The sequence below is a fragment of the Lissotriton helveticus genome, chromosome 10 (genome assembly GCF_964261635.1).
Source record: "Lissotriton helveticus chromosome 10, aLisHel1.1, whole genome shotgun sequence".
Taxonomy (NCBI): Eukaryota; Metazoa; Chordata; class Amphibia; order Caudata; family Salamandridae; genus Lissotriton; species Lissotriton helveticus.
Window position 1 is genome coordinate 1,138,683,087 of NC_136071.1, and position 72,089 is coordinate 1,138,755,175.

Genomic DNA, 72,089 nt, shown 5'->3' on the forward strand with positions numbered 1-72,089 from the left:
TTAAATGGGATGGACTGGCTGCTGAATTTAATGCTGCTGAGCGCTTCATTTTCAGTGGTGCCTCCTGAGAGACTGCCACCATGTAAGTCATAGATGTCGATCATGGAACCATAACAAAGCCTCTCTGACACCGCGGTAGGAAACGTCAAGCATGTGAGGGACTCTTTCCATGGTGCTCCTAGAAACTTACAAATATGCAGGTACATTTCTAGGTCCACCTTTGTCTGGAGGGACAGTAGTAGGAAAGGTGGAGATAAGGGGGTGGAGTCAAAGAAAGGCAATGAAGACCAGGCAATGGACCATGAGACACTCAGGCAATGGGAGTTGTTAAGAACTATGAGGCACATTCAAGGGGCAGACACAGGGGCAAATTATGGGATGAGGGGTTGGGAATTGTGATAGCTATGATGGAACACTCACCTGCTGATTTGGCAGCAAACCCAGAATGAGGCAGATGGTCCTTCACAGATGTGGTGCAGGTGTATCCTCTTGGCAGATGGTTGGCCAAAGATAAAATCAGCCTTAAGTCTCCTGTTTCTCATTCTAACAATATTTCTCTTTCAAATAAATATTATTGGATCAAATCTCCCTGAAATACATCTGTGTTGCCCCAAACTTTGATGAAATGTTTGCTCAGGAATTTTCCTGAAAATTTACACCACATCAAATGATAATTTTGTAAGCAATATTTTGGACGGAATGTTTATTTCAGAAAACATTTCTGTGTATGATAATCTTGCACACAGCCTAGCAAAACACTGGTGGATAGACAAGTGAGCAGACAGTATCAGAATTTCCGTAGGTATCAACGCGGTGAGACATGGTGAAGGAGAAGAGTGTGTGTAGTTGGGATCCATGAGGTGGAGATGGCCCATGTAGAAGTAACAAATGCTGTGAAGGGGAAATGGCACAAGAAGGGATGAAGGTTAAAATGTGCCTGTTGTTGTGCAACATTTTAAATCTTTTTCCAGTTTCAAGGGAAGGTGGAAGGGGGTTTAAATAACTGAATGGGCCCATCCAGGTCAATAAGAAAATAGAAACGTATCTGCCTTTATCACAAGGCATGCTCATCGTAGACATGGCTTTTTCAAAATGGGTAATGCCAATGCAGTTGGCCCGTAAACATCTACATTATCGAGCAGTATCAAACAAATGAACAAAATAGGAGGGCTATAGACAGCTGGCATGCAAAATGGCCTTGGCCGTCTTTGTGTGTGGCTCTGCTGACTAAAGCAATATCTGCCACTAATCTGGCACCTCTGATGCCCATCGTTGCTTGAAATGTGAAGCGCCACCTTTGAGTCAGTGGTAGAGATGAGTCTCCTTACTGGCTCTTGCCTCAACATGCGCACGCCATTCAAGACTTGGTGGCAGCTGGCCAGTGTGGAGGAGCCCCCGGATCCCCAGGCTGCTGGAAAAGTAGTGAGTGGAGGGCCTTGTGGAGTTGGCTCACTTGTGGCGGGGACACTGAGGTTGCGTTTGGGACCACTTGTCTCTTTTAGCTTACCCCTCATTCCTGGTACCCCACCTCCAAGAATTGGGATGTGGGCATCTTTGTGGAACTGTAGAGCTATAGGGTGGCACGTAGATGTCAGGACCAGGCTGTGACCTCTGCGTCAGAAGTTGCTGATCCTACTCGCAAACTAATTGCAGACCTAAATGCTTAATTACATCTGGTTTGACAGGGACTCCTGCAGCCTGCTAGTGATCACAGAACAGGGCACCATATTACCTCCGGACTGAATGGTCTGCTCATGGCCCCTCATTGGATCAGATGAGGCGGGACTGCTGAGGTTGACTACAGACACTTTGCTGACAACAATACCCATATCTGTTTTAAAAAATGGGCAAACCTGGTATATCCCCTAATTTTCGGACTTGTCAAAACACTCCTGGTACATATTTACATTCCTTTTTTCTTTGTCCCAACATTACCTCTTTCTGGACACAGGTCTATAAATCAATCTCCACCATTTGCTCTATTCATTTTTCTTTTGATCTGTATTCCCTATTTCTGGGTAGCAATTTTGCAAAGTTATTTGGTGCTCACAAATTGGGTACTTTTGTGGATTTGTTACTGACCATTGATATTCAAGTTATTCTAATTGGAAAAATGCCATTAAGGTCACCTTCTCTGGTTGGTGGAACCTTCTCTGTTATCATCACAGACTGGATAGAGCTTCTGCCACTACCACTCATCAACTTCTTCGAAAAGAAGCCTTCTGGTCTCCACTCAACGTCCATGAATTTAGAAATTTTATTTTTATATTGCTTTATCAAGAAATTATTTCATTATTAAATAGCTATTTAATTTTTTTTACAGTACCTGTTACCGCACTTTATTTCAGAATTGATTTGAGATACATGTTGATTTTTCTTTTATTTTTCCTCTCTCCTTTTCATTTCTTCTTTTTCCCCATAAAATGTAAAATTCTAAATTACTATGGTACATATTTTTGTAACATTGTGCCTAGTTTCAGTTTTTGCCTTTTATTACAGTAATTATATCAGTCTTTCATCTACCATGTACTAAATAATACATTGTACTACATTTGCAATGCTCTTACTATTGTTTCTGTAACTTTGTACCTCTTTTTTAACTTATTTCAATAAAGCTCTGTTAAAAACACATATGGGCAAACAGGATCACAGGCAGCTCAAAATAACCTTTGATCCTAAACAGTGGCGGCTGGCATGGTTCGCAGGTGGCGAGGTGGGTGCAAGCAAGCAGGGGGAAACGGTAAATAAAAATAATAACAAAATAAACACCTAGGGGCCCATTAGGATGTCAGGCAGATTGCCCCTGCCAGGCTGGTGGTAGTCACTGCCAGCCTGGTGGGGGCAATCCGCCAGACATCCTCACTAGTTTCCCCCCCGCCATATTAGTATGGCAGGGAGGACATCGGCGGACGGAAAGACCGTCTGCCGCTTTTCCGCCCCGGTCACCTTGCGGCCGGGGCAGAAAAGGAATAATATGGTGGCAGTGTCTAATAGACACCGCCAGCCATATTAGCATGGGCATTTTACAATGCCTGGGCCCCCAGAGTGAAGGAGTGGTCGGGGCTGCACACGGGGGGGACCTGTGGTACACCCCCAGATTTGCATGAACAAAGCGGCAGGCACCGCGCGGTGCCTGCCGCTTTGTATATGCAAATGCTGAAATGCATTTGTAGCATTGTGGCGGGCGGTGATGAGAGCACCGCCCGCCACGATGCTACAAATACAGGATGTGCCCGCCACTGTGTCGGGCACATCCTAATGCCCCCCCCATGGGACCCCCGCCCTTATGGCGGGCGGTCCCAATCCCCGCTAGGATGACAGGCGGACTAAGTCCGCCCGTCATCCTGATGGACCCCTTACCTTGCTGCGCCGGGTCCTGCGTCTCTGCTCCTGCTCTCCTCATCGGAGTGAGGCACGTAAGCACAGAAAAGGCTCCCCTGTCTAATCACAACGCTGCAATACAGCATTGTGATTGGTAAGCACCCAGGCTCCCCTGACCAATCACAACGCTGCAATGCAGCGTTGTGATTGGTTTTGAGCTTCCTGGTTTGATGCTCAACCAGAGAATGGGGACCTGGGCTTGTTATCCATGCAGGCTGTAATGCAGCCTGCATGGAAAACAGGGCCAACCAAACAGTCATTGTGCACTTAGGAGTGTTCAAACCCCTCCTCCCCTGCCCTGCTCCGAGAGCAGAGCAACCCCGCCCACTTCATGCCTGCAAAACAGCAGGAAACATGAAATGATAATAAATGAAAGTTATTATCATTTTGTTTCCTTTACTTTGCAGTGCACTCCTTAAAAGCAGTGGGGCGACGCTCCTCCGCCATAGCAGAGGAGCTGCTCCTGATCCTAAATGCAAAACCCGAACAATACGGGATGAGAGTTCTGCTTCTGCTCCCCTGAGGAAACCCCTACGGAACCCCTGCAGAGCAGAATCTGTGAGGATTGCTAATGGAGATCAAATTTAGTTTTGCTATTTTTGGCTCTAAGATTTACACACTTACTCACAGATTGGACCACATGAAAGGGCGGATTGATAAGCATGAAGATCCACTCGACCAACTGGCGCACCAGGTGTCCAAGAAAGAAGACAAGACCACTTCCAACAATGAACAATTACTGCAGATGAAAAAAATACTCCAGATTATTAAGGATAAAAATTAGGCCTTAGAGGCAAAAAGACAGAAAACAACATTCACCTTCATAGCTTTCCCATATCCACAGCCATAGGGCGTAAGGAGACATTCATTGGATCCATGCTAACAACCATTTTCACTATAGAGAGCTTCACCCTGATGTTCTTCTTGGAGCATGTGCATCACTTACTTGGGCCGCGGCTTCCTCCAGGCCCGCCCACCCCACAAGATTATTGCCCTATGTTAAACTTTAAGGACTGCGACTCCTTCCTCCAGTTTGCAAGTGAGCAGAGGAATCTTCATTTTCAGTGCAACCACATTACCATCTACTCAGACTTCACACTGGTGGTTCCAGGTCGTGCCCAGGGATTTCCTGAGGGACACACGAGCCCTGGTGAAAGCGGGCATACTGTATACTCTCCTGTACCCTGACAAACTGTGCATCACTTATGGCGCAAACAGCACCTGTTCACAACCCCAAGCCGGTGCTCAAGTTCTGCCTCCAACATGCGCCTCATCCCACTCAAGACAGGGAGTAGGATGGAGGCAGTGCCTCTGGCTATTTCAGTGACAATGATTGATAATGATTGACAAGATATACTTTTCTGCAGAATTTCCCTGTGATGTTAGCAAGCTTTGCTCTAACCTGATGGTCGGACTGACCTTGGACCATGGATCTGTCCCCCCACTTCTCTGCCCCCTTCCTGGTATACAGGTTCTGGGGCACAACTATGTGTCCTCTCCTTCAGCCACCCATCTCCCTTTAGAGGTAGGCATTACGCCAGGTTAACGGGCTGCTAATGCTATGTATCCTTTCCCCCTAGGAAACTCAGACTCTTCCTTTCTGGCACCAATCAGTTTTTTGCTGTTTGTCCACACTTGCTATTTGCATTTAGTGGGATATGTGGGTGGAACAACAAACTACGGCAAGTTGGGGTGGCTGTAGTGGGAGCAGGGTGGAAACATTCCATATTTTGATATATAGCTTCCGCGATTGACATTGTCAGACTTGAATTACCCTGCATTCCTAGGGCTTAGCCAGAGAACTACACCCACTCACATAGAAACAGTGACCACAATTCCCCCACTGCCAATCCAACTTTTGTTATTCCCCTGCCCTAAGACGGACGCCCTCTCTTAGACGTCTCCCTGGTATGCGCGGGTCATGACTGACCCACGAAAACCCACCATTGACATTGGCCTCCTCCAGGAGATTCACTTCACTGACCACACCAAGCGTAGAGTGTGAGCGCCCACGTGGCATTTCACTCTGCATATGCTAGGGGGGGTTTCGGTAGTAATTAGGAAGGGCACTCATTGGTGCACCATGCAGGTGGATTGTGACCTAGAAGGGCACTATGTCATTCTACGCAGAAAGGATGTATGACGTTACAACGCATGCTATTACAACGCATGCCTTTATGACGCAAGTTTTACAACGCAAGTCGTAAGAACGACTTGCGTTGGGGGGCGCTGGATAGTGAATAGTTTAATTTACTATTCCAACTCCAGTCCCCGTGGATAGTAGGGAAGGTGTTGGAAACTATTCCCTATCCTAGAGCGCCCCCCAGCGCAAGTCGTTATAAAAGTTGCGTTGTAATGGTTGCATCGTAAAGGTACTTCGTTGTCAAAGTTGCGTTGTAAAGGATGTTCCCCACGCAGAAATCTTTTAGGTAACACTATGACGATAAGTTGGGTATATGGGTCCAACACGCAGACTCCAGATTTGTTCCTCGAACCCTCGCCAGACGATCTTTTTGGGGGGAGATTCTAATATAACTTTGGACACCTCACTTGATCAAACTCGTTCCAACAGCCTCTCTCATCCAATGGTTTCCAACTACATACAATTATGACAGACATTGATTTGCAGGATATTTGATGCACTAGTCATGGGACAATACACAAAGGCACAGGCATTACCTCCTCTAATAATACCTGGATAGACTTCTGGCTGGTCACTGGGGACATGAGTAAATAAATGACCCAGATAGAGCCCCTACCGAGGGCCCTCTCAGATCAATCACTGGTGGTCTTAGCATCGACCCCTCCGGGAGTTTGTGGCCTTCACGTGACACCTTCTGCCTCATGCTCTATGGAGCCAGGTGTTCATATTCTGGTCTTGGATTGGATGCTGGAGATTTTGTAAAGTGGTGGGCCATAATACTTACCCAGAATTGTACTGAGTAAAGCAAGAGAGCCTGGCATCTTCTAGTGAGGGTTCTGTGAGGGGAAGGGTCTCCACTGAAGAAAAGTTTGTAAACATGGGACCAGATCATATTAAATCAGTGGCACAAATATTTGCTAGAAAACCACATGCACAGAAAAAAAACACACATTCAATATTCAGGACTTACAAGGTGTGCCCGGCCAACTTAACCTGACACTCCACAAGAGTTTAGACCATTTATTTCCAAAATGTCCTAGGTGTATCTCCATATGTCAAAAATGATCTCCATTGTGCCAGGTCCAGCACATTGTCATGGTTGCTCCCCATATAGTTAAAAAAATGATCTCTGGTATGTCAGGGTTAGCATTTTGTCATGATTGTCACCTCAGATATACCACAGTTGTCCTCCCTTATGACAAAAATGATCTTCAATGTGCCAGCACCAGCATTTAGCTGTGGGTGCCCCCTGTGGCAAGAATTTCCTGCAGTATACAAGCACCAGCAGTTGTCTATAGGTGCCCCTATGCCATTAATGACATCCAGTATGCCTTTGCCACCCATTTTGTTATTGATATCCCCACATGCAAGCATAACGTCTAGTGTACCCTCGTGTGCAAACATTTTGTCACAGGGGCCCCGCAACGTAAAGAACTGCCGCCAATATGCCAGTGGTGGAATTTTGCAATAGGTGCCTCTTTAAGGCAATAATTATCAACAGTATTGTCGTGTGCCCCACAAGACTTACCTTTGCTTGTGAAGCGCATCCGCAGAGACGACAAGAGCCACCGCCCCTGTACCCACCTAACCCGTGCGGAGAGTGGCACTCAGCAGGGATGAGATGGAACCAGGGAAGGGAGCCAGAAAAGAAACGGAGAGGCTCTGGTGGTAGTGGAGGTTGGGTAGGATCTTTGGTACCAACTGGGGAGACAAGAAAGACCCAATTAGGAAAAGACCACACCTCCCACTTCCAGGGTAGTCCTCTAAACACATACAGAAAGGATCTCCTTATCCACAAACTCACCAGGGCTCATGTAGACCTCTGAACCAAGGAAATCATGGATGCTCCGATGTAGAAAGGAAAACCAAGGCAAGCGCTCCTGCGCGAACTCAGCCAAAGCATAAGTAGCGCTCTGGTGCCGGCTCATGGAAACAACCACCAGCGCTCCTGCGTTGCCACAACCAAGTCATAAATAGCGCCCCAGCGCTGTATCACTGTAATCCAAGTAGCGCTCCTGCGTGGCAATGTACAAAGAAAGAATAGCGCTCCTGCGCTGCAATGCACAAACAAAGAATAGCGCTCCTGCGAGGCAATGTACAAACAAAGAATAGCGTTCCTGCGCGGCAGTGTACAAACAAAGAATAGCGCTCCTGCGCGGAAATGCACAAACAAAGAATAGCCCTCCGACCTAACAACAGCGCTTCAAGCGTTGTCTAAGTTCTGTGGCTGCAAGCGCTTATGCGGGAGTACGGGAAACTGGAGAGCTCCCCCGGCGTTCACCTGCAGGAAACTGGTAGCGGTCCAGCACGGTGAAGGTGTCCGTAGTCTCCCTGGTGTTGGGGCTCCGATGGTACCAGGCGTATCCAGAATCCGGAAAGAATCCGAAGCGCAGAGCCGGCGGGAAACGCAGCGTTTAAGCGTCTCCCCCGGAAGCGCTTCGGTGGAGGAAGGCGGGTCAGAGAAGACTAGACCAGGACTCGACTTCCGCCAGGAAGTGAGGATCCCGATCACCTGTATGTGTCTAGCGGCCACTCGGGAACGGCAAGAGGCCGCAACATGACAAGTATGCCAGTGTCAAGGGGCACTCTCACAAGCATAACACCTCATTCTCACTCATGCTCACTTATATTTATTTATTAACACTCACTTACACACTCACTCACTTGCACTCACCCGTTCAGTCTCACTCACAGTTAATATCGCTACTTACCTCTCACTTTCACGTATCATTGATCACAATCCCTAACACTCTCTAATACTCTCATACACTTATATTCATTTGTTTTCATCCAAATACTCTCACTTTTTTTGCAGGCACTCTTGCTCTCACACACTGAATCATTCATATTCAATGACGCTTAGGAGCATTTGCTAAAAAAGAGTGCAATGCAGCGCACAATACAAATGTGCTAACATTTTTAGTAGATTGGGCTTCCATCAAAAACCCTGAGTTGTAGTGCAGAGATGCCCATGTAACACCAATGGCATATCCCTGCAATACAAATTAGTGCAAAGCAGCCTAAAACATTCTGGGTGCTACTTTATGACAACTTTCCAGTGTAAAAAAATGTTTGGCGCTGGAAAGTCAAAAGTTTATCAAGACTTTGCGCCAGTTTGTGTCACTGTGCGAGACTTTGCACCAGTACATAGTCTTGATAAATCTGCCTCTCCAGCTCAGTCATTCTCACTAGCGGTCACTCACTTTCGTGCACACACGCAAACACATGCTCACACATACGCACAAACGCTTACACATACACATAAACTTTCACACAGACTCTCGCCTGCATGCATTTAAAAGCATTTTGTTGTACTTACTAAAGCTACGTGAGAAGGCTTCATTTATTTATTCTGCTATTGTTAAATACAACACGACTATTCACTATTAGCATAGCAGACAAGCAAGCAGATCTTTCCTACGCAAGAGCTATTGGCTTTGCCAACATGTTTTAGCTATCTTGTACACCTGCGAGGCTGCTGTTCATTATTAAACGTTGTTGGAGCAGAGGAGAGTGGTGTGGAGTGTCATAGAGTCGAATAGCGAAGAGTGGAGTAGAGTGTAATAGAGTGGAGTGTCATAGAACGCTATGTATTGTAGTGGCATAGAGTAGTCACGCAGAGTGGAGTAGCGTAGAGTGGACTGGTGTAGAGTGCATTGGTGTAGAGAATTGCAGAGCATAGTGGTATAGAGGGCTATGGCGTAGAGTGCAATGGCACAGAATTCAGTGGTGTACAATGCAGGGTTGTAGAATTCAGCTGCATACATTAGAATGTTGCATATTAGAGCGGAATACCATAAAGTGCAGTGGCATAGAGTGCAGTGGTACAGAGCAGAGTAGAGTGACATAGAGTGCAGTGGCATAGAGTGTTGCAGAGTACAGTGACGCAGAGGGGTGCAGGTTAGAAAATAGTAATGCAGAGTGCAGTGGCATAGAGTTCAGTGGTGTAGAGTGGAGTGCGGCAGAGTGCAGTGCCGTAGAGTAGAGTGATGCAGAGTAGAGTGGCATAGAGTGTAGTGGTGTAGTGGTGCAGAGTGTCGTAGAGTGCATTGGCATAGAGTGCAGTGGCGTAGAGTGGCATAGAGTGCAGTGGCATCGAGTATGTATGTATGTATGTATGTATACTTGTAAAGCGCACTGTTACCTCGTTACGTGGTGTCCTGGCGCTGAATACCGCTGGGGAACCCGTCCTGGCTTTCCCTGTGAGAGAGCACCCCAAGGTGAAGCCAGGCTTCCCGGGCGTTGCTGGGGCCGTTGTGGAGATTAAGCAAGCTATTGCCCAGAGTTGCAGAGTGGGACCCATGATTAGCGTAGGCACCTAAGCGAGAGTTGTCGAGTCCGCAGACATTGACCCAAGACCCTGCCGCGTCGGGAATTGAACCCTGGTCCCAGGCCGACCTCTGCTTCAGGGTCTGCCGCTTCTAACCAGTGAGCCACACTTCTCCACAGTGGTGCAGAGTAAAGAGCAGTGATGTAGAGTGCAGTGCTTTAGAGTGCAGTGCAGAGAGTGCAAAGGCATGGAGTGCAATGGCAGAAGGTACAGTGTTGTAAAGTTGTGTAGAGTGCAGTGGCCTAGAGTGGCATGGAGTGGCATAGAGTAGAGTGGACTGCCATAGAATACATTGGCGTAGAGAATTGCAGAGTATAGTGGCATAGAGTGCAGTTGCTTAGAACACAGTGGCATAGAATTTAGCGGAATACTATGCAGCATCGTAGAATAAAGTGGCATAGATTAGAGAGGTGCATAGTAGAGTACAGTGGCATAGAGCAGTGTGGTGCTGAGTAGATTGGCATAGAGTGCAACAGCTTAGAGTACATTGTCATAGAGTGTAGTGATGCAGCGTAGAGTAGGGTGATGTAGAGTAGATTGCCCAACAGTGCAGTGGTGTAGAGTGGTGTGGAGGGGCATAGAGTGCAGTGGTGTAGAGTGGAGTGATATAGATTGCAGTTGCATAGAGTGCAGTGATGTAGTGTAGACTGGGTTAGAGTGCAGTAGTGCAGAATAGAGTGCAGTAGAGTTCAGTGTTGGAGAGTGCAATGTTGCAGAGTAGAGTGTTTTTTAGTGAAGTGGTGAAGAGTGCCAGAGAGTGCAGTGGTGTAGAGTGGCGTAGAGAGCAGTGGCATTGAGTACAGTGGTGCAGAGTAGAGTGCAGTGGCATAGAGTGTAGTGATGGAGAGTGCAGTTGAGTGCATAGGCATAGAGTGTAGTGGTTTGGAGTGGGGTAAAGTGCAGTGGCATAGAGCAGAGTGGAGTAGAGAGGCATAGAGTGCAGTGGTGTATAGTAGAGTGGCATAGAGAGCAGTGGCATAGAGTACAGTGGTGCAGAGTAGAGTGCAGTAGCATAGAGTGTAGTGATGTAGAGTGCAGTTGAGTTGAGTGCATTGGCATAGAGGAGAGTGGAGTAGAGAGGCAATGGTGTAAAGTACAGTTGCATAGAGCAGAGTGGAGTAGAGAGGCATAGAGTGCAATGGTGTAGAGTGCAGTGGCATAGAGTTGATTGTTTCGGAATACAGTGAAGCAGCGCAGAGTGACGCAGTGCAGGGTAGAGTTCAGTGGCACACAGTAAAGTGGTGTAGAGTGTAGTGGCATAGAGTAACATGGTGTAGAGTGCACTGGCATAGAGTGCAGCGGTGTAGAGAAGATTAGAGTGGGGTACAGTAGATTGGTGTAGAGTGCAGGGACACAGAGGTGTATGGTACAGAGTAGAGTGCATTGGCATGAAGTGTATTGGCACAGAGTGCAGTGGCATGGGGCGCAGTGTTGTGGAGTGTCGTAGAGTGGAGTGGTGTAGAGTGGAGTTGTGTAGAGTAGAGTGGTGTGGTCTAGACTGGAGTGGTGAAGAGTGTAGTGATGATGAGAGCAGTGGTGTAGAGTGGAGTGTCGTAGAGTGCATTAACATAGAGTAGAGTGGTGCAGAGTGGAGTAAAGTGCAGTGGCATAGAGTGGTGTGAGGTGGAGTGGTGCAGAGTAGAGTGGAGTGGCATAGAGTGGTGTATGCATGGTGCAGTAGCACACTACCATTACAGACAACACATTTTCAACTGAAATGACCATTACATTTGCAGACATACAGTTTTACTAATAAAACTAGACAGTGCACAAGACGAAGAAATGGCCTCACCTGCTGTATTGATTGATTGTGATCATAGTAAAATATTTGTTTGCAACAAACTACAGAATTAACAAACAATTTGCTGTGTTAGTGCTTTCCTAATTCTGATACATTCTGAAATACTTACACAGTTCATTTAAATGGTTTTGTACGCTAAAAAATAAAACGTTTCCTTCAGCCAGCATTCAGCAAGACAGTCACATAAATCCTCTCACTTAGAAGTCAGAGTGAAAAGTAAACACCAAGCTCCCTTGGAAGACAGAGCCTGACATTTGACCTCTGTCTTTGAATGCGCAGCAAATGTGACAAGAGAAGTACAAGATATACATGCCGGTTTATAGGAAGGAGCACTTGGGTAAGAATACAAGGAGAGGTAGTGTAAAAAGACTTTGCTCCTTGGGAGGGACAAACTCACGCTTGGGTAGTCTAAAAAAAATATAGCCAGCAAATAGAAAAACAGAAAATGTGAGCTACAAGCCACAAAGCCAATGGCAAGCAAAAGGAGAAACGTATTTCCAGGAAAACATTCTGAATGTCCCCAAGACGTCTTCAGCATGAAAGAGACAGCTGTGGTGTCTGGTCGGCCTCTACCTAAAAACGCGCCAAAAATGCAGTTGGAACCTGCTGCCTACCTGGGTGAGCCTCCCCGGTGTTCTTGGCATTTATTTTGCCAACTCTGAGGCCAGGGGTTGCTAATGCAGTTTCAAGGATTGCAAGGGGCAAGTCAGTGATCACAGCTGCAACCCCTGGTGACTCCCGAGTGACATCGGTGTCTAAGCGGTACGAATACGCGTCTCGCGCTGTACCACCAAGTGACAGCGCTGACACGGTCACAGCAGCACCAGCGCACCATACAGAACTGAAGGAGGAGCCCCCCTCAAGCTCTCTAGGTTTGGCTTGTGAGGCCAAGGCAAAGATATTCGTGAAGAATGTTTTTCTTGGCGAGAATAATTTCCCTTAAAGGATTAGGAACATGTTCTGGCTTCATAAGGCTGCCTTCGCCTTTCTGCTCCAGTTCTTACATGTATGATCGAGTTTTAAAATATACAGCTGCCTTCTGCCAAAAGAGCTTCAAGTTTGAACAAGAACCGTGTCAGTTATTACAGACAAGAGGCTGGTAAGCGGCCAAGGGCATCTTGGGATTTCTACGACATCTTTACAAGAGCCCTCCGTGAGCAGTTCACCCTGCCCAGACTTGTACTGCGGAATGCCGAGCGGCGCTCCTCTGATGCTGGAAGCAAACGCTGCAGCCTGCATTCACTTTTCATGATTCATGCCCTGGGTACTGGTGCTGAGCCCCAGATATTCACAGCACTCCAGTGGTCCTTCTTCAATCTTTAGGTAATGCAGTATGAAAAGTCTTGCTGAAAGTCAACAAAATCAGATCCGGTTCTCCTTCTGCCCTGTTCCTGTCCCAGGTGTCAGAGGCCCAGTGATGGCCTCCTCACATGCCTGGACCAAACTCAACCCCTCCCATCCACACTGACAACCTCAGTCTAGGCTCATGGTGGCCCTGGGCAAGGACCGTAGGTAGGGGGCCCGGAAGAGGGGGTCCGGGCGGGGCGGAGCGCGCAGGCCAGTAAAGAGGGGAGGGGGTCAGGGTGTTTAGAAGTGGACCAGAGCCGGAGGCCGCCAAATCCCTGCCAGGGGCCACCACGCAAATATGTATCCATCCTCAGAGGATTAATATATTAAGGATATATATTGGCGTGGTGGCCCCTGGGGTTTGGTGGCCCTGTGCAGGTGCACAGCTTGCACATGCCTAAAGCCGGCCCTGCTCAGACTTGAAGTCAGAAGGGTACAAGTCGTAGCCCCATCCGTCTGCAACCAGCAGTGCCCTATAACATGAGAGAGGCCAGCTTAATAAGACCATGCTGCACCAAGCCAGTGCCAGGTTCATTGTCATGCCCAGCTCAACAGCAGCAATTGAACAAGGCTCAATGGATGCCCTATGCTTCATCGAACTACTGCTTCCCCACAGAGACGTTTTTAGGCATGGGCAAAGTGGGATGTGGCCCAGGGCACCAGCTTTTCAGGGGGACCCTGATAGACCCAGGTTTGTTCTTCAGAGAGTCTTGTCCTGATGACCCTGAATAATTCTTAAACGGATTGTTTTAAGAACGTCTTCCTTTAATTTATTTTTAATGTGGATGATGTCAGAGACTATTACGGACATTTTTCAGATACATTTTGTGTTTCTGTGTCAAGCACCATCCATGAAAAAGTTTCTTTTAGATCAAAACAGGACCTGAGAGGGCGTCACAAAGATAATTTGCGGTAATTTTAGTGAGTTACTGTTGTGTTGCAATATTGAAAATACAGGTTACTATCCCAGAATATTAGATGTAAACACATTTAGAATTTAGAAGAATGTGCCTGTGCACTGGCCAAAGAGGGCATGAAAGAGCTGAAATTGGATCAAATATTCAAAGCTGTTTTGAACAGGGGCCCACAAAAAGTGTTAGGCCACCCCCCACATCCTTAAGATGTCCCTGCCTCTCCTCTCCCGCCAACCACACGGGACACATACCCCAGGCCAGTGGAGGCTGGTGATGTCTGAAAGTGGTGGGGCATAAAAGTCACCTTTGACTTTCACTGAGTGAGCAAAGCGGGTGACATTTAGCCTTTTGTCATCCTTAATCTAGTTACTACATGCCCCAAAAATGTCCTTTCACTTGCACAATCGTTGCATGCATGTTGGGCCACTGCAATCATGCTATTCATTGTTAGAGACACAGTAAGAGATTGTTTCATTTGTGGTCACAGAAGCATGTAAGTGGCTGACTGACCACTGTGGAAACAGATTTTTTTAATCAACAGAACACGAACTAGTTCATGGGTTTTAGGACTTTGCAAATTAGTGCAGAAAGCAGTGTCTGTACATGCCAATAGCAAGGAATTATTTGAATGTTTCTTTTAATTTTACAGTGCTGCTGTAACACCACCAATATTTTTTCAAATTGGTGCTATTTGTTTATCATTTAATTACTTACTTTTTATACAAGACTTGATTACCCATTGCGCGTTGCTGCGATCTCAGAAGAAAGGAAATTTAAGGAAACTTGTTATGATAACATTTAATTTACATTGTGTCATTTGTGTTGAAACGTATTCATTTTAATATGGAAAACATTTTAAAGTGTTGTTTTAATTCTGTTTATTTATTCGAGTGCTTGTGGATACACGGTATTTTTTGTTTTTCCGTCTGGTGCGTACACAAATAAATCAGAAGGTTTTCCGACGCGTGAGCTGGCCAAATACAGTTGTCCATGTGAGAAGCACGGAGTCTCCAAATCTAGTCCACACACTTGCAGCGATTGTCCTTGAGCTTTGTTGATGGTCATTGCAAATGCGAGTCGCACCGTAAACTGTAAACGTTCAGTATTGGAAAGATTATGAGGGCCCTTGGGACCCGGGGGGCCGATATTTAAAAAATGTTTATTTTTTTTTTGCCAGAAACCTTCGCGGGAGTGTACTCAACAACTTTTAACAATTTTTTTTTCTTTTGCCAGAAACCTTCGCAGGAGTGTACTCAACAACTTCCCAAACGTTCATGCCGATCGGATGAATGGTGTAGTAATGCATAAAGGACAAACAGACATACTTTTGTTTTTATATATATATAGATATTGGACTTTAATTGGGAACCTAGATCTTGGATACCAGTGGCAGGGTCTGTCAAATGAAATGATTGCGTGTGTGCCAGCATGTAGCAATCGTTTTATAAGCCTGGTGGCAGGAGCTTGCCCATGCTGTAATATACCAATCTCTGGTTTAATTATAAAAAGAAACTGTGATTTTCAAAGCATAAGCACATGGGCTAATGCCAGTTGTAACCAGAAAAATATCACTATGTGTTTATGTTTTAAAATGCACACAACCCTGGATTGACATGTAAAAAAGATTACCTTACCTCTGAATTGAAATTGAAATGTCATCCTGCCCTGGCTATAGCGTTCCGCTATAAGCTTGTTTCGTTACACATTGTGCACATTTGTTTCGGACCCTAGGCACGAAATGGCTTAGATATACGGTAGGTGGCCTCAAAATCTTCTTACAAAAGACTTTTTGAGTTTTCTCCTCCATAAATGGTTTGTTTTAGGGGGCAGCTCCTCTGCTAAGGCAACCATGGCTTCAAAATAAAGCTACAAAGTGATTGACTACTCATGTAATTCTCCTGCCCCCGTGCAGCCTTGTGTTCCCTTGCCTACGGGACTCCAGGCCAGCCACCAGAACCAATCCAGGCACTGATCTCAGACTGTTTGCAATAGTGAACTGAATAAAAAGAGTGCCAGGATTGGTTGGAGCAGGCGAATCCAGCACTTTATGGGAGACTAAGGGGCTGTGTCTCTGTTCTCCCAGGTCCCTAATATAGCACAGATTTGGGAGACCTTAGGTGTGAGTCTGGGGCCGGACAGTAGATGACACCGGTCCAACCTGACATGCGCACTACACTGTCTTCATCCTCCCATAATGTGAGTCATTACTCTCACTGTCTTTCTGACTAGGATTGGCCACACCCTCGCAGCAGCAGCACAATGGAAAGAACGCTGCGATCTGGCATGAGGGGTTGGGGGTAGGGTAAGTCATTTTAATTTTATTTATGGCATCAATGCCATTTAGATTATAATTGTGGCAACTTGAGTGGTGTCAACGCCCCTCAGGCTACAATAGGGACAACGACAAGGAAGCAGGAAGTCAGCAACAGTGTGCAGCTGGGAGGCCATCACACATTCCATGTGCCGCACTGTGTAGTTATAGTTAGGACCGGTTTCCACAGGAGATGGAATTTTGGGTCTGTCATCAATTTTTGCACCTTTTGATAAATATTCAGGAAACTTTCATGAAAAAAGGTCGCCTACTTGAGCTATTTGTTGGAAAGTTTCGGGTGATCCCTCAAGTATGGGCCAAAAAACAGGCAGGGTCCCAAAAAGTGCTTGATTGAAATGACACAAAATCTGGTAGATAGCTAGATTTACCCAGAAAGAATTCTTGTTTGAGATTTGGTGTCTATCTGTTGATTACTTTTTTAGAAAATAAGGTTCAAAGTCCATAGATATATCAGGCCGCAATAGTATTGCAGGACCGGCTGACCAAAAGATAAGATCTTATTCACTGCCCCACAACAACAAAGATGTTTGGCCGCCATTATAATGCGAGGGGACTCAGTCCCCTGTCCTGGAACAAAAAAGCAAAAAAAAACATATGGGGAAAAGGTAGGGATACCCCGGGACCCTAGCCCTTGTGTTCTTTTTTGCCCATTCTGTGAAAGTATTGCATACGTGGGGCCCCCTTCCTGAGGTTAAATTATACACTGTTTCCTCCATCTCCCAGAGGGCTGCCACAATCCAACAGTGGTCCTGTGACCCCATTCCCAGGGACCCAAAACACATGGCCCCCTCGAACTTTATCCTGCCCCCATGGTCTCCCATCTTTCCAAGGGTCTGTTGTTTTTATTGGTCCCAGCACCCAAATCCCAGGACCTCAAAGCAGAATGATGCAGGGAGGTCCTGCCACATATCCCCCACAGTGTGCCCTCCTACTCCCCTTCCCCACACACTCCCACACTTGCAATGCCTGCCTGCGTATATCAGTCAGAGAGCAGAAAGGTACTGGCCCTCGCTCTAGCATGGACTGTGGTTGTCAGGCAGGGAGCTGGCTTGGATGCTGTACTGCCATTGTTTTTTTAGTTTTTTTTAAAGGAAGCCTCTTGGTGCCCCCGTGGTACCGGGAACATCCAAGACAACAAACACACCACTTCAGTGCAGTGGAAAAACAATGACCAAGATTAATTACAACCATTTTTTTTTCAGGTTTTTGCCACTCTCATTTACAGAGAATGACTCCCTCTGTTGACCAAGCACATGTATTTGAAGATCTTTCTCTTCACCACAAGGCACCATAACAGAGATAAAAGAGCTGTTAAAATATGACTAATCCTATGGCAGCCCCATAAGTATTCCCATGAGGCACAGGGTCAGACTGATTTGCATATAGCCATGTCTGAAATGGGGTGGCTGAGTGGGCTAAAGAATGGTGATGGATTAAACCCAGATCAGTTGACTGGGGGTGAGTGTTTGATTTGCTCAAACTCTCTGTCCATCATCCCCTTTTGTATCGCTTTGTTCGCCCTAAGTGTGGCAGGGTATGCTCAGACGTGAGTCCCTTGCTCACTTGGCCACTGGATTCAAGATAGCCTGGCTGATGAGGATTATGAATCCGAAACCGGTCCCAGGATGCTTGTTTCCGGTCCATGGAAGACATGGCTTGGCAGTTCGGGCTGGACTGTTCCCATGAGGCACAGGGTCAGACTGCTTTGCATATAGCCATGTCTGAAATGGGGTGGCTGAGTGGGCTAAAGAATGGTGATGGATTAAACCCAGATCAGTTGACTGGGGGTGAGTGTTTGATTTGCTCAAACTCTCCGTCCATCATCCCCTTTTGTATCGCTTTGTTCGCCCTAAGTGTGGCAGGGTATGCTCAGACGTGAGTCCCTTGCTCACTTGGCCACTGGATTCAAGATAGCCTGGCTGATGAGGATTATGAATCCGAAACCGGTCCCAGGATGCTTGTTTCCGGTCCATGGAAGACATGGCTTGGCAGTTCGGGCTGGACTGTTCCCATGAGGCACAGGGTCAGACTGATTTGCATATAGCCATGTCTGAAATGGGGTGGCTGAGTGGGATAAAGAATGGTGATGGATTAAACCCAGATCAGTTGACTGGGGGTGAGTGTTTGATTTGCTCAAACTCTCCGTCCATCATCCCCTTTTGTATCGCTTTGTTCGCCCTAAATGTGGCAGGGTATGCTCAGACGTGAGTCCCTTGCTCACTTGGCCACTGGATTCAAGATAGCCTGGCTGATGAGGATTATGAATCCGAAACCGGTCCCAGGATGCTTGTTTCCGGTCCATGGAAGACATGGCTTGGCAGTTCGGGCTGGACTGTTCCCATGAGGCACAGGGTCAGACTGATTTGCATATATCCATGTCTGAAATGGGGTGGCTGAGTGGGCTAAAGAATGGTGATGGATTAAACCCAGATCAGTTGACTGGGGGTGAGTGTTTGATTTGCTCAAACTCTCCGTCCATCATCCCCTTTTGTATCGCTTTGTTCGCCCTAAGTGTGGCAGGGTATGCTCAGACGTGAGTCCCTTGCTCACTTGGCCACTGGATTCAAGATAGCCTGGCTGATGAGGATTATGAATCCGAAACCGGTCCCAGGATGCTTGTTTCCGTTCCATGGAAGACATGGCTTGGCAGTTCGGGCTGGACTGTTCCCATGAGGCACAGGGTCAGACTGATTTGCATATAGCCATGTCTGAAATGGGGTGGCTGAGTGGGCTAAAGAATGGTGATGGATTAAACCCAGATCAGTTGACTGGGGGTGAGTGTTTGATTTGCTCAAACTCTCCGTCCATCATCCCCTTTTGTATCGCTTTGTTCGCCCTAAGTGTGGCAGGGTATGCTCAGACGTGAGTCCCTTGCTCACTTGGCCACTGGATTCAAGATAGCCTGGCTGATGAGGATTATGAATCCGAAACCGGTCCCAGGATGCTTGTTTCCGTTCCATGGAAGACATGGCTTGGCAGTTCGGGCTGGACTGTTCCCATGAGGCACAGGGTCAGACTGATTTGCATATAGCCATGTCTGAAATGGGGTGGCTGAGTGGGCTAAAGAATGGTGATGGATTAAACCCAGATCAGTTGACTGGGGGTGAGTGTTTGATTTGCTCAAACTCTCCGTCCATCATCCCCTTTTGTATCGCTTTGTTCGCCCTAAGTGTGGCAGGGTATGCTCAGACGTGAGTCCCTTGCTCACTTGGCCACTGGATTCAAGATAGCCTGGCTGATGAGGATTATGAATCCAAAACCGGTCCCAGGATGCTTGTTTCCGGTCCATGGAAGACATGGCTTGGCAGTTCAGGCTGGACTGTTCCCATGAGGCACAGGGTCAGACTGATTTGCATATAGCCATGTCTGAAATGGGGTGGCTGAGTGGGCTAAAGAATGGTGATGGATTAAACCCAGATCAGTTGACTGGGGGTGAGTGTTTGATTTGCTCAAACTCTCCGTCCATCATCCCCTTTTGTATCGCTTTGTTCGCCCTAAGTGTGGCAGGGTATGCTCAGACGTGAGTCCCTTGCTCACTTGGCCACTGGATTCAAGATAGCCTGGCTGATGAGGATTATGAATCCGAAACCGGTCCCAGGATGCTTGTTTCCGGTCCATGGAAGACATGGCTTGGCAGTTCGGGCTGGACTGTTTCCATGAGGCACAGGGTCAGACTGATTTGCATATAGCCATGTCTGAAATGGGGTGGCTGAGTGGGCTAAAGAATGGTGATGGATTAAACCCAGATCAGTTGACTGGGGGTGAGTGTTTGATTTGCTCAAACTCTCCGTCCATCATCCCCTTTAGTATCGCTTTGTTCGCCATAAGTATGGCAGTGGCATTTTGCTCTTTCTGAAGCTTATTAACCACTTTAGTATATTCCTCTAGGCAAATGCTATTCTGTTTAAGGCAGTAGTTTGTTAGTCTATTAACATTCTGCAGATTCCATTGAATTACTACAGGATGCAGGTGACCCCGTAATAAGAAATATTTATAATATGAACCTCAAAACAGTACATAAAAATAAAGAAGCAGTATACAGGAAATGTATGCATCAATTAAACACACAAATTGTGACATATTATTTAATTTGCAAGCAAAAAGAATACAACCATCTGAATTTTAATTTTATTTGGAAGGTTGCAGCTTTTGAAAAGTTTTATTACTAAAAGACACAATGGCATGCAGCATTATACTAGACTCTAGCATATCACTTTGGCCCTGATTACGATGGCGGGGAGATTGCCACCGACAAGCTGTAGATGGTGGTCTCCCCGCCATCGGAACAGGGATCTCCATCCACCATATTATAATGGCATTTGGACAGGTGGCGGTCGGAAACTCCGACGACCAAGGTCCCAACAGGCGGTCTTTATCTGACTGCCTGTTGGACCTCCCTGTAGGGATTACAATACCCCTTTTTGCTAGACATTCTGCGGCTGTCAACCCACAGCAAAACAGCAAGTGGAAACGGATTTGGGGGCCAGTAGCGGGCACCTCTAACCCCCTGGGCCAATGAAATAGGCCCTGGGGTGCTCCCACGGTTCCCCCTACTTAACCATACACCATGTGTAGGCACAGCATGGTGCCTACCACGTAGTGCAAGGATATGTGTGGGGTGTCTGTTTTATCTTGCGGCGAGAGCTGCAGAGCGGAGCACACGCCGCAATACAAAATATGGGCAATGCGACCGCCGTGGTGGCGGTCCCATCCCAATTTGCCCTGTGGGACTGCCGCCTCAAAACTATGGAGGACAAAAGTCCGTCCGCCATTGTAATAACCCCCTTTGTCTTTTTTTTTTTGCTTCTAATGCGCACTCTCTTACTGTGAATACCAGTGCTTGAATTTAACCCACTAATCATCCATATTAGATTCCTTTTGTTGTACTTGCGCTACTCCCACAAATCAAAATAAGGATACCAACCTAATTATTAGCCTCCAATTTTCAATTTCTTCACATATACAGAGGTTTTTTATTTATAATTGCTTTATTTATCTACTAATCATATAGAATTTTCTAAACATTCACAGATCCTGACCCTGGAGTAGGCATCACCAATCTCCAGGGATCTGCAGACCCCAGCCATAGGGGAAATACTATTTTCATAACCCAGTGGGGACTGCAAATTGTTTTCAATTCTGAAAACTCAAAGTGTGAAAAAAAAAAGATTAAGTAAAGTATAATAAAATGTAAATTAAACAACTCTAGCCAGAGAGAACTGTCATATCCTCATTGAATGTCTCAAGTGAGTAGATGTGAGACTGGTCAGCACCAGCTGCTCAGCCAACACCATTTTCGGTCAGGAAATGCCCAAAGAAATGTATCCTTGCTGAGAAGAACACGACAACTACATGTTGGAAAGGACATCAATAGATGAGTATGTGTGTATTAGTTGTGGAGATAAAATGAAGGGATTTACAATCATACCAGTGAGTCGAGTTATTCTTTAGAGAGAACACTACAAGTGCTACTGTTTGATGCAGCACTAATTTGTCTATTGAGAGCCTGTAATAAATGAATAATTAGTCCAATGTTCTTTGAAGCTTTAGTTGGTGGAGAGCAAGTAACAATCAAGCTTGCCCAGAGTTATGCCTCATAAAGGGTATATGGTAGGTGATTAGTAGGGGTGGGTGATAATTCACATAAAGTTTTGGCCACTCTACGTTATGAGTGTAACAAGTATTTCCCTGCCAAATTCGGCCAACCACAGAGTGGTAGAATTCATTTTTTTCTCACGCATGACTCACCAATGGAAAGTTTGCAAGCATGAGTGAGATTTGGCATCCCTAGGAGGGCACCCAGTGAGATTTCCCCAATGCAAGTGGTCGTGTCCATGTATGGTCAGAAGGCTGCTGCTCGAGTAGAAAATCTACCCAAGTGACAGCAAAATCAAGTCAAGAAGCAGCGCCCTCTGGTGATCCACGGGGTGTTGTTTGCTCTGATTTATCACCACGGAACAAGCTCCCGGTGCTAAAAATCAGTACGATTATGTGCCTAATTCTGCCCATTTGCGGAACTCCACAGAATCAAGTTGAATTTTCAAGTAACTCTGCAGAATTCCCTGGAGTGAAACTCCACGAGTTTCGCCCACCCCTAGTGATGAGTATCATGCTTGTCTTACTCAGACTGAACAATGAATTAATAGACATAATTGATACAAGGCATACTGCAAGATAACATTTATTGATTGCTCAAGAATTTGGCAAGTCAAAAATATCTTACAAAGTGATAAAAATCTGAGTATCATTGATGTACATAAGAAGAATTGCCAGGTATCATGCAGTAATCAAACAGTAATGGGAAACATGCATAACCATGTGGCACCCCAATATACATGTTTTTGAAAGGATTTAAATGAGGCTGAGCAGATGATCTGGTCCATGTCCCAAACATGCCACCGCAGAGGATGCCACCAGAAGAGTAGAAGTCTGGTGTCCATCAAACACAATACCAGACAGGAAGAGGGCCTGCACCACCATCTTACCCAGCAAGTCACAACAGTCCTTTCATTTCCATACATCGTGGAAAACTTCAGAATATGCTTGTAAAAGAAATGGGAGGAATTGTTGGCATGAATTCCATGCTGCCCTCACTGAGAGAGATCAGGGTTAGAAGCAACCTGGATGCACTCAGTATAAACAGGTAAACGGAGAAAGTACTACACAGTATCAGGTTTTAAGCCAAATATTCAGTTGCGTGCAAAAGGAAAAGGCCCTGCGAGCCTATGGTCATATAATGAAGAGGATACACCAGACATGTGTCTGGATAGCCTAATGCACTGCGCTAACCACTCATAAGAGTGTAGATGAAAAGACTTTCAAAGTTATCACTAAAGTTAAACAATACAAACGATGGTTGAACACAATATTTGGACAACAAAAACATAAACGACATTTAGTTCTTGCTTGTAGCAGTAGTGTTTCTTTATGCGAAAACAGAAAGTTTGTCCAAGGGAAGTGTTCAAATTCACAAAATCCCAACGTGAAGTAGACAATTCTTCAAAATCAGTTCAGTTTAAAAATCCCAATGCATTTCGGGCTGACACAGCAGCCCTTCGTCAGGGGTTCTAGGGAAACAATATCAAGTTTTAGTATAGGGAGTCTTTTGCTGCAGGCTTTTATTCAACACAAGGGGAAGCGAGGAAGGAAAATAGGGGAAATGGATAGGAAATTGAGTGAGTTAAAGCAAGGGATGGACCAAGGAAAATAAGAAAATGGCCGCCAGGAATGGTGCTCAATGCTACATGCTAAATTATGATGAAAAAATGATAAAATGAATAAAAAGGGTATAGTGACAAATATACAGACTGTGAGGATAATGTGAACAGACCTGTTTAACAAAAGGGTGAAACGAACTAAGGAATGCTTGTTACTGCATGCTCCAGTGTTTTAGAAAGCAGAAACATTGTGACAACTACTATACCGGCAATTAGAGAAACGGATGTGTAATCGTACTGGGATGCATTAAATAACGAGTGTGGATGAGTAGTGCTGGGTGGTGTAATACCAGTAAAACTGCCATCATGGTTAGCGTACAATCGTGTTTATAAGGAGGACTATAATGGAAAACTTACTGAACAGAGCAAAAATGCTCAGAGAATCATTGCCGTCACGTTTAGCACAAAGTACGTAGTCTGGCGAAAGTAAAGCATAAGTAATTAGCACGTGTCTGTGGATTCCCAGGAATATAAATACCAAAGTATGAAACTCGGGCTTACCCGAACAGTCTTCGTGAAGGCAATAGGGTAGACATCTTCATCGAAAATGCTCTTCTGAGAGAGATAGCAGACGTGAAGAACAAGGCTGTGGTCACAAGGTGTGCCACAGTGTCAGCACGTGTTGCAAATGGCCCTTTCTAGAGTGCTGTCCCTCAACTTTTTGCTTTTTTCCTTCCCATTTTTCGGCTGCTCTGGAAGCTAGCTTAAGGACTTGAGTGTGTTTGACACTGCCGTGCAGTGTTAAAGTGCTGGCTGTGCGCATCATATTCATACTGTGGATCGGTGTATATATGATTGGCTTATTGGAGTTAGCTGTAAGTCCCTGTCATGGGACCTATACCAGGGGCATGCATCTTGAATGCGCCTCCCTGGACCTGCTGCACTGGTTATGCCATCCATTCAGATAGCTCAATGATTGTGCCGCAGGTTAACCCTGGTGAGGCCTGTCTGCATGTGTTACTGTTACTCAGTTTGCCATTTAAAAAGCTGCATGACAAGTTTCTGCATGTCTCCTGCTACATCGGAGTTCCCCCTGATGACAGGGTGTGGTGTTGGAAGATTTTTGGCAAGTGTGTGTATGTGTTACCTACAAGAGCGGTGAATGATACCGGATGGTGTATTTGGTACGATGGGGCCTGCTTCTCACATTGAATTAACATGAGGGGGTATAGGAAAAGGCTGTCAAGCATTATTTCCTTTCCTTTGGGCCAAATAGTAACAGTATAGGGTTTGGTATTGGTGAGTTCGTAATAGCGAATCTTTTCTGGTAGTGGGAAGGAGGTCGATTCTTGATAGAGGGCCATAAACGAGGGGCATACAGTAAACTGTGGACCTCTGACTCTAAGTGGCCTTTCTGGGATGGTTACGTGGGGTGGAAGTAGCAATTGCATTCCAAGGGGCATGGTCTTGGCCCTACTAAAGACTGTGATCAAACCTCCCGCGGTATGATGGCAGCTAGGACAAAATTTAGAGAGGGCCTGTGCATTTCAAAGGTGGCCTTTTAAACTGATCGCATCTTCAAAGGGCATGGTGGGTATTACTACTGGGGCTTCTGCCTCCAAAAGTAGAGACACTTTTGGATTTAGAAACATACTATTCTGGTTCGACACTGGGACATTGACACAAGGAATCATAAGGGCAGCAGCAACTGCAACTGGACTATCCTCAAACTTGTGTTGGCTTGGAGCTTGTCATATTCTGAGAAGGGGGGTATCACTTGATGGAATTTGCCTGGACATTGCTGGCCTGCAGCTAAGTTCCAAATGTTATGGCCTGGGTCTCAAAGTACTCTCCAAGGGCCAGTGAGCTGGCCGCCTGTTCACGAGATCCCAGGGACACAAAGGATCTCACTCTCTCCACGTGATCATAAGGACCGCACTGGGTGCGGCGGAGACAGGTGGAAGTAATCGTGGTTGGGACAAGGACTGTCCTGACATACACCATCATTGCACTGTGCAAGAGGAGTGTGTGTGCAACATCAGCAGCTATATGAGGTGCGGGATGTGAGGAGTTTGTGAAGTGCGGGCGAAGCTTGTAGAGTCCTACGGACCCATGCTTGCAACCAAGGGACCTATGCTTGCTTGTTCTCCAGAGCTTGTGGTGTCTTAAGGGTGTTGGGGGAACCTCAGCCAGGAGCAGAGGTTGTCTTTGGACTCCAGATCAGGAGGACGACAGTGCCCAACATCGTGGCCTCTGTTTGAGGTCTTTGGCTTCCTCTCCCTGGACCCACACCACAGGGTGCTTTGTTTTGGAAAACACTGCAACAAGACCTGAGGGGTTTAGTGAGCCTGGTGGACATCTGCTGCTGACTGTCAGGAGTCTACAGCAGGTCACACCTCTGCTTGAGGGGAAAGAATTTCTCCAGACAGGAAGGACGCCAGATTCCTGGGTCACGACCTTTTGTCTACATGGGGATAGCGATGTTGCACTCATGCAGGTGCCGTAGGGCATCTGGAGTTCTAATCTGGATGGACAAAACTAAGTAACTGTTTTCTTCCATGTTAGGCGGTTCAGAGTGTCTAGTCAACAGGGTGCCAGCCGGGGCAACGTGTATCATTGGCTGGTGGAGTTGAAGTACTGAGGGGCTGGGTCACGAGGCATAGTCAGAGACTGTTGACTGTTTGGCCCTTCTGCAATGGGAAAACCTGACAAATGCATACAACTGTAAAGTGTATATATAATCTGTGTTCCTTTTTGATTTCAATAGAGAAGTTTGATAACTGCTTATAACGGTAGAGTGTATTTACCATGTGTATCTCGTTTTGATTTCAGTGTGTGTGTAATTCAAAGACAAGCGTTTTTACACACACTGGGTGGAGTCCTTTGGTAGCGTAAGCCGTGTGTTACAAGGAGGGCTGTTGTGCCAGTACTTTGCACTCGAGCCCTGAGGATAAGCCTGACTGCTCGGTGCCAAGCTACCAGATGGCGAGCACAGGTTATCGGACAAGTGAACCGTACTCATCCTATTTGGAATGATGGATTGTGACTGACTTTGATGCATCTTAGCCAGCCCAAAACCTCTGGGTCTAACAGCAAGCAAGGCATATAGTGGGGTCATGGCAGAGCACCTCACCAGATTGCCTAGCTTTGTGTTCACCTTGATAGCCTGTAGACATTTAGCCTCTGCTCCTTCTAAGCTGACCTTCATAGCCTCTAGACATTTAACTTATTCTCCTACTGGCCTGGGGGAACAGGCAAGGTAGCACTTTGGAGATAGTATCTAGTCTAAATCCCTCCACACATAAAGAGCAAGGAACTTGATGTAGGAAGATAGGAAGCTTGGGTGAATGGACACAATGTTGAAACAGTCCTGTACCATGTGGGGAAGGTTTCTCCTAGAATTTCCATGTTTTCTAGTAGACAAGTCAAGAGAGGAGGGAGATATTCTTTCCTAAAGTATTTAGTAATAGAGGAGGGTCGAGGACAATGAGGAATTGTGAAGAAAAGAGGTTAAATCAGTGAACAAGCTTCTGTACTTTTACCTGTTTTGTCAGATGCGTTCTCCAACAGGAAGTCTCATGAAGTCGAATGAAGCATTTCACTGGATCGTTTGACAAAGACCTCTCCTTTTCTGCTCTAGCAGTTGGCCTTGCCTGGTATGGTACCCACATACGCTCTGAAACAAACTGCACTGACAGCAGCTCCTATAACGTCTCCCCAGGAGGGAGAATGCACGACCCATACCTGTATCCCAGTCTCAAAACATTCTGAGGACTCAGATGGACAACTGGTTTTCTCACACAGCAGTCAAGGTGAATGGTTGACCTTGAATGCTGATGTAACACTCCTGGACCACATGCTCAGAACTGTCTCAGGTCTCCAAATAGTAAAATGAAAATGCACCGGACCCTGTCCCACTGATACCGAGAGGCAGGTGATGCACTCTAGGATCCTGCAGTACACACTGAGATCTGATGCAAGCAGTGTGCGGAGGAGGGCTATTGCTCAATCCATCATTCAATCAGGATTTATATAGCGCTGCTAATAACCCGGTAGGGTATACAAGTGCTTGCCCATACCGGGAGGCTCATTCGAACAGCCAGATCTTGAGGGCGCTTTAGAATTCCGGAAGTGAAGTGATGGTCCGGAGCTGCATGAGGAGGCTGTTCTAGGTCTTTGCTGTGAAGTTGGAAAAGGAGCGTCCTCCACTTCTGCTTCAATGGATGCGGGTGTGTGGGTGGGTGATAGGGAAGTGGAGCATAATCTTCTCAACAGTTGTTGGAAGTTGAGGCGTGGTTTATGTAGGTGGGTCCTTGGTTGTGTAGAGCTTTGTATATGTGGGTCAGCACCTTGAATTCACATCTCTTCAGTGCTGGGAACCAGTGGAGTTGCCTGAAGCAAGGTGTGATGTGGGTTTGTCGGGGGAGGTCGAATACGAGTCTGGCTGTGGCGTTTGGTATGGTATGAAGTCTCTATAGGAGGTGTGCGGCGATCCCTACGTAGAGAGTACCGCCATAGTCTAGTCGGCTGGTGATGAGGGTCTGTGTCACTGTGCGTCTTGTTTGCAGGGGTATCCATTTACACATTTTCTGTAGCATGCACAGTGAGAGGAAGCAGGCGGAGAAGACTACATTGATCTGTGATTTCATGGTGAGCTTGTTATCAGTGATGATTCAGAGGTTTCTGGCATGGTCAGCAGGGGTGGGTGTGGGCCCTAGGTCTGGGGCCCAGCAAGAGTCGTTCCAGGGTTTACCGTTGTTGCCGAAGATCAGTACTTTTGTCTTGTCCGCGTTCAGCCTCAGGCAGTTGTTCTGGATCCAGTCAGTAATGCTTTTCATGCATCTGTAGAAGTTGGTCCTGGTGGTGGTAGGGTCATTGGTGAGGGAGAAAATGAGTTGGGTGTCGTCTGCGTAGGATATTATGTTGAGACCATGCGCTGTGACGATGTTGGCCAGTGGGGCCATGTAGGCGTTGAAGAGATTAGGGCAGGGAATGAGCCCTGGGGGGACACCACAGACAATATCCTTGGGTTCTAAGGTGAAAGGTGGTAGGTGGATCCTCTGTGTCCTTTTGGTGAGAAAGGAGGTGAACCACCTGAGCGTGTCCCCTTGGAGGCTGATGTGGTGGAGTCTTTTGATCAGCATGTGGTAGGATATGGTGTTGAATGCTGCCGAGTGGTTGAGGAGGATCAGAGACACTTTTTATTCTCAGTGGAGGAGGGTTCGGATGTCCTCGGTGGCTGCGATCAGGGTGGTCTTGGTGCTGTGATTGCGATCAGGGTGGTCTTGGTGCTGTGATTGCTGCAAAAAGAGGATTGGGAGGTATTGAATAGCTGGTTCAGCTCCAGGTGTTTCGTGAGTTGCTTGGTGATAGTCTTTTCTAGTACCTTGGCAAGGAAACGGAGCAAGGAGATTGGCTGGTATTTTTTTAGTTCACTGGGGTGGGTGGAGGGTTTTTAAGTAGTGGTCTGACTTTGGCATGTTTCCAAGCATTAGGAAATGTTGCAATGGTGATTGAAGTGTTGAGCAGGGTGGTGACTTCCTGACTGATCCTGTGGCTTACAAGGTTGAAGATGTGGTGCAGGTGATAGAGCGCGCAGGTCACCGACTATAAAATTTACCATATACGCATTGGGCCCATGTATTTCAATTCACCATATTTATTAATCGGGTAACCTTGCACTCTACTACCAGTAACCCTGCTCCTTCCTATTTTATTTCCAGTGTACCCGACTTACCAATCCACTGTTATGGGTACCTATGATCAAAATGGATCAGGGAGCTAGCTGTAAAAGAAAGGCAGACACCAAATACACTTTTCATTTACTATGTTGCACTCGTATAATAACCACAGACTCAATAAGTTTTAAAAACCTTTATCTAAATTTCATCAAGTTCTGAAAGCATTAGGTTCACAGCAATTAAACTGTCAATAACTAAAATTATAAAGAGCACATATCCATATAGGAAGTGAATAAGACCAACCATTTATGAGTCTAAAAGGAAGGTAAGAACAGGGAACACACTAATAAGAAATTTCAGGGCTTAGACTCAGTATGATGTCTAAAGGACGGGAAAAATAAGGAACATACTAGAATTTCACAGTGAAATATTTCCCCATGAAGAGGAACTAAGGTAACGTAAGAATGGACCATACTAATAAAACGATGCAAATACTTGAATCGACTAAAGGATGGGTGAAGAAAAGGAACATCTATATATTGTATGAGTAGTATTTAGAACAGTGCTTATAGAATGGGGAAAATTGGAACATGCTATTATAACAACTACAATGTAGGACTTTAACATTTGTCAGCAAAGGGAAGGTAAGAAAAAGGAATAAAAGCAAGTACGAATTTATTCAAAGCAAGATATGGAGAATGGAAAGCAAATGGGTTCCCTCAGAGTTATATTTACCTAGAACGGTGTGAAGACCAACCCTGGCCACGGGTCAGTCAAGGACAGAAGAAACCCCAAGGAAGGACAGTCGCCAGTAGGCCAGCAGGTGCAGAATGGACACCCCAGGACAGGACAGGAAAACCAGATTAGGATCAGGACAGGACCATCAAGGTAAGACCAGCACCCGCAGTTCGGAAGCAACGCCTGCGCTCCACCCTCTCTGCAGCTATCAGTCAGAACCCCGATTGGGTTATCGAATTCCCCAGCAAAGTGCTCCGCCAGCACTTATGTTTCAGAACACCGCTTGAGTCTCTGGAAATTACGGACAGAGTACTCCACAGCTCTCTGTATCAGTCACCTATTGAGTGCGTTGGGTCAGTGACAGGTCAGCTATTCAGACAAGTCGGACAATTTCTCTAGCTAAACCTAGGCTAGTTATACTGTTTTCGGGTCAGTGTACCACCCCCCAAATGTTGCAAGTGTAAGAATCCCCAATTTCGATTGGTCCTCAAGTAGGACAGGTTAACACACCAACCAGGACAAACTTCTACAAGACCTAATTTACATGTTTTGGGACCGCCTATTGAATTTGGGGTTCCCATGACATATTCTACAGAATACAATGAATTATATACAATTGTTTCAGTTGTAGGACAGTTCAGCTTCATTCTGCTGGGTCGCAGGTCACTTTCTCATGAGCATCTTGACTGTGGCAGCCAGCTGGCTGAGTTCCACCGGTACAAGGTTTTCTTCCCTCTGCCAGGATGACATGCGCAGTAGGGACTTCTAAGATGGGGTTTGGACTCCCTCCCAGGCCCAAGGGTTACGATACATGAAAAGTAAGCGAAAACAAATTAAATACAGAAATAAATGAATACACTGTATACCAGGAATCCCTATATGACTCCCCTTACTTTATACTAATTTATAGCATTCATATTAGTGCAAACGAACAGAAATGCAGAAAGCGATAGTGCAAGCTTCGGCATGCGAGAACACAAAGCGGCCATCCTAATGCTACTGCGCAAGCGCAAAGATTCCCACCAGAACTGCGAGTACGTCACATCACGTGATTGTGACCAACGCATGCGCAGAAGAAAACCCCGCCAAGCAGCGGCCATTTTAGTGGCAAGCGTATTAATGTTAATAAACACATAGGCAAGCGTCACTGGGACACCCCGTGTAATGTAAAATGTGCAATCTTAGTAACACAAACAGGTTGAATTAGTTCATTAGGGTTATTCGAGGTTCATGAATACAAGCAAGCCGCTTTACGTGCGAATTCTTGCTCCATCACAGGCGTGGGTCTGCGGGAGCTCGAGAGTAGATGGATTTCATGATGTTGCATCATTCATGACCATCACATAGGCAAGGGAAAGCAAAGGCAACATATGTCTTATCCTTACAATGACCAATACCTTCACCCAAGTTGATGAATAAAGCTGTAGATTCCTCCCTGCATAGATTGTCCAGCACAGGCCTGGAAAGAGGAAGAAAATGACAAAATGAACAGATCGGTGCACTGCAACGAGGACTCATTAGTGCATCTGTTACCGACACAAAACAGGAGCAGCAGTAGGGATCTATTTATCTGTAATCTGGGCCGCTGCCCAGACTAGTAGCATGGTGTTGTGGGCATCCAGACTGCTGTAGGTTTAGAGGCAGCTGGGGTCATATATGTGAGAGGCATACACACCATACTGCATCAGGACATGGACAAAGAACGTGTGTTGTATGTGTTGGCATGGGCGCAGGGGTGTAGCTGCCATTGGTGGAGCATGCATAGTGTCTCTGGGGCTATACTATAGCTCTGAAGGGCCCACTGAACCCTGATAACTGCTTTCTTTTATTACCCCAGGGGCAGTCAAAGGTGCTATTTTCCCAGCCTGCACCCGGGCCCACGGCATCATGGCTACTGCATGGGGGCTGACTAAGGCCAATTGTTGGACACCTATTCTGCGAGCGGTGGCATGCTCGGGGACTTCCCACCATATTTTTTACCCCTACTCCACCGCTTTGTATGTTGCAACTCCTCCCACGTGATTCATTTCCATCCCACGCAAAGAGCTAGAAAGCACTCCCTGGGCTGCAGCGAGGTCCGTGTGTCAATAGAATAACTAATCCCTATTAATGATGCTGAGCTCGGGGTGCGTGGGCGACCGAGGTGAGTAAGTCCTTTCTGAAAGCCTTCCCCGCCCTCGCATTCCTCGTGGATGACTCCTGCCTGAGCCGCTCCGACTCCAGCCTATGGGAAGGCTCCCTGACCCCTGCCGCGTGCACGGGTTTACCCAGCAGGGTGCTGCAAAGCCCCGCGCTGCTTCCGCCTGTCTGTCTCCCCTCGGGACACACAGAGCGAAACTGCTTCCTCTACACCCCAAGCACCTGATGGGACGGAAATATGCATCCTCAAACCACACGGGGGAGATTATACAAACTTGAAACCGGATTAAAAACGGAGGAAACGCACTTTCACACCGTTTGGATGAGTGAGCAAGAGGGTTTTGCTCCAGCCATTATTACATAAAGTCACCGAAGAAGTAATACACATGGAATCAAATGAAGTTGCTTTATTTTTGCTGTTTACATAACAAAAACTGACAAATATTTTCTCCACTGTTTCAAATGTGCAACCAGCGAAAATATTTCAGTATCTGTGTGCGTCATTGTTTTGACAAAGGTGATTCATGAATTACACAGTTTCACATGAGCATAAAATAAAATGATATGGTGCAAAAATGTTCATGCAGTGGGGACTGGGACATCTATTTACATAGGCAACAAAGCACGAAGCACAGAAGCTTCTACTCCCTTATTTGCTCCCTGCAGAGTTTATGTAAATTTGCTCATTAGCTTCTCCCCAATAAACACTTTGGGTCATATTTATCAAGGGTTTGCGTCGCTTTTGCGCCTTGCAACAGGGTACAAAAGCACCACAACCCTTAAGATGCGAATTATCTCCACACAAGGCCCCCTTGCGTGGCCCTGAGTGGTTTGATAAATCCAGATAAACGCAGCGCATATCGCTGCATTGCGTCACTCTGCCCCAGAGAGGCATTCCAGGGGTATGCTTGGGTGTTCCCACACAACACCCATGGATTTTGACACAGTACCAGACTTACTATAAGAAGTAGACCTGGGAATGCACCAAAACTGCTACACCTCGCCAGATGAGGCGTAACGAGGAGAGTAATGCCTCCCAGGATTCTTTCTGTGCAGGAAGCTGCCCCTGCACAAAAACTTTCCTGCACACAATGCTGCATACAATGCTGGCACCCTTGCACCATGGTGCAAGAAATCCTGCGTTGGCGCTAGGCGGCACATTGCACACCAGCACTGGGAACAGGAAGAAATATTCTGTATTGTTAAAAATGGTGCATTTCTGCTCATTCCCTACCACGCAGCTCAGCAATGTGACAAGGTGCATTGCGCTGTATAATATAATTATAACTATGCCCCTTTATTCCATTCTCTGCCCAATGTGGTATGCTGAATGGCCGTTTGCATGTAGGGGACATCACCCTGTCAGACATACAATGACCTTCCATGCCGTAAAATCACTGTGGTAATAGTAGGGGTAGCAGTTGTGATGGTAGGGATGGTAATATTAGTGGTGGTACAGTTGGAGTTCTTCGTAGTAGTGTTAATGTTGGTAGCAGTGGTGGCAATGATAGTGGTAGTAATTGTAATGGTGCTGATACTAATGCTGGTGAGGTCATTGTGGTGGTAATGGTAATGGTGCTGATAATGGTGTAAGTGGTAATGGCTGTGGTAGTATGGGATGTGGTGGTAAAATTGGCGATAGTGGTGGTAGCAGTTAACGATAATGGTGGTGGTAGTTGCGGTAATTGTAGTGGTGGTAGTTGTGGTGGTAATAACTGTTGTGGTAATAATGGTGTTAATGGCAAGGGTGATAATTACGGAAATGTATTTATTGATTAGACGTTTTTATATAGCACCATATCACCAGTCATGTATTAGGATCTTTACAGAAAACCAAAGAGTCTACATGAGCAAAGTTGGAGAACTAGGAGGGGGAGGCATGGAGGGAGGGCATGAGGTAAGCAGGGGTGAAAACAGGGGAGAACAACCATAGTAATAAACATATTGGTTACAGTAGATGCAAGGATGTTGGAAAGAACACGTGACAGCATTAAAGATGGTAGTTTTTGTGGTCCGCATCTTGGTTCGATTACTATCCAAAGAGGTAAGGGTTGAAGAGACAGGATATCATGGCTTCGTCTTAGGTCAATAGGGAGGGAGCTCTAGAAACTGTATTCTGCTCCAAAGAAGGATACTTCAGATCTAAGGAGAACTTGAAGTTAGGAGTTTAAACTGTTAAGGAGGTTTTGCGTCATGAGAGTCTTATGAATCCAGAAAGTGTGAGCAGGTGACATAGTCTGCAAGGCTTTACATCTAAGGCTTTGAAGGTCAGGCATCCTATCTTGAACTCGATCCATACTTCGAGTGGAAGCGAATGGAGTTCGCTCAGATTTAGGGACATACAGTTGAATCTTATTTTCTCTGAGATAAGTCTGACCGTGGATTGGAAGATGGCTGTGAGTGGAGCGAAAGTAGATGGTGGACTGCCTCATCGAATGGCATTGCCTGTGTTGATCCTTGAGATGGTCAGGATGTGGGCATCTGACTTGAATTGGTCAGAGGAGAAAAAATGCTTGGTTTTCTTAAGTTGGTGAAGGTTGAAGTTGGCTGTTTGTGTCATTTTGTTCATTAGTGGATTTGAAGTTAGCGAAGAGCCCGCATGAAGCAAAGGAATCTGACTGAGGTGCTCTGAGTTGGGGGTAGCCCAGTAAGGATACTTCTGAAAGCAGAGTAGGGTCAATATTGTAGGAGATTTGGGAGATTAGAAGGAATCCAGTCTACGAGTGATTCAGTTTCTAGCAATGTGAGTTCATCCATGTCTCTATCATTTCCAGTCCTTTTGCAGGGTGGGTAAGTCTTGGAGATAGAATAGGTTTAAACATAGCTGTATGTCGTCAGTGTATTGGTGAAACTTTAAGGGAGTGACATTCATAAGCGGCACTATTTGTGCCACACAGAAAGTGAATAGAATTGGTGAGGGTGTGGAGCCCTGTGGTGTACCACAAGCCATGCTTTCTGTTGCCAATGTTTAATTCTCTTATTTTATAAGTTGGAACTGGCCATTCACAAAAGAGCAGAAGCTGTCCCATTTTCCCGAGGCGCATTCTACACTTTGAGGTCTTGAATAGGGAGGGGTGTTTCACTGGGTCGAAGATTGAGCAAAGGTTCTAGATGACCAGAAGTTATTCTTCACCTTTGCCGAGGATCTTCAAGTTGGCTGTTTTGGGACTGTAACTTTCTCATAATCAAGAGTAGTTTTTGGAGAGTAAGTCATTGTTGTTCATGTGTCTGTTTAGTTGCAGTGCAACACATTTTTTTCAATGGCTTTGCCTAGCTCTGGGAGGTACCTGATGGGTCTAACATTTTTAAGGATTTTGAGGTTAGCATTGGATTTCTTGTGTATGGGTGATATCTGGCCCAGCTTTAGATTGTTGGGGAACAGACCATGGGGTAGGAATGAATTGATTAGCATGAGAAAGTTTGGTACAAATATATTGGAGTTCTCTTTAAAAAAAATGCCTTTTTAAAAATTTTTACATTAAAAGACAAAAAGAGTAAAACCATTCAACATGGCAACATGTCCACTTTGCAGCATTTTTCTCCAATATACAAAGGCGATACACAGTATCAGAGAGTAGTTCAGCCTGGGCCATACCGAAGGGTACCGATCTACCGCTTACATTCCTACCAAATATAGCAGGCAGGGTCCAAATCTGGGCCTCACACCTGGTTGACATGGGACATTCTAACTCCTATCATGGTAGTGAAGTTCTCTTAGAAATTCTTGGCTGGAATCGTGTTTCTAAAGTATGGGGTTGGTTGCAATTCTTTTATTATTTTGGAGAGGTCTTCAATCTTGAGTGTTTGAAATGACTCCCATGTGTAGGATGTTTTGGGAATAAAGACAGATGGTGAGGAAGTTTTACAGAATAGGTCAAACTTATATTTGACAATTTTGCTGGAGAAGAAGAAGAACAAGAAGAAGCTCTTGCATTTTATAGTAGATGCTGAGGGAGGCTTGCTCCCCTGACTAGGCACTCACTACACGTGTGTTTCCTTTGTCCATGGTGCAAGCATAAGGGTAGACTTTCCTGTGGTCTCCGGATGTTTGCTAAAAAGCATTACAATGTATACCAATTTGGCACAAGCGATATCTGACTACTCAGCCCATAAGGGTAATGCTTGATGTAGAGATCTCCCATATGACCCTGAAGAGGGGGCGGGTGTATACTACATAGGTCAATGACCGGGAATATTAAAGCAAAATTAGAGCAATCCAAAAAAACGTATGTTGAATAAAATCAGGGATTTGGTCGCTTGCAGCAGATCCCTGGCAAAGTAAGCTTACAAAGTTAAGAAAGAAGAGACTCTTCACCGTGGGTGAGAGGTGGAAGGGGAAAGAGGACAACACTGGAAAATGTGATCAGAGAACTCTCAAGTGTGGAAGTAATCCTACTGGGGGTCTATTTTCCAAAAAGGTGTCCGCCAGATATGAACTTAACACTCTCTCCACCTCCGCCTGAATACACCATGGTGTGCCTACAGTAGAAAAGATACAACTTGAGAAACAAATTAGAAGAAAGATTTATGACCAACTGAAGAAGAGAGAGAGAGAGGCAGTGATGTGTGGCGTTCCACTAAGAAAGACAAGGGAGCACATCAGCTGCCCCACTCTTTCCATATCACAAGGGATACTTTTGTTTATTACTAATGATCCTATAGGTTTCACAGCTTCTGGAAGCTGTGATGGGTATTATCCTAGTCATTGTATTGATTTGTTTTTTGTGATCTGGTCCCACTCTTTCAGTTAATTCTTACACTTCTTTTGCATTGTATTGTTGTCTATATGAAGCTCCACATCATTCTTGGAATGCCCAAACTTTGGAGATATCATCAAGCTCTTACGAAGCTGCTACTCAAAATCACACTAAATATCAACCACCTTTGAAGATAAGTCCTCAACAAAATCTCTTGATACCTGTTTGATAGTTCCAGCTCAGTTAGTGGCATGAGCCACATCATCTTCTGATTAGACATCCGAACACTGTTTTGACCAATATGTAAAACGGAATAGCCATGTGATGGTTTACTTGAACTCTGGACCAATTATAGTAGTTTCAAGTCACATTTGGCATCTGGACAGCTTTGTAAATAGGAATTAGCACCTTTGTTTCAGAATTGCTTCCTACCCAGAACAACTCAATTTATTTTCTTCAACATTTCATTTTCCAACATTGTTTCTTTCATAGAGTTACATGCTTAAACATTCCCCGCAGTCAAATAAATTCTCAAGTCGAGGGGAATATTCAAACATGTGAATCTTGGAAAGGCTGCAAATTTGGGCAACAGAGGTTACAACTAAGTAACTTTTTTATGTTATGTCCCGGATTTGGGTGTTGCAGTGCCGGGTGTTACAAGAGCAAATCCTGGAAGCTGCACAAAGGGCCTTGGAGGGGAGGGCAATATTACAGGTGTAAGATGAGGGTGTGACTATATGATTGGAGTGAAATCAATGATTGGAGATAGGTGGTGGCTGTCCATGGAAGCCAGGGACAAGGCTTTGTAACAGAAAGGAAGCCAGTCGTGTGCGGGTGGAAAAGTTGAGAACATCCTCCGGCGGTGGAAGGAATCATAAAAAAACTGATGTCATAAAAAAACTGATGGGAAGACTTACAGTGCCAGAGAAATGACTAGGGTCTTCTTTTTGTGAAATGAGAGGTGGGGTCTAACCTTACAAATATTTGAAAAGTATAAAGCAGGCAGGTTGATGGAACGGGTCATGTGAATGCAGCTGTGAAAGTAGGCCACGAAATCACGTCCGCACAGAGATAGGGTTATCAGAAAACATCAAAGGGAGTGAGGCCGCACCGTGAGGGAAAATGGAGTTTCTTCAAAAATATATTCGGACCCTCAACAGCTAGTTTTGGTCAGCAGCATGTGATCCCCACTGACGTACTAGTAGCCAACAGCATCATCCTATGGTCTTACCTCCACCGGGAAGGAGAGTCTCACAGCGCAGAGACGATGTGGGATCCATTAAAGACAGTGCAGTGGTGTTAAATTTCGTCCTACCCAAGAAAGATGATTTTATTTTTGTAGGGCAGGGTACAGTTAAAAATGAATGAGATGCGTTAGGGAAGAGTTAAATATCCCTCACATCTATAGGACCATATGGTTAACATGTTTCCGCCTACTTTTACCAATAGAGGTCAATGACTTTGGTCAGGAAGGACCATGATATGCTGGATCCTTGTTCTTCGCCAGTAGGGACACTTCCCCTGGACAACTGTATTGTAAGTGTATTCACTTAACCTCTTCTGTGCGGCCCCGATTCCCCCCCGGTGCTGAGCCCTAATGGAAACGGGCGTGGTCATGACGGAACGGTTCCGTCATAAGCACAGCTCGACCGATGCTCATGACGGAACCGTTCCGTCATGAGCATCGAAGGGGTTAAATGAGGCTAAAGAACATCAAGGTGCCCACGGACTCGGGTGCGCAGCTCCTATGACGGTGTGCCGGTCCCCTCCGGATGGGGCGGGCTAGTAAAGGCGGTGAGTGACGCAGCCGGCACCAGCCCCTAACACACACGGGCATTGGGACCCCGAAGTGCATTAAGCACCTTCAGGTTGGAGGGGAACCAATTTGCACAGGACCCCGCCTCCGTTGCGGGCAGGATTGTTTTTGTGCACCGTCCTGCACAAAAACAACCCAAAGAGGCCTTTTCCTCTTTCTATGCGTGCTGTAGAATGTAGCATACAGTGGAACAGGTAAAAACTCATAGAAATAAAGTTGTTTTTATTCGTTAGGCCTCACCTAAGGGAGGCGTACAGATTTGGTGCTTCCCCAGGGTTACATCACTTGTAAATCTGGGTCAGAGGCAAATTCCATTGGTGTTGCATGGGAAAACCCACCGCAATGTCCCTGGAGTGCCTCCCAACTCAAGTCATGCAGGGTGGCTTTGCGTGGCTTCATAAATCTTTATGAGAACCTGCGTCACACATGTACCAACCTTACGTCGTACAAAAGTGACTCAGGGCTCTCATAAATAAGCCATAGTATGAAAAATCCTTATTACTTTGTCCAGTGCAGAAATGCCCGAAACAATTCCATTATGGCTCAGTGAGTTAAGCACACACCTAAGATTCTGCTGTAATCTGAAGATCTCAATCTCTGCTCTGCCAATATAGCCTTTAGAAAATAAAAACTGTTATTAACAGTAGCTTAAGTATGGCAGAGGTGTGGTATAAAGTGCTACCTAAAATACATTTTTAACTGATCAGCCACACAACTTCATAATTAGGGCTCCCGGTTTCATGGTGTTTATCTTGTTTTAACATTTCCATCTGTATTTATCCATATTTATCTTTTGGTCATTTTATTTATATTTATCCATATTTATTTTGTGTTTTGCGTATAAATGAGGTTGTAAAACTGCACATTTCCACATTTATTTAACTGATAGACGTGCACACATACCTTGATATCTGTTGTGTTTTATGTAATAAAACTGCCAAATATTACATAACAATACATCCACTGGTAAATAATAGCATTATACCACAAATGTATACTGACACATGTTGTTATGTATAGAAATTTCACCCTGTTTTTTAATTTCCGAGGATGTCTATCTCCTCGGCAGTTGGGTTATAATTCGTGAAAGACAGCACGGAGAGTCACTTAAAAGCAGCACGATTTTCTGTATTTATCCACTTTTACAAATAAATGAAGACAGAAAACACATTATTTTCTTTCTGCATGTATCTGTAAAAATCCGTAAAAACGTAAAACAGGAAGCCTTATTTATAATTAGTGTGTTGCTTCAGTTGTGTGTGTTGTCATGTTCGGGTAGGAGCCTGTCCACATTGTTTTGAAACCTTTGGAAGGGCGAGATTTTGATCGATCTATTGATCTAAACCTCGATCAGGTCGACTGAACCTTTGTTGCCTGTCTGTGAGGAAAGAAAGTGCACCTCTCTGCAAGTTAGTTCACCCAATAAAGGACTCTGCTCCCAAAGATCACAAACAACTTCTAGCTTTCAAAAGTTTATTGTAAAGATATGATAAGCTGCAAATACAAGCATCTCAGAATGAGATTCACGAGATACACAGGTCCAATTACATACATGTGCTCTCGGAAAGCCCTCAGACGAGCAACGGAAATCACTAACACAAGTTCTAAGAATAATAAAGCTATCAGCATTGACGCATATCTCTCCTTCATTTAAGTTGGAGGAAAACGCACAGGTTAGGCTGTCCCTACCCTGCTCTAGATGGTATCCCTACTTAACCAAGTCCCAACCTAAATAAAGGTGTCAGCAGTGAATGACCCCCAAGGGAAGTCACTCACTCTAAGTCTCTTGGTGAAAACCTATAGTTCTCCAGTCATGACCCCTCTCTGCCTACCCATCCGCTCTCTAAAGGGTCCTCAGGTATCTGCTCTAACTCCACCCAGGGGTGCTGTCCCTAATACAAAACAGTCAACAACATTTGAGACGCCCCTTGCGAGACGCCCCTCACGTGGTGTAGCTTCTGGCTTTTTCCATGATGCTTTGTATTGGGCCTCATACGTTAGAGTTGACCTTGCTTCTCAGACTCTTCTCCGGCCCGCTGATACCCCTCAAACATTCCAGAACCCTCCTCCATGTCTGGGCCGTCTACTGAACAGACCTCTATTCATTCATTTATAATTGGATCCCCCCTTTTCCTGTGCAGACAGATATCTGCAGCCAAGAACCCAACTCTCATAGACTTCTAAAAAGGCTTGCAACATTTCTCAGCCCAGACATGTACGTGTAAATCAATGTTAAAACATTTCAGGCCTACAATATTTCTCATAATGATTATAACATTCAACTTCTTCATTAATTAAAGCATGTTAATATTCTTATTCTATTATTCAGTAAACATGTTTATAAATCCTGGCCCATTTAATGCAATGACCAAAACATTAATACAATCTGTGTCGTGAAAAGAAACACCTTCCCTCTTAGCTCTGGCCCTGAGGCCTACCACATTCTGCGTTTAACCACATACCATCTTACATTTTAACAGCTACACGACATGGATTCAAGAATAATCACATCTAATAAAATCATATAGTGTCACACATTTCTGTATTAGTTCCACTTCTACTTAAATCTCTATATTAGCTATACATTTAGAATATAATTTCAGATACTATTAGCACTCATGGCATTTCTCCTCATGATTTGTGCTTACTACAGGTAAGTGTGATGTACTCATACATTTAAGTCAGTTTGCGCTCTCTCAGTTCCCCCCTTTGATGACCTCTCGGGGTCATCACTAACATTTAAACTGCAGTTATTGGTAGCATAACTTGCCTCTGCTCTTCCAGAGCCCTCAGACTCCTGTACTGATTATCTTGTATGGCAGCCAATCTCTGCAGCTGTTCTCTTTGGGCCCTTTCTGACCTTCTTGCTCTGTACCATTTGAATACCCTCACCAATCCCCACAATATGATCCCACAGATCAATATTATGATGACAGGTTTTAGAATATACCACACAAAGCTTTTGCCTAAGGTGGAAAACCACCCACCAACTGCACTCATTCCGTGGCCCACCTTTTCCCAGACATTTTCTCTACTCAAGTCTTCGATCTCCTTGTGAATATTAGTTATGTTCCTAATAACCTTCTCAAGGGGCTTCGAATTGTCTGGAATGTAAGTGCAACATTCCTGGACCTTCAAAGCCTTACAGACTCCGCCCTCTTTTGCTAGTAGGACATCTAATGCAAGACGGTTCTGAAGAACCATAGCCCTTATCGATTGCATCTCTCCTTCTACCAGCATTAAGGACTGAGCAGTGCTGGCAGACAACCTGTCGACGACTGTTGCCAGCCGTCTAATTTTAACATCATTAAGGATTAAACCTAAAAGAGGGAACATAGCTCCGAAGACATCTCCAACCATTTCGGCATCTCCTACATCTCTCCTTCCCCTCGAAGATGTCTTGCCCTCAATGATCACTAAGTCTTGTGCATGATATATTTTGGGGAAGACAATTGCTAAGTAACATGATCCATACCAGTTGTCAGGTAGTCTCACGTAGGCATTTCTTCCACATACAAAATACACATTTGGAATCACTTGCATTCCCTTCAGGAAATCTTTAGTATAGTACTCTATATTGAAAGCATGTTCACAGTCTACTTCTCCCACGTATACATTTTCATAATATGTTTTGGCTCGGTGAAGACATAGCTTTCCTCTCTGCGTCTTATCTAAAGCTATTGGACCACTACTACCCTTTCTCTTGTGTGCCTTCTCTTCCTCGGTCCAATCTGTTTTCCATTGTCCTGATTTTTTCAAAATCTTTTGTCTCCTGTAACGATCATCCACCTGCCCTATGAACTTCTTCTCGACTTCTGACACCTTGCATGTCAGGTTATTTCTACGGGCATGTGAAGTATCTAAGGTAATCCAAGGAATGAAGAACTTGGCCAATCTGTCTTCACTCTTCCAGTAGTCCCATTTGTTCATCTGCTTATAATTTGGGACTTCTGGCAACACTGAATCATAATTGGAGAAATAGTATTCAAAACTATCTCTCTCATAAAATATACTAAGCAATAAGCTACATGTAATGCCATATGTCAGCGGGAGGTGGTGATATCGAATTCCTTCATCTACAGATGCCGGCAACTGCATGCAGACATAACAATCCTTAACCTCCATGGCATCCACGTATTCATATAAGAGTTTAGCATAAGCATTTGACCTAAAGTCTCCTTGGGACTCATCTACGTGTAACCTGCGGGCTTCTGCAGCTAATAACGCTTTCTCTTGAGTGTTTTCCCTTTTCTCACCAGCAACAGTAGGTGTAAGCGTTCCTACAGAATTCACATCAGTTACCTTTGCCTCTTCCTCATGTCCCTTTACATAAGAAATTGTTACCACTAAAGCTATTAATATTATCACTCCTACTATTAGTGTACCTATTATGCATTTAGCTCTGCGGTTCGGGGTGCCGGCCTCCATTTCGTCAGACAATATGGCTCTCTCTTATCTTAGCAAAAAGTTCTTTTCTTCTCGTTCCTTTACAGTCTCTTTTTAATCCTTTTATCTTTAGAATCCACACAACTGGAAGCTGACAACCTTCTTCGCAAAAGTCCTTTAACAGTTCAAAAAGACAACCCTAGCCCTTCTCCATCAACTCAAGGGAAGTTCCCTAATATTCTCTGCTTCCTGGGCGCTAGGTAATCTTCTTTTTCTGGTTGCTTTATTTACAAAGTCCTTTAACAGTCTACTATCAGATTTGTTGTTGCAGCTTCAATAGCATAGTTCAATATTTCCAAACGAAGATTGTGCTCTCCATGTGCTGTTATCGTTGTACCAAAGTCGGGGAATTGCAATTCTGAAAGGAACATGTGTTTTAACTTGCTGAGGCGGGGAGGTCTGGGGAGCATGAATGTTAGTGACCCTTCTTGTTCGACACCGGGTACCAACAGTCGTATTTCCACGGTGATAATGGGCTCAGAACTGGACACCACCACCGCTCGGATCCTCCCTGTCTCCGGTTTCACAGACATTTGTCGCCAGATATGTCCACTCAGGTGTGGAGTATCTTCTGTTAGGCACACGCACTCTTCTTGACCTTCTTCGGTCGGGTGCTTCAGCGCCCTGAGCACCTTCTTCCGAGTCTGAGTCTTCTGATATCGGAGGAAGGGTTACCTCTGGAGTTGACCTCAGGCTAGAGCTCCTTCTTTGTGGCCAATTAGCTTCTCCACGTGCCCTTCTACTCCTTCTCCTTCTTGTCTGTTCTCGCTCTCTCTCAGACCTGTCAGGGTCTGACTCGTACTCCCAGCTACTTTCTCCTTCTGTAGCGTCTTCCGTTTCGCTGTTGTACTGACCGTCCTCAGCTTGGTCAGACTCGTTCCCTGCTTCCGCTGGCACCTCTACAGCTTGGCTAGCCCCCTCTATGGCTTCTCGGTCCTCTGCTGGACGTCTATCCGAGAGAGGAGCTGTTTCTTCCAGAGGTGCTGGAACCCTTCGCGTATGTGACGCGTGGATCCAATTGGGCAGGCCTCCCACCTTCACAGCTGTGTTCGTGATCAGGATGATCTGGAAGGGCCCACGCCAACGAATATCCAAACAGCTTCTTCTCACGTGTTTTTTCACCAGGACCCAGTCCCCAGGATACAGGTCATGGCACGGGCCCTGGCACGCTGGAACCTCGGCAGCCTGCACCTGAAGGGACACAGAACGAATGGCGTCAGACAGCCCCTTACAATAGTCCAGGATCATATCATCTGTGATATTTAACAGTGCAGTAGCTGGGACAGATGGCAGCCTCATTGCTCTCCCCATTAACACCTCATGTGGTGATAACCCCGTTCTTCTGTCTGGGGTACTACGAAGGCTCATGAGAACCAATGGCAGGGCATCAGGCCAACTCAGGGTCGTTGAGGAACAAACTTTGGCTATTCTGGCCTTGATCGTGCCATTGATCTGCTCCACAATTCCTGAGGCTTCTGGTCGGTAACTGCAATGCAACTTTTGATCTATGTTTAGTGCTACACAAATCATCTTCACAAGCTCGCTGTTAAAATGTGTTCCCCTATCTGATTCCAAAAAGGCCGGCACCCCGAAGCGAGGAATGAGTTCTCTAAGCAGTAACTTGGCCACTGTGAGGGTGTCGCACCTACGTGTAGGGTATGCCTCAACCCATCTGGAGAACACACAAACAACCACCAGGACATAGCGGAGGCGGTTGCACCTTGGCATTTCAATGAAATCTATCTGCATTCGATTGAATGGACCTCCAGACCTTCCTATGTGACTTAGTGCAACTGGTGTTCTTTTCCCTACGTTCAGCTGCTGGCAGGTCACACAACGCTGGCACACTGCTTCTGCTGCTATTCTAAACTTAGGATTGTACCAAGTCTGTCTAAACACTCTCAGCATAGCATCTCTCCCTAAGTGTACGGGACCATGTATGAGTCTAGCCATTGGACTCACCATCTCATTGGGCAACACTGCTCTGCCGTCTGCTGAGACCCAAAACTGGGACTCACCCATTACACATCCTGCTTTTTCCCATGTTTCTTTTTCAGAATCAGGAGCATTTTCTTGCATGGTTGACAGTTCATCCCAAGTATCAACAGTTTCTAATATCATGGCTAATTCAGTTCTTACATTTATTCCGCCCACTTCCACCTCTGTGAAAGAGTACCCTTGCTCCGCGCAATACCGCGCAACTTCATCTGCATATCTATTGCCTTTTGAAACAAAGTCCTCATTTCTGGTATGTGCGGTGCACTTTACAACTGCGATACCTGCTGGGCATTGCAACGCCTCTAACAACAGGCGCACAAACTCTCCATTGCGAATGGGAGAGCCTGAAGAGGTCATGAACCCTCTTTGAGACCATAACTGCCCGTAATCATGAACTACCCCATACCCATATTGGCTGTCGGTGTATATGGTGACTCGAATTTGATTGCTTGCCAAGCAAGCACGTGTCAGGGCAATAATCTCGGCTACCTGAGCGGAGTGTACTCCTTCCAGGCACCCAGCTTCCACAACTCCAGTAATTGTACAAACAGCATAAGCTGCTCTCAACTGCCCAACTTCGTCTCTCACACATGAGCCATCGACAAAGAAAATTTCGTCTGGGTCGGTCAGTGGCTCATCTACGATGTCGGGTCTGGGTTTGGTGCATAGTTCAGTCACATCAAGGCAGTCATGGTCTGTACATTCATCATCATCCTCGATATCATTTGGAAGTGGCATCAAGGTGGCAGGGTTCAAAACAGAGCATCTCTTGAGGGTCACATTCTCTGCAGCAAGAATAACTTGCTCATAGCGCGTGAGCCTGCTGTTGGTCAGATGCTGTGTTTTGGTCCTGGTCATCAACAGTTCAACAGAATGGGGCACGCACACCTCTAACGGGTGCCCCATGACGATATTTTCACATCTTTCAATGCTGACACCCGTTGCAGCAACGGATTTGAGACATCCGGGCAACGCTGCGGCTACTGGGTCTAAAGTAGCCGAGAAATAAGCAACTGGTCTACGGGCATTCCCATGGATTTGGACTAACACAGACAACGCACAACCTTCTCTCTCACAACAGTAAAGAAAAAATTGTTTATTGTAATCAGGCATTCCCAATGCCGGAGCACGACACAGGTCCTCTCGCAGCTGTAAGAATGCCATCAAACAGTCTTTGTCCCATGGTACCGGATCGCTCACCTCCTTGTGCGTCAGTTTTTGCAAGGGTTTTGCTTTCAGTGAAAAGTTCGCGATCCACTGTCGGCAATAACCCACCATCCCTAGAAACATCCTGACCTCTCTCTGTGTCTTAGGCGCATTCATTTTCATGATCGCCTCTATCCTGTCTGGTGACACCTTTCGTTTGCCTTTCTCTATTCTGTGTCCTAAGTACTGCACTTCTGTCAGGCAGTACTGCAATTTTCCCGGGGACACCTTGTGCCCATTGGCAGCTAGGTGATTTAACAAAGCAATGGAGTCCTCCCTGCAAGCTTCTTCTGTTTCTGACGCCACGAGGAGGTCGTCTATGTACTGGACCAGAACTGACTTCTGGGGCAGCACTAGACTTTCAAGATTTTTCTTCAAAAGCTGGTTAAAGATCGATGGACTCTCTGTATACCCCTGAGGGATACGACACCATGTTAGGACGCGATTTTCCAGCTTAAATGCGAAAAGAAAATGGCTTTCTTCGTCCAGAGGGATCGAAAAGAAAGCCTGACAAAGATCGATCACTGTGAACCACTCTGCTTGAAATGGAATCTGAAACAGTATCACTGATGGATTCGGTACCACTGGACAACACGAAACGACTATGTTATTAATCTTTCGAAGGTCCTGTACTATCCGAAATTTCCCATTTGGTTTCTGCAGACCCATAATCGGGGAGTTGCATGGACTACCCACGATTTCTTTCAGTATTCCCTGTTTAATCATGGACTCGATCACGGGTTTTATGCCTGCAATCGTTTCTGGAGTCAATTTATATTGGGGTGTTCTTGGGAACTCAGCATGTGGTTTCACTACAATTTTCACTGGGTCCACCCCTTTGACCAAACCTATCTCTTCCCCAGTGAAATCCCATACTTCTGGTGCCACTGTCTCTCTCAAGTCCCATGGGAGCTCATCTACTGTCAAAGTAGGGTACAGCTCCACACATATTCTTGAGTTTGCAACTTTGAAATCTGCGTCATCATCATTGGTCAATACCTCCACTCCCTGAGGTGTACAGTATATAGTACAATTCAATTTACACAACAGGTCTCTTCCTAGCAGACACACAGGACTTGAATCGCAAACCACAAACTGGTGCTCATCGCTGTACTTCCCTATTTTCACCTGTACCGGTTCTGTCAATTGGCTGGTTATTCTCCTGTTTGCGACCCCTACCACTTGTATAGTCTCTCCAGACATGGGCAGGTCTGGAACTGCAGCTGATCTGATCGTGGACCTAGTGGCTCCTGTGTCCACCAGAAATGTCGTAGGGCACCCTGCTACTTCTGCTTCCACATAGGGTCCCCTCTGATCCACCTCTAAGGCTGCCCCAAGGGTGCAGTCTTCTCTTTCCACTCTCTGTCCGGTTAATGGGTCCACATAATAGCACTCTTCACCTTCCACAAACAGGGGCATTTGTCTATAGGTCTTACCCACAGTCCCTACTCGAGGAGGCTGCGGGAACTGGGCTCGGGGAGGAGCCCCCCCCCCTTTGAGCACCTTTCCTTGGTATGGCGTCACCCCTCTCGTAGGTGCGCTCTGGACCTCTTCCTCCTCTATCTCTTGTTCTCCTATCTCTACATTGTAGGGACACTCGCGTTTCCAATGCCCCACCTCGTTACACTGGTGGCACCTAGTCGTTTTCTTTAAGGCAGCTATGTCTATTCTGGGTCTAAAGGTAGAACTCTCCTCATTGCCCTTGTTCTGACTGTACTGCTTCTTTCCTCCTGTACCTGTTCCTTGCTGCTGTTGCTGCGGTCCCCCCTTTCCTGCTGCCTGCATCTGTACCACCATCAACTTTTCTTTTAGTTTCTTAGCCTTGGAGTCTATCTCATCACAGCAGTACCTGGCATATCTCAGTATTTCATCTAGGGGTTTACTTTGCCAACAAATCGAGTGTTGCTGAATCATTAAACTAATATCCGGTCTCAGTCCCAGGACGAACTTGGACACAAATTGCCCTATGTCCTTTGGATCCATTACATCCAAGCCGCTATACTGTTTAAACGCCTTCAGCAATCTCTCGTAATATTCGTGGACTGTCTCTTTGGGTTCCTGTCTGGTTCGGTCTATTCTGACCCAATCTATGTCTTGCATTGGCACTTTCTCTTTCAGCCAAGTCATCACTCTCTCGAATTTTGCCATCACAATCTCGGACGGCCCATTAGTCTTAGCATCTCTCTCTGGCTCCGTTGTGGGCCACTCAGCGCTAACCTTGCATGCTGTCCACAGATCTCCTGGTACTACAATGTCAAACAGCGTGTTCAGATCTATCCATAGGACCTTTGAGATTTTTACAAATCTCTCCACTTGCTTGTACCACTCCACTGGGTTTTCCCGTAATTTGGGGAAGGAGGTGGTAAAAGCAGCTAAATCTCCCCTACTCCAAGGGACATGTACATAGTTCCCATTTGCGACTTCACGCAAAGGGTAAGCTTCTATTCCCTGCTGTCCTGGTGTCATACCAAGCGTGCTTCTCCTGCCGGTCCCTTTCTTGGACCACCTCTCTTCCCACTTATCTAGTGCCCTCCATGTCCTTATTCCAGCGATCAGTTCCCTTATGTGCGTTTTCAGCCCAATCGTTCTCCTCTCATCTAGGTCTCGATCTGTATAATGTAGCCTGTGGTTACCCTGTAATGCTTTGGTTCTTGACAAGTCCACCATATATTTGCCTGCTAGTTCGACTAACTTCTCATGGACTGCTCTCGCCTTTCGAGTGATGTCCTTTGCCATATACAGTATTTCATCCTGTTCATACATTTCCATTCTTTCTAAAGGCAGGGTACCATCTACCATGTCATCCAGGTCTGACCTTAAACTGGCGACATCGAGTCTCTTGGCTTTTATTTCAGCTCGCAATATGTCTTTTGAAGGGGGCTCACTGGTCTCCCTACCATCCCAACTTCGAGCTCTACGTTTGGGCTCGGGAGAGTTAATGGGTGCCCTCCCTTGCTCCCATCTCTCCAGGTCCCATGCTCGGCCATCCGATCTTGGAAGGTGATGGAACACGGGCCTGTTACCCCTACTCTTGCTCTGCCCACTCTCTTCTTCTTCTCTCCTCTCACCGCACACCTCTCTGTTATTTTCTCTCTGTTCTCTACTCTCTCTTTGCCTAGTATCGCTCCGTATCTGATACGATCCTTCCTGGTTCCCCATATTCCCTGGGCTGCGCTCATTTCCGTCATCACAGGGACTATGGTGCGACCTCTCACAACTCCCATTCAGTTCTCTGGTGCCAGGCACACAGTGTGGACACTTAAAGCTGTTTCTGTACTCTTGCGCTCTCCTCTCCCCTTCACTGAGTATTGGGCGCGCCACCCCTCCTCTCCCGGGGCCCCCGTTTTCCAGGTCTGTTCTATCTCCTCTCCGGGCCCAATGGGTGACTCCCCTACTCTCTCTCTCTCTACAGTCCCACTCCGGGCTGCTCTCCCCAGCCCCGCAGTGAGTCCGAGCTCGGCTGTCCTGACTTTCCCTTTCAGCTTCCGCAGCTATGATGCACTTTTGAGCCTTCACTGCCTCATCCCACTGCTTCATGTACTCATTTAGCTCTTGAAAGGATTTTCGTCCAGATCCCCTCAGATCTACTGGCCATCTAGGGCCCCCAGGATCTCCTCCTGGGTCCCCTGCTGTGTGCATCGGAGTGCTCCATTCTCTGGGTATCGGCATCTGACTTGGGGAATTAATGGTATCGTTCCTCCTTGCCTTCTCTGCTCTTTCTCTGTCTTTCCGTACCCGTTCTTCCCCTCTTTCTCTCTCTTGGTCATATATCGATATTATAGGACCTATGGTAACAGGTACCTGTAGTGCATCTGGTAATGGGTAGGATGTGGCGCTTTCCGTTTCCGGCGCTCTTTGTACCACAAACCTACCAACCACCTGTTGCACCTGACTAGGCTGGGACAACTCTTTCTTTGGCTCAGGATCCCACTCTGAACTGGGAAGCGGTCTATGCTCTCCTGCATTGCCCCCCTTTTCTCCTTCTGTATTCTCGACCTCTCCCCCTGCTCTATTATACGGGGGTGGCCTGTCTGTCAATAATCTGTTTATCAGGCTGTCCTCTGTTTCGCTCTCATCATCTTCTTCTAGGGGGCTTTTATTTACGGGCACCTCTAACACTGGGTACAGTTTATTTACTTCCAGGTTATGCACTCTCCATCTTTTAGCATCCGCATCCCACCTGGCATCCTGCACTGCCCTTACCGATCGTTTCACCCTTTCTTGTCGTCTGTTCATATTCTTTTCATGCGCTGCCCTAATCCATGCTTCAAGGGCTTCAAACTGGGTCGGTCTAGGCAAGGGTCTTATTGAGGTCATGACTGATTTTAATCGATGTAACACCTCTAATCTGAACGTCCCGTACTTCGGGAACGTCAGTTCCTCATTTCCTTCCGTAATCTTACTCCACTCTGATATCCAGAGGATCGTATGCAGCCCAACATTCACTGCCATATAACGAGCTGGCGTACCCTCCGGCGGGGCTTCTTCCCCTTCATACGATCCCCGCTTCTCTTTTTTTAACACCGCTTTCAGCCATTTAAAACACTTCATAATTATGCGAACAATATCCAGCCTCGCTACTCTGTTTACTTCCTGATGACAATCCACCAATCCTGTCGCGGCTTTGCTAGCTTGGCCTATCGCAGCGCGGTCTTTCTCCGGTCGGCCAATCACGTCGCGACCCTGTCTGACGTCTTTGCTAGCTGGCCTATCACAGCGCGGTCTTTCTCCGGTCGGCCAATCACGTCGCGACACTTTCTGACGTCCTTCGCAGCAGCACCCCTCCTTTCTCAACTCGTCTCCCGGTTATGCATGCGTCCCATTCATACACCGAAAAATGACTACTTCCGACCAAGCGGTCACTTCTCTCGACTGTACGTCCACAGTCTATCTGTAATTGTCAACACAACTGACGAAATGTCTATCGTCTCTCTGATAGGTTGCTTACACACACAGTAACTTCCGACCAGCGTCCGTTACTCACGCACTCACTCTTACGTTCCCCCTATCTCGGTCTTTCGGGTGATCAATGGTACCTCATGACCCCCTTCACACTAGTTGACAATTACTCTGGGTGTCCGATACACCCGAACCACTTAAGCTCTCCTTGAACTTAAGATTTCCACCGGTTGCGCGCGCTCACAACCTGTTCCACAGTCACTCTACAGACATTCAACTCCGCCAGACATTACAACATAGATACAATACAAAACACCGCAATCTAACACGCATAACCCTTTATACTCACTCTCGACCGATACTGCTGCTTTTTCTGTCTCACGTCATCCGGATCTTCTTCAGCGGGCTGTTCTTCCGATCATCGATTTCTAGGGGCCTTGGGGTAAGCTAACCTGGCCTAGGTCACCGTCCTCAAGAAGGCAACCATCCTCTATAGCTACCAACTGGAAGGGCGAGATTTTGATCGATCTATTGATCTAAACCTCGATCAGGTCGACTGAACCTTTGTTGCCTGTCTGTGAGGAAAGAAAGTGCACCTCTCTGCAAGTTAGTTCACCCAATAAAGGACTCTGCTCCCAAAGATCACAAACAACTTCTAGCTTTCAAAAGTTTATTGTAAAGATATGATAAGCTGCAAATACAAGCATCTCAGAATGAGATTCACGAGATACACAGGTCCAATTACATACATGTGCTCTCGGAAAGCCCTCAGACGAGCAACGGAAATCACTAACACAAGTTCTAAGAATAATAAAGCTATCAGCATTGACGCATATCTCTCCTTCATTTAAGTTGGAGGAAAACGCACAGGTTAGGCTGTCCCTACCCTGCTCTAGATGGTATCCCTACTTAACCAAGTCCCAACCTAAATAAAGGTGTCAGCAGTGAATGACCCCCAAGGGAAGTCACTCACTCTAAGTCTCTTGGTGAAAACCTATAGTTCTCCAGTCATGACCCCTCTCTGCCTACCCATCCGCTCTCTAAAGGGTCCTCAGGTATCTGCTCTAACTCCACCCAGGGGTGCTGTCCCTAATACAAAACAGTCAACAACATTTGAGACGCCCCTTGCGAGACGCCCCTCACGTGGTGTAGCTTCTGGCTTTTTCCATGATGCTTTGTATTGGGCCTCATACGTTAGAGTTGACCTTGCTTCTCAGACTCTTCTCCGGCCCGCTGATACCCCTCAAACATTCCAGAACCCTCCTCCATGTCTGGGCCGTCTACTGAACAGACCTCTATTCATTCATTTATAATTGGATCCCCCCTTTTCCTGTGCAGACAGATATCTGCAGCCAAGAACCCAACTCTCATAGACTTCTAAAAAGGCTTGCAACATTTCTCAGCCCAGACATGTACGTGTAAATCAATGTTAAAACATTTCAGGCCTACAATATTTCTCATAATGATTATAACATTCAACTTCTTCATTAATTAAAGCATGTTAATATTCTTATTCTATTATTCAGTAAACATGTTTATAAATCCTGGCCCATTTAATGCAATGACCAAAACATTAATACAATCTGTGTCGTGAAAAGAAACACCTTCCCTCTTAGCTCTGGCCCTGAGGCCTACCACATTCTGCGTTTAACCACATACCATCTTACATTTTAACAGCTACACGACATGGATTCAAGAATAATCACATCTAATAAAATCATATAGTGTCACACATTTCTGTATTAGTTCCACTTCTACTTAAATCTCTATATTAGCTATACATTTAGAATATAATTTCAGATACTATTAGCACTCATGGCATTTCTCCTCATGATTTGTGCTTACTACAGGTAAGTGTGATGTACTCATACATTTAAGTCAGTTTGCGCTCTCTCACCTTGAAGTCACTTTGATCAAGTTCTCATAAAGTTAAGAATCGATTTTGATTGGTCGGTGGGGCAGCTGTTTATTGCTGAAGTGCTTTGCGGCATGGCATGAGATGGCTTCAACCCTCTGATCATCAGCTCGTGCCAAGCACCTGCTGTAAATCTCCTGCCAGAAAGAACCATGTCTTTCTCCCACAGGCTGCTCTGCTTTAAAGGACATAAAAAAGATGTACTGAACTTTCGTCCAGGCCTTGCTTCTGGTCCCCAGAGAGTCGTTTAGAAGGGCAGGAGGAGGCGGGGGCGGCGGATTCTCCGCCCCTCCGCTCTGGTCTGAAGTCAGCGTGACATCGCATAAACCGAGCCGCATCTCTGGCATGTCACACGGGTGGGATCTGAAGGCTTCCCACTGACGGCCCATTTGTTCCCCCATAAAGCGGCCTGTCAGCTTTACGGCTTCTTAACTGCTAACGCGCCTTGTTTGTGTGAAAGCTGCACCGCTCTGTGCGCCGGAGGAAACGTGGCGTCCTGTCCTTGTGGCTGCACCTGTCCCCGGACAAAGTGCCCACTTCACAGGTGCCAAATGCAATGAATCACGAACAACGCTGCTTCTCTAGACTCAAATGCTGCAAATATGTGGGAATTAATGAATATATGATATTACCACGATTACAAGTTCCACGCATGGCATTACCACGCAAATTTTAGTTCGCAAGTGGCTTTACCACGCTGGAATTTGCAACGAAGGATTATACCACGCATTTTAACGTCCTTTAAGCACAAACGATAAAGATTAATTTCTTACCTGACACCTTCCTGTCTTTCACCAGCAGCCCGTACTTCAATTCACCATCGAAACAAGCGTCAAAACACGTCTACCAAAACTAAAAAAGGACTGCTATTTTCACGTACACGGCACGTCTTTGGGGAGGCACTTTCCTTTTTCTTCGGTGGTACTGAAGTTCGTTTTTTTAAATTTAAGTAATCCGCTCCTTTGTTTGTTTTTTGGGGGAGAGACCCCCCCAGCCCCCCTCCGAGCCCCCCCCCTGCCCCCCAAGCCCCCGCCCCCCCCCGCCCCCCCACCCCCTGCCCCCCCAAGCCCACGCAGAACGACTTGAAGGAATACCACGTCTCCCCCCAGCCCGTGGTAAAGACGTCGTGGAAGGCACCCTCGTTGTAAAGACGTTTGCGTGGTAAGTGTCACGTGGTAAACGTTATTAGTGGTAATGCCTTCATGGTAAATGATGTTTCCCGGAATTAATACACGGTTCTGTTCGGCAGCGAAAGAGGAAAGAAAGTCGGACAATGGATTCTAGGCACTACAAGAGCAAGCGTGCGCGGTGCCAGTTTCTGTCCTGTCACCAACGTCCACTCATCCACACCACAAGCCAAATTCTACTTTCTCTAATAATTTTTAAAGCCCAATTTTCATACAGGGCTTAATTGTGGAAATTTGCCAGTTTCAGGGTATCTAGAAACCGGCCCCACTGCAAGTAGAAAAGTGGAGCATGCAGCCCCCTTAAACGCCAAACATCGCTGCCTTCTTCACAACACCATTCAGAATAGAGCCACAAAGAAGTCACACAGGTGTTTGGGATACACACTCCTGTATTTACTACAGAAGGGCAGGAGTGAGATGGGTCTGTGGTTGTTGAGCTGTTTTGAGTTTGCAGTGGTTTTTTTCAGGAGAGATGTGATTTCTGCGTGTTTCCAGATGCCTGGGAAGGTTCTACATGGGATGGAGGTGGTGATGATGGTGGTTAGGTAGGAGCTGATCAGAGGTCCTCCTAGTTTGTAGATATGGTGGGAGCAAGGGACACTGAGGGTCCCAAAGTGGATTCTTCTAAGGAGTTCTGCAGGGTCTTCTGGGGTGAGAGTTTCTAGTTTGTGATCTGGTGGTCTGATTTGGAGGTGGTGGGCAGCTGGTTGTTGAACTCTTGTTTCTTGCATTGGGGTTTGAAGTTGCTGTAGATCTTGAGGACTTTGTTGTGAAAGAAATCGGAGAGGTTGTCGTAGAGTTCTTGTGAAGAGGTGCTGAAGGCGGGAGTTGCTGGTGGGTTGAAGAATTCTTTGACGATGTTGAAGAGCTCTTTGCAGTTGTTGGAGCTGTTTTCCAATGTGAGAGCTAAGGCTATTTTTGCCTCCTTAAGTTGGGCGTGATATTACGGAGCATGGACTTATGAGTGTTTCTTGCGGTGGTGTCCCGGCTGGTTCTCCATTTTCTGTCCAGCTGTATGCACTGATGTTTGGAGTTTCTAAGGTCTTTGATGTACCAGTTGGCTCTTGTGTTGGTTTTTATGAGTCTGGCATGTCACACGGGTGGGATCTGAAGGCTTCTCACTGACGGCCCATTTGTTCCCCCATAAAGCGTCCTGTCAGCTTTACAGCTTCTTAACTGCTAACGTGCCTTGTTTGTGTGAAAGCTGCCCCGCTCTGTGCGCCGGAGGAAATGTGGCGTCCTGTCCTTATGGCTGCACCTGTCCCCGGACAAAGTGCCCACTTCACAGGTGCCAAATGCAATGAGTCACGAAGAACGCTGCTTCTCTAGACTCAGATGCTGCAAATATGTGGGAATTAAAACACGGTTCTGCTAGGCAGCAAAAGAGGAAAGAAAGTGAGGAATGGATTCTAGGCACTACAAGAGCAAGCGTGCGCGGTGCCCGTTTCTGTCCTGTCACCAACGTCCACTCATCCACACCGCAAGCCAAATTCTACTTTCTTTAATAATTTTTAAAGCCAATTTCCATACAGGACTTAATTGTGGAAATTTGCCAGTTTCAGGGTATCTATAAACCGGCCCCACTGCAAGTAGAAAAGTGTGGCATGCAGCCCCCTCAAACGCCAAACTTCGCTGCCTTCTTCACAATACCATTCAGAAAAGAGCCACAAAGAAGTCACACAGGTGTTTGGGATACACACTCCTGAAGTTGTGTAGTTACTACTGAACGCAGGAGTGAGATGGGTCTGTGGTTGTTCAGCTGTTTTGAGTTTGCAGAGGCTTTTTTCAGGAGAGATGTGATTTCTGCGTGTTTCCAGATGTCTGGGAAGGTTCTACATGGGATGGAGGTGGTGATGATGGTGGTTAGGTAGGATCTGATCAGAGGTCCTCCTAGTTTGTAGATATGGTGGGAGCAAGGGACACTGAGGGTCCCAAAGTGGATTCTTCTAAGGATTTCTGCAGGGTCTTCTGGGGTGAGATTTCTAGTTTGTGATCTGGTGGTCTGATTTGGAGGTGGTGGGCAGCTGGTTGTTGAACTCTTGTTTCTTGCACTGGGGGTTTAAGTTGCTGTAGATATTGAGGATTTTGTTGTGAAAAAAATCGGAGAGGTTGTTGTAGAGTTCTTGTGAAGAGGTTCTGCAGGCGGGAGTTGCTGGTGGGTTGAAGAATTCTTTGACGATGTTGAAGAGCTCTTTGCAGTTGTTGGAGCTGTTTTCCAATGTGAGACTAAGGCTGTTTTTCCCTCCTTAAGTTTGGCGTGATATTACTGGGCATGGACTTATGAGTGTTTCTTGCGGTGGTGTCCCGGCTGGTTCTCCATTTTCTCTCCCGCTATATGCACTGGCGTTTGGAGTTTATAAGGTCTTTGGTGTACCAGCTGGCTCATGAGTTGGTTTTTAAGTGTCTGGCAATCTTCAGTGGGGCTGGGGTGTCTGCGCTGGTGGTGATCCAGTCGATGAAGGCTTTGATGATGGCATGCAGCTCACCAAGGAGGTTTGGTTGGTGGGCATTAAGGGTGTGGGTCCAGTCTATGTCCTTTATCTTGTCCAAGCTATGTCTGAGTAGTCTTGGCTCTGGGGGGTTGGGGTCCATCTATGAAGAAGTGGACAATGGAGCGGTCTGTCCAAGTGAGTGGAGTGAGGTGGCTGACCTTGACCTTGTTGCTGGCTGTGAAGATGCGGTCCACGGTGTGGCCTACGTTGTGAGTAGGGCCTTGAAGTATCTGGGTGAGCTCCAGGATCTCGAGGCATTGGAGTTGGGATCTATTTGGTTGTTGAGATGGAAGTTGAGATCACTGAGTAAGAAGACGTCGTTTGAACTAATGGCAACTGGGGCAATGTAGTAGTGAGGAGATTATTGAAGGTGATGCGTGGTCTGGGGGGTTGGTAATCTAGGGTGCCTTTGATGGTGGTGTGGGTGCCAGATCATAGTCGGAAGTGCATATGTTCCATGAAGGTTGTGTTCTTGTCAGTGGAGATGGTGCAGGCGATGGAGACCTTGTGGATGAAGGTGAGTTCTCCTCCTGGCTTGTTCGGTCTGTTCTGATGGAAGGTATTGTAGACCAGTGGAATGGCTGTGGTGATAATGGGTGCCAATGTGGTCTCTGTCAGGAAGAAGATGCCTGTGGAGTGTGTATCAATGGTGTCTCTGATTTAAGGTGAGTGTTTGCTGAGAAATCTGGTGTTGAGAGGCATTCATGCAAGATGGGGTGAGGTGTGTGTTGTGCGTGGGGTGGACATGTTAGTGCAGGTGAAATTGCAGTGTGTGCATGAGAAAGGTCCCACAATAAAACAAAGTGAGGTGTGGAAGTAGCTGCTTTTAGTGCATGCAGGAGGGAGGCTGTGTAGCGGCTGCATTCAGTTGGACCAAGGGTCCTTGCAGCTGGGCGAGGTCAACGCACAGATGGGCACAGACTTGTTTGCCTCTGGTATGCCTTTTACGCAACCACTGTGCAGTTGCGCAGCACTCGCCATTAAGTCTATCGCTACCTGGATTGCAGCTCGACCCATATGCACACATCCGTGCACTTCGAAAGACTTCTGGACGCCACGACGGACATACCCGTCATGAGGCTTCCAGTTGCCAACTCAATCTACTTTACGTAGATACACCGTCCATTATTTTTCGCCTCGACCCACATCTTAGCCAGATCACATTACCTTTCGAACTGGTGCGCCGTTACGTCTGTTTTAGATTGCAACAGCCCTGAAGAGTCACAGCCTTCACACGGTGTGACGAAACACGTGTCGGCTAGTTGTTTTTCGTTTGTACTGATCTCGACTGAAGCATAAACTTATTTTCAACGACGCTTGATCTCGACCTCATTTTTGAACTTTCATTCTATACATTGAGATCTCACTGAAGAAACGAATAGTTTATAAACGTGTGCACAGGATTTGTTTTATTTAGACGGGCACAGACTTGTTTGCCTCTGGTATGCCTTTTACGCAACCATTGTGCAGTGGCGCAGCGCCATTAAGTAGGTCCCGGGAAGTGGGTGAAGTGTGGGGGCAGAGGGCTGGTCTAGGGAATTGCAGGGTGCTGGAGAAGGCACATGAAGATGCAGGAAAGGGGAAAGTGCAGGATGGGGAGGCGAAAAATCAGAAAGAGTGGGAGGAACCAGAGGAGGACGGGAGGGAAAGAAAAGTGGGCACAAGGAAAACGGGCAAAGAGAAGCACAAATAGAGAGTGGAGAGTGGAAACGAGCACAAAGAGCCACAGAAAGAGAAAGAGTGGCGAATGGAGAACAGGCACAAGGATAAAGGCAGAACAGTGAGAGAGAGAGTGAAAGGCAAAGAGAAGGGCACAGGAGTGAAGGGCGAGATGAAGGAGCAGAGAGTGAGAGAGAAGAAGGAGCACAAGAATGAGGCGGGCCCTGAGGCTGTGAAACCGTGCCTGAAAGGGCCTTAGATTGGTCGGAGGACCAGTTCAGGTAAGTGAGGGCTGGGGCCTCAATGGGGTCGTGGAGCGGCCGCCATTAAGTAAGTCATTAGAGGGGGAGACTGCCAGGAGAGGGGTTGGAGGACGGGGCTAGGGAATGGCGGGATGCAGGAGGCGGCAAAAGGTATGAGAGGGAGATGCAGGTAAGGAGCAGGGAGGTTGTCATGTATTAGTAGGCACGATCATCAGGAAATGCACAGGACACCAAACGGAGGTTGGAACACTTCTTTATTAGCATGCGTGTTCTGCGTGTCTCGGCACGTCTGTCCTCGTCCTCGTCCTGTTATCTTCTGCCCACTTCCTGTCCGTCCACAGGAAGTCATGTCCAGTGACCTGGTCACTGCCCTGTGACCCACAGGGTCCTAGTGCCCTACGTCAGTGGTCACTACATCTCCCCCCTTATCACAAACAAAGTCTTTGTCACATGTACAAATTCTTGGTACATTATTCACACAGTGATGAGAAAAGAAAAGAGATAGACAGATAGGTAGAGAGATAGAGAGAGAGAGAGAGAGAGGGAGAGAGAGAGAGAGAGAGAGAGAGAGAGAGAGAGAGAGAGTCTCTACATTTCTTCTAATAATCTTCTTGTCTTCTTGCACTCTCTTCTTGGTCTTTGTTCTCTGGTCAGTTCTTGTCCTCCGCTTTCCACTTTCAGTGATATTGTCTCTCTGCTGGTTCCTTGCTCTCTTTCTTCCACCTTTGGTGTTGTTGTCACTCTTTCTTCCTCTTCCACTTTGAGCTCCTTGAAGTGGGAACTATTTCTTGTTATTCTTTGATGTTCTGAAGCTGCAGTCACCATTGAACCTTTTACGCCAGTCACAACCAGCGGATCTTTTGAAAATGGGCTGTCTGATTTCCTTTGCTGTTTCTGTCTCACTACCACCAGATCTCCTTCATTTAGCTGGTGTTCAGATGCATTTCTCCTTTTGTCAGCATATTCTTTCATTTTCTTTTTTGCTTGGTGATCTCTTTCTGCAATGTCGCTTCTATTCGTGATTGCCGTTGCGTCTATTTGAGGTAGCCTTGTTTTGCTGGATCTTCCTAGCACCAGCTCAGCTGGGCATCTACCAGTGGAGCTGTGAGGGGTATTCCTGTAGTCTCTTAGCACTTGACAAAGTGCTTGTCCAATTGATATCTGTGTCAATTTTGCTCGCTGGATGGCTTTCTTGATAGTCCCCATGAATCGTTCTGCCATTCCGTTGGCCTGTGGCCACAAAGGAGTTATTTTCCAATGCTTGATCCCCATGTATTCCATGAATCTCCGGAATTCCTCTCCAGAAAATGGAGGACCATTGTCTGTTTTCAGTGTTTGTGGTGAGCCCCAGGCGGCAAATATGTCGTCTAGCACTGGTAAGGTGGCACTTGCTGATGTCGACGATACTTCTCTCACTATTGGAAACCTTGAAATTTCGTCGATGACCACTAGCAGGTATTTTCCAGTCTCCAGTAGCCCATAAAAGTCTGCTGCCAACTCAGTCCATACTGCTGGTGGCAGTTCCGACATTTTCAATGGTGTGGGCTTGGCAGGTGGTCCTGTTACTTGACAGGTATGACAGTGTGATACCTCTTCCTCCACCATGTTGTCCAGTCCTGGGAACCACACTTTTTCTCTCAACATCTTCTTTGTCGCTACGATGCCTCGATGCGATTCATGAGCTAGCTCAACTGTTCTCTTTCTCAGTCGATGTGGTATTACAATTCTTGAGCCCCTCATCAGGACTCCGTTTTCTGTTTCAGACAGCTCTTCGCTTATCTTTTTAAATGCCAGTAGTTCTTCTTTATTGACCCCTTCCTCTGTAAGGGTGTTACTGTTAATGTGTCTCCATCTCTGCTGCCGCACCACCGTTCCGATTGCCTTCATTGTCGGATCTCTTTTTGTTTCTCGCTCTAGTTCTTCACTTGTTATTGATGCCTGAGTGTTCTGTCTCACGATGAAGCTTAGATATTCTTCTGCCATTGTGGTGCCACCTTTTTGATGGGGAAGCGGGTGTCGTGACATGTAGTCCGCTGGGTTTTGGTCTTTACCTGGTTTGTGGACAATCTTGAAGTTGTAGCTCATCAGCCCAATCCCCCATCTTTTGATTCTTGGTGCTATTTTGGCGTTTGGGTTTCCATAGATGGTCACTAGAGCTTGGTGATCTGTCACTATCGTGAATGGTTTTCCATAGATGAACATGTGATTGTGCTCGCATGCCCATACTACTGCCAAACTCTCATTTTCTGGTTGAGAGTATGCTCTCTCAATGTCCGACAGACTCTTACTTCCGTATGCTACTATCTGTCGAGGTGAGTCTTTTCCAGGCTTGTATTGCGCTAGTATTGCGCCAAGCCCTACCGGGCTGGCGTCTACTGTCAATTCGGTGCATAGGCTCGGGTCAAAATAGGCCAGGTGATCTACGGCCGTTACTGACGCCCTTATTTCTTCGAACGCCATTTGGCACTCTGTGGTCCATTCAAATGTTTGGCCCTGCTTTGTTAATTCTCTCAGTGGCGTGCTCACCGTCGCGAAGTCCTTTATATATCGCGCGCAATAGCTGGCAAGGCCGAGGAATGAGCGCACGTCGGCGACATCTTTTGGTTCTTTTGTTTTTTCAAGGGTGTCTATTTTGCTGCGGTCTGGTCTCATCCCTCTCTTTGAAAAGATGTGTCCGAAGAACACTAGTTCTTCTCTTCCCAGTTCACATTTCTTCTCGTTTACTGTTAGGCCCACCTCTACTAGCTGTGAACACACTTCCCTCAATGCCTTATCGTGCTCTTCATCTGATTTTCCAAAAACCAGGATATCATCACTGTAGTTCAAGCTGTTTTTGATTGGTCTAATGATCTGCCTGATCGTTTCCTGGAATATTTCCGCTGCTGACGATATTCCAAAGCTTAATCTTTTGTATCAAAATAATCCTAAGTGCGTTGAGAAGGTCGTTATGTATCGAACTGCTGGTCCAGCTCCAGTTGGTGGTACCCCTTGCATAGGTCTAGCTTGGAGAATTTTCTTGTTCCCGTCAGGCAGCTTATCATGTCATCTAGATGCGGCCCTGGATGTCGTTCTCATTCAATAGCTGTGTTAGGTATTCTCATGTCCACACAGATTCTAATTTGTGTGGTGTCCTTTTTTGGTACAGCCACTATTGGGGACACCCATGGCGTTGGCCCTTCTGCTGGCTCAATGATGTCCTGTTCTAGTAGTGCCTTTATTTCTTCCTCCACCTGAGGTTGTAGATGGATGGGTACCCTTCGGTGATGCTGGGCGACTGGTCTGACTGATTTGTTTATGTGCAGAGTTATTTGTCGTCCTTTCAGCTTTCCAAGTCCTTTTGTTAACTCTGGGTATTCTTGTAGTATGTTCTCTTTTTCCGACATATGATACATCATCTTTAGTAGGCCCATAATTTTTGCTGTTACATTGCTTAATAGACATGGTGCGGGAATGTCTCCTCGTAGCACGTGTATTTCTTCTGTGACGGTCTTGCCCTTGTGCGTCATGGTGTCCGTGAATTTTCCCATGTTCGTTACTGGATTCTGTGCACCCCAGGTAAATACTCTTATATTTGATGGTTGTAGCGGTGGCTTCCTCTTCATTTTATCATATTCCCTAGCACACATGATGTTACACGTGGCCCCACTGTCCAGTACAAATTCTGTTTGGTGAGGTCCTACGTCAATGGTCACCCAATCCGTCTTCTTTATTGACTTCCTATCCACTAATCTGATGTGCTCTGCTTCATACCCTTCGTCCGTGGACATGAGGTATAGGCTTTCTACTTTCCCTGCTGTTTCTTCTTCTTCTTCCTCTTCTCCCGACTCTACAGACGAGCTCCTGGTAGTCGCTTCCATGTGCCGTACATGTCTGTTCGTTGTTGTTCTTGGTCTCCCTGGTCTTCCTCGTTCATTTTTGAATTGCGTTCCTTGGCACATGGTGGCAAAATGGTTGCTTCTGTTGCATTTCCTGCATGTTTGACCGAATGCTGGGCATGTTCCTCGGTGTGGAAATTCCAGACCGCATCTGTAGCATTGGGAACCTTGTTTCTTTGTCGCTTGTTCCTTTGATCCTCTCTTCCAGTTCCCCGTCTTGCTTGTGTCCGTCATTCTGTGGACTTGTTCTCCTCTTCGGTCCATCTGTCTTGCTTGTACTATTGCCCTTGCTTCCGCTCTCGCTAGATCTAGAATCTTTTCTAGAGTGATAGGTTCCTTTAGTAGTCTTGTGAGAAATTCTGTGTCGCGACAGCCTTCTATCAGTCTTAGGCGAAGGGCCTGTTCATTGTCATATTTTTCGAATTCGCAATGGGCTACTAGCTTTCTCAGCCTTGTTGCAAAATCGTCCATTGATTCTTTCGGCTGTTGAAATGCTATGTTGAAACAATATCTTTCAAAATCAACGTTTCTTTGGGGGTCGAACTTGGTCGTTCGACATTTTATCAGTTTTTCGTATGTTCCTGTTTCGCTCTTTGGCAGTGTTATGAGGAGGTCATCCACCTCATCCCTCACTAGGTTTAGGAATAGTCCTAGTTTCTTTCCTTCTACTACATCGGTCGCCTCCATGTATCGCTCAAACTTCATAATCCACTTTTCCCATCGTATGCCCACTTGCGGTTCTGATACACTGAAAGGCATTGGCGTGCGATAGTGCGCACTTTGCTTTGTTTCCGGCATTTTCTTCCTTTTCTTTTGCTGCCTTTGTACTTATTTTATTTCTGTTCTTTTGTGTTCCTTTATTCTTGTTTTCTCTTTTATTTATAGTTCTTTCTTGTTGTGGCAGTATTTCTCCTTGTTCCCTGCTCTTTTCTCCTTCTTTTCTTGTCTTTTCTTGTCTTTTGGGCTTCTTTTCGTTTTGCCTGCCCTTCTAATGGCTGCCCTTTGTTTCCTCTTGTTCTTTCTTGTTTTGTCCTAGTTAAGATGGCCGCCCGTGTTCCCGCGAGATTTCGCGATCGAAATCTCGCTTTTGCCTGACCTTAAAATGGCCGCCGCGTTGTTGCCGCGTTCCTATTGGCTTTCCTGCCTGGTTTCAAAATGGCCGCCGAGATTTGCCCCTTTCTCGCGAGACTTCGTGCTTGATTTTCGAGCGCGATCGCCTCGCGCTTCTGTTTGGCACCGGCTCTGCTCCTGGGTGCTTCTTACCGCACTTTGGCAGCTCTTGTAGGACGCTGATCGGGGTGGGCTCCCGTGTAGCTCCTTGCGTTTCCGTTGCACTTCCTCGATCGTTGTGCTTCCTCAGTCGCGTGTTGTTGATGTTCTATCACCCTCGTCGCCAGATGTCATGTATTAGTAGGCACGATCATCAGGAAATGCACAGGGCACCAAACGGAGGTTGGAACACTTCTTTATTAGCATGCGTGTTCTGCGTGTCTCGGCACGTCTGTCCTCGTCCTGTTATCTTCTCCCCACTTCCTGTCCGTCCACAGGAAGTCATGTCCAGTGACCTGGTCACTGCCCTGTGACCCACAGGGTCCTAGTGCCCTACGTCAGTGGTCACTACAGAGGTCAGAGTTGGGAAAGTGGGTGATGGGGGAGGGAAGAGGTAGGCAGGAGGCGGGAATTCGCAGGAGGAACCAGAGGAGAATGGGTAAAAAGGCAAAGCGGACACAAGTAAAATGGGCACAAAAAGGCAGAAAGAGAGTGGAGATTGAAAAACGGAATATGCACAGAGAGGTACAAAGAGGGAGAGTGGAGAACGGGCACAAGCACGAAGGCTGAAGAGTGAAAAAGAGTGAAAAGGACAAATAGAAGGGCACAGGAGTGAAGGCATGAGAGAAAGGAGCAGAGAAAGAGAGAAAAAGGAGTGCAAGAACGAGGTGGGGCCTTGGGGCAGCAAGACATGGTCTGAGAGGGCATTAGACTGGTCAGAGGAACAGTCCAGGTAAGAGGTACCTTATGCCTAGGCAAGGTTGCGCCTCCAGCCATCTTCATATTAGGGCAGGGTGTGACCCACAGTTTGAAGGCTTTTGACTTACGGTATTGTGGTAGGTCTTGTTGCATAATGTAATGCTTATTTGTATTTTATAAGTGTTCTATGTGTTTAACTTGATGTATATATTATTTTACTGTGCATTGTTTTATACTAGGGTGATAAGTATTTATTTGGTGACTGTATATATTTTGTTCCATTTCTAGGTTTTTATTTTTGGATGTTGGGCTTTATTTTTGACCTGAATGCACTTTGTTTTTATAAAAGGGAAAAAAGTTGGTTGTTTAAAAAAAATATATATATTTTTCCCTTGATATTTCAGTTTTCTTGGACCATTTATTTATTTATTTCCTAATTTTGCGGTTTTGAAGGTTTCCATGGATTTTTGGATTCATACTGAATGTTCTGTCTTTCTTCAATGTATTTCTTGCATGTTTTGACTCTTTTTTTTAACCGATTTTTTTGTTTGATATGTGCTAACATTTCATTATAAATTGCACGTTTTTAATTTGTTAACATCGCATACACTAGTGGGATGTTTGCATTTTGATATTAACCATGTGTTGAGCATATTTACTGAATGGTGGAGGGCATTACTTAAAAGTGCCATCCTTCATCCTTGTGTTACATTGTTTTATATTGTGTTAAAGTCAGTACACTGTTATTGGTAACATAAATACAAATATTTTTAATTTTTATTGAGGTTGTCATATAGTAACAAGCATTGGCAAAGCCAATAGATCTCACCTTTGTGACCTATCAGCTTTGTCAATGGGTTTTAGCCACTTTGTACAGCACCCGTAATGTAAAGAGGCAATGCTTCATGGGAGAGAAAAACCCAAGATTGACTAGCTGGGACACAAATAAGAGGCAGGAAAATGAGATTGCCAAGTAAAGCCAACTAGTGGTAAGCAATGGTCGGGCTTTAAGCCCCTCTGTTTATAGTAAGCAAAAATATAGCTTGGAAAAGACAATGCATGGCCTGTCTAGTAGGTTGATCTAAAAAGGAGTCCTTATTATGTATTAGTAAACTTTGGTGTAAGTCTATATCTCCATATTTTTAAGCTGCTACTGGTGTTCGTCTGAATGTTCTATGTGCTCTGGCAATTAATCTTTTTTGGGGTTAATGTGCCAGTGATTTGTCCCTTTGCTAGTTTATGAACGTTGGGCATAATATTTCTATTTCATGATATTAGGTAACGCTTTTAACTATTTCAGCTATTTCACTTTTAGTGTAGCCCTGTCATAGCATGTGTTTGAATATTATTTGGTGTAGTGCCAGCGTGTTTTCTCATTGGTGGTGTTAACAGTTTCCCTTTTTGGGATTTGATGTATTTTATTTACTGTGGGGTTTAGGTTATGGAAAAAATAAATATTTTTTTAAATAATAATATGTGATGTTATATTTAATTGACAATTTTACATTGCGTGTGCAAATTTTAACATGTTCTGGATGTTATCTTTGCATTGTTTTATTTGTAGATTTTTTCTTTGCAGCTCTGTTTGATATTGCTTTTGGCACTGTTTTCTTTTGTTGCATTATAATGAGAGTTTAACATTGTTAGATGAGGCAGGATATTTTCTAATGCAAAATTTTGTAGGGGGCTTGTATGTTTTTTTTTATTTTTTAAAGATGTTAAAGGGTTATTTTTAGTTTCAGTTTGTGCTTAAGCTACAATACTTACTTTCAATGTTGTCTTTTTTATATTCCAAATACGTTGATGTGTTTCTTTTCTTTTCCTGTTATCGTTCTTTTTACTTCTTGTAGAGGAAGCACCTGTTATTTGGAGAAATAAACATGTAGCATAGATTTAATTTTTTTGTTATTTTAAAATCGTTCTATTTATTTGTTATATTTGTTAGCTTTCACATACAGTCACATTCACTTTGTTTGTAGTATTAAGTAGTTTGTTACAGTGAGCAGTTTACTTTTGAGGGATTGCAATCCAGCAGAGCAAAGTTGTCCTGCTGTAATTCATACTAAAAAAACATTTTGTTGTGTGTTTTGTGGCCTCTTTATACTGTTTGTTGACTGGAAAAACATTTCTATTTGTTAACTGTTTTTAAATGTAATTTGATTGTTTGGATGGAGAGTAGTTTGAATTTTGTTTGCACCATTTATGGTAAATGCTAATTCGTGTTTATTTATGTAATATATATTAATTATACTTTGACCCATTTTAAAATGTGTATATATATTTAATACTAATAAATCACAAGAAGGCTCCTGCCGAGATACTGGATCCCTAAGAGGGGTGGCAAACACTCCGGCGGAGCGTGCTGGTAATCATAGATCAAAAAATCCTTCAGCAAACTTCAGTCGTACGCTCTCAGGAAAGAAGTCCAATGACACAGTTGCTGGAACACAGGTTTATTCCACACAACGCGTTTCGCCTTGCGGCTTGATCACGTGTAGAAATTGCAAAGACCAAAGCACCGTGATAAAGTAAACAGTGAACATCAAAGAGGGACAAACAAGCCGGAAGTCAAAATAAACGGTGGCCATCTTAAGCTAGTCAAATGCTAAGAGTACATAGTCCCAAACAGAAAACTTTCCATGAATATCAAAATATTTACAGTGTTCTACATCAAAGAAATGGAAAATACTGCGAGGGAAAAACATAATGTCCCAAAGTATTGGCAAGTGCCCTAACAGTGATCGTATCTCGTTCTGTACTAAGCATCATATTGGTAAAAGATGGTATAATCCAATGACTTTCAACCCAGATCAAGGTATTATTGGCATGGTGCCATATATCACAGTCAATGTTCATCAAATAATTGTCAGTAGTCCCATCTGCAGTGTTCACAGATAATAACACAAAACATAAGTAACATACGTGGTCTCAACTAAGGAGTACAAAGGTTATATGCGCCCGTGAGGGTGACAGTTTGTGAGAGGGCCCCTGCCTTTCCTCCTGTAGACAAAAGAAGAAAAGATAAAGTGAGAAATAGACAAAATAAAAAATAACAAGAACATTTCGTTTTCTATTCTGCTGTTATAACACATAGTCAAAATGTTACATTTCACAGTATATTCATGAATACTTTAAGGAACCCCAAATCAGATAACAGAAATATCTACAGAGCCTCATGTGAGTATGGTCATTCCTTCAGATGTACTGCCAATTCCTCATCCATGTTGAGGCCACCCGGGGTCTTACTCTGGAAATCGATTATGTACCGTGATTCTTTCTTTCTCAGAGCCAAAGTCCTATCACCCCCTCTCGTATGCATAGGAACATGTTCCAAAATTAAGTAACTACACTCTGAGATGTTGGAAAAATGTTGTTGTTCAAAGTGTCTAGCCACTGGGTATTTTGGGTCACGGTTAGTAATGGCTCGTAGATGTTCCAAGACACGTTTCTTAGCAGCACACGTAGTGCTGCCAATATACCACAGCCCACAAGTGCACATAATCACATAGATGACAAAAGTCATCCCACAGGTGAGGAATTGAGTCAATTTTTTAGTGATACCATTGTAAGTTACGGTATTTTTGTAAGTACTGTTTTTACAGGCCTTACAATGGCCACATGGGTAAAAGCCAATTAGACCATGTTCTGTACTAGATGTACTGCACGTCACATCATTTCTTACCACAAAGTCCCGTATGTTTTTGCTGCGTCTGTACGTTATATTGGGTCTCTCAGGTATCGAATTCCCCAATATGACGTCAGTTTTCAGGATATCCCAGTTTTTGGTGATTATCCTCTTGACTTTCTCAGACTCGGAGTTGTAGGTGAGTATCATCCTAGTGACATCAGTCTCTTGAGTAGGAACAACAACGGATTTCTCACCAAGGGTCTCACTCCTATCAACATCTGCTACCCGTTTGAGTGCTTTGTTCAGCACCCACTGTGGGTATCCCCTCCTGGAAAACCTTTCTACTATGTTGCTGCTCTCAGCCTCAAAGGTTATGTTAGAATTACAGTTCCTTTTAGCCCTCAACAGCTCACCATATGGAATACTCCATTTTAATGATTCAGGGTGGCTGCTGAGGGCATGCAGGATACTGTTCCCTGCGGTGGTTTTCCGGAAAAGGGAGGTGCGAACAGTGTCATTGACAATCTCCAATTTAACATCAAGATATTCAGTTGTGGTACTGCTGATATTGCCACTTAGAAGGATGTTATAACTGTTGGTGTTCAGTCTCTTAATAAAGGTTTCTGCTTATTCTCTGGTGCCACTCCACACAATAAACAGATCGTCAATGTAGCGGAGCCACATGACGATTTTAGAGATATCCCCTGACAGGGTCGTGCTTCTAAAAATCTCCTGTTCCCAGAACCCCATAAAGAGATTCGCAAAGCTCGGTGCAAAGCACGACCCCATCGCAGTACCTTTGATCTGCCTGTAGAGGGCGCCATTGAAGGAAAAAATATTGTTTTGGAGACAGAAAAGTATCATCTCTACGACCATTTTGGTGTGTTCCCTGTATCTAAGAGCACGATTAGACGAAAACTGCTCACACGCTTCAATACCTTGTTGATGGTCAATGATAGTGTATAATGAATGGACATCCAGAACAACAAACAGGTAATTATGGCACCAAACAAGATTCTCAATGTGACCTAAAAAGTCTTTTGTATCCCTGATGTAACTGGGTAACTGGCAAACATACTCTCTCAGAAAAAAATCAACATACTTAGAAATGTGTTCCCCGACACTGCCTATGGAGGACACTATGGGGCGCCCAAGGGGTTTGGTAGCATGCTTGTGAATCTTTGGTAAAAGATACAAGATTGGGAGTTTCGGATAGTCTCTTTTTAGATAACAATATTCCTCCCATGTGAGTAAACCCTTATATTTCCAGTTCACAAGTTTATCCCATATGGACGTAATACTCTGGTTGTAAATCATAGTGGTCACAGGTATGTAGAAATTGCTGTCGTTCAATTGGCGCATCCCTTCGCTGATGTAATCATCCTTATCTAAAATTACAATATTGCCCCCCTTGTCCGCAGGGCGGATGACTATGGAGGTATCATCATGGAGGCTTTTCAGAAATTTGCGTTGATTTATGGACATGTTGTTATAATTCCTCTCATTGTTATTCCCACATTTCTGTCTTAGATCAGTGAGCCCCTTAATAACACATTTGTGGAAGGTGTCTACACTGTCATGGGGAAGTATAGGCATAAAAGTAGATTTCTCTCTGAAATCGGTTTTGGCTGATGCGCTCTGTTCTAATCGCATATCATGCAATACTTGTGTCGTACTAGTGTAAGTGTCTGCAGTTGTCTCAGGGGTGTCTAGTTCCGCTATAGTAATCAAAGCATCTACATCACCAATCTCAAAATTGAGGTTGGTACGATCCCTGTCGGCATGTGAAACTGCTCTTGCCGGCTGTCCCAATCTTTTCAGTTTGTGCCATTTCCTTAGCTTGAGTTTACGCACAAACTTAAAGGTGTCAATCCTTGTGTCAGTGTAATTAAAATGTTTAGAAGGACAAAAGGACAGCCCCAAGCACAAGGTTCTTTTTTCAAAGTCAGTTAAATGTTTCTTTGATAAGTTCACAATTGTTTTATTTACCGTTGTGGCATCCATTAGTACGTTTTGTTTGAGCGCGTTGTTCGACTTCCCACGGCGCCTTTTGTTTTGTCGGTGTTCCCAACGTTGTTTGAGATGTTTTTTGCGGTTGCGGCGTTTCCCCTTGTTTTGCCTCGTCCACGTCCTCTTCCCCTCAATGTTGGTGACGCATGTTCTCGTATATCCTGACGATCTTATTGCATCACCCTGAACTCGTCTAAAAAATTGACTCGTTTCTTACTGGTGATTTCGTCTCCTGATACGCTTCCTTCTGTAATATCTGACTCAGTCTCACTCAGAACATTGCTATCATTGTGGTTGCTGTTAGAGGTGTTAATGTTTGGCTGTTGGGCTTGACTTGTATACAAGTGGTCATACTTCCTACTGAAGGTGAAAATCCTTCCACAATCATAATCGGCATAGTCTCTATTCATCTTCCTTTGTTTTCTGAGTTTAATTTCTTCTTCATATTTGTTGAGACGTGCCTTCATATTGTCCTGCATTTTGTTCAACGCATCTTTATCCATAGCTTGTGCTAGTTCCTCTGTAATTTCCTGGATCTGTTTCAATAGATCTTCTCTGTCAGACCATGCAAATTTGATTAGAATTGCCATCATTGTGCGTGAACTAGCAGCCAAATGGTTAGACCACTCTTTCAACATTATAGGATTAGGTGCTTCATAAGTAGGTGTTATAAATATCCTAAGTCCTCGTGGTGCCATTGCTTGGTCCACGTAATTTTGGAGCGAAATTGCCTCCCAGCACTTCGATACTTCCATACGTTTGAGTTTTTCTAGTTTTTTGATTTTTTCTTCTAAGCTTTGTTTCTGTGGATCTTGGCTCTTTGTTCTGTTTATATCACTAGAACTGTTGGGCTTCCTACTGAAGAGAGTCAGGGCGGCCGCCCTTCTCTCAGCTTCTTCCTCCATATTGATTTCTGGTTAATCCAAAGAAAACCTGTGTTGTATAGTCGTAAATTACTTGATAAACGTAGTGTCAATTGCGACTCACAATCCCTTACACTAGTACGACACAAATATTGCATGATATGCGATTAGAACAGAGCGCATCAGCCAAAACCGATTTCAGAGAGAAATCTACTTTTATGCCTATACTTCCCCATGACAGTGTAGACACCTTCCACGAATGTGTTATTAAGGAGCTCACTGATCTAAGACAGAAATGTGGGAATAACAATGAGAGGAATTATAACAACATGTCCATAATTCAACGCAAATTTCTGAAAAGCCTCCATGATGATGCCTCCATAGTCATCCGCCCTGCGGACAAGGGGGGCAATATTGTAATTTTAGATAAGGATGATTACATCAGCGAAGGGATGCGCCAATTGAACGACAGCAATTTCTACATACCTGTGACCACTATGATTTACAACCAGAGTATTACGTCCATATGGGATAAACTTGTGAACTGGAAAGATAAGGGTTTACTCACATGGGAGGAATATTGTTATCTAAAAAGAGACTATCCGAAACTCCCAATCTTGTATCTTTTACCAAAGATTCACAAGCATGCTACCAAACCCCCTGGGCGCCCCATAGTGTCCTCCATAGGCAGTGTCGGGGAACACATTTCTAAGTATGTTGATTTTTTTCTGAGAGAGTATGTTTGCCAGTTACCCAGTTACATCAGGGATACAAAAGACTTTTTAGGTCACATTGAGAATCTTGTTTGGTGCCATAATTACCTGTTTGTTGTTCTGGATGTCCATTCATTATACACTATCATTGACCATCAACAAGGTATTGAAGCGTGTGAACAGTTTTTGTCTAATCGTGCTCTTAGATACAGGGAACACACCAAAATGGTCGTAGAGATGATACTTTTCTGTCTCCAAAACAATATTTTTTCCTTCAATGGCGCCCTCTACAGGCAGATCAAAGGTACTGCGATGGGGTCGTGCTTTGCACCGAGCTTTGCGAATCTCTTTATGGGGTTCTGGGAACAGGAGATTTTTAGAAGCACGACCCTGTCAGGGGATATCTCTAAAATCGTCATGTGGCTCCGCTACATTGATGATCTGTTTATTGTGTGGAGTGGCACCAGAGAAGAAGCAGAAACCTTTATTAA